We start from the raw sequence: 72,089 nt of genomic DNA, 5'->3' as shown, positions 1-72,089 counted from the left end.
AAGCTCGATGTCGGCGTCTGCCGCATCCAACTGCCGTTTTAAATGGGCAAACTCGCTAGTCCGGCTAGCCACCGGAGCTTCCATCACCTGTACATAGAGGCAACATGGTTATTACCTGGGAATATGATCCTCTGTTTGTCGTCGTGTCCGATGACAACCAGAGTCTCAGGGGCTACTATCTACACAGGGCACACCTAGCATGTGCAGGACTATCATACATTATTTTACGTACCTCAAAGCCTGTCAGTAGACTCATAAAAGCTTCATGCAATCCGCTTTCGGCGGACGAGATTCTCTCCATCACCGTATTCATCAGCATACAGTGTTCATCTGAGATGGCCGCTCGCCCCACCAATTCCCTCAGAACATCCGATCGCACACCAGACAATGCCAGACTCTTTTGTCTGCTCTCTTCGGGAGCCGGACACTGGGAGCTTCGGGGGTCAATGGGATTATCTTCTGGCCTCACCGGACTCGGAGAGGCCCTCCGCGACGACACTTCGGGGTCGCCCTCTTCCGGAGCGGAGGAGTCCGGAGGAGGCGTTTCGCTCTCCATCATCTCTGGAAGAAGACCCCCCGAAGACGAGCTCATTTGAGAGGGGCTAAGGCCCGAACTGCAAAGATATATGCGGTGGTTATTTCCTCAGAAGTAAAAGATGGCATACCTGTACTATTAAAGTATTTCGGGTCACCTACGACTCGCGGGAGAATTGATCCCCCCGCGGACTTTGTGCGGAAAAAGCACCCCCCAAGGTAGGACCCTCTGTGGGAGACTTGTTCTCCCATTTGGAAGCTTCGGCTTCCGAATCCCCGGGCGCAGTCCTTTTCCTCCTCCGGTCGTCTTCCTTCATGGAGACGCTCGCTCCCTCGGTTAGAATGGGCAGCGTTGGGGGCCCGCGTCCGCCCGTATTACCCTCCCCAGTATCTTCCTTCAAGGGCTCCGGGCAAGGTGTGACCTGGAGCATCTTTCCCAATACCTGATTGTCCAAACCCTCAGGGAAGGGGGCCGAACACCGAATCAACTTCGCCTTTGTTAGCCAGTCCTGGTCAAAAAGCGAACTCGCAGAAATAACTTCGTAACAAATGAGAGATAGTATGTTCGGCCGGAAGATTCCTTACCTGTTCGGCGGCGCAGTTACTGCTCAGGCCCACGTCCTCGGTGATTTCCGGACACTCTACCCGAGGTCCAAAGAATGACTTGTACATCTCCTCATGTGTCAGGCCGTGGAAATTGTGAATGACACGCGGTCCCTCGGGATTGAACTCCCACAAGCGAAGGGGCCGGCGTTTGCAAGGCTGGACTTGACGAACCAGCATAACTTGTATTACCGCAACCAAACTAAAATTTCCATTGAAGAGATCTCGAATGTGGCTTTGCAGTATAGGCACGTCCTTGGCTGGACCCCAGCTCAGGCCTCTGCTGATCCATGACATCAGCTGTGGTGGAGGGCCCGAGCAGAAAACTGGGGCGGCCGCCCACTTGGCACTTCTAGGAGCCGTGATGTAGAACCACTCCTGTTGCCACAATTCAGACACCTCTGGAATGGAACCTTTGGGCCATGGAGCTCCCATCATCTTGCATATTGAGGCACCTCCACACGTTGCATGTTGCCCCTCGATCATCTTTGGCTTTAGTTCAAAGGTCTTGAGCCACAGGCCGAAGTGAGGGTTAACCCGAAGGAAGGCCTCACACATGACAATAAATGTCGTGATATGAAGAAAGGAGTCCGGAGCTAGATCATGGAAATCTAGCCCGTAATAAAACATCAAACCCCTGACGAAAGGATCCAGAGCAAGGCCTAGACCTCGGAGGAAGTGGGAGACGAACAAGAGGTTCTCGTTGGGTTCGGGGGAGGGGACGGCCTACCCTCGAGCAGGCAGCCGATGCAAAACCTCGGCGATCAGATATCTGGCCTCCCTCAACTTTTTGATGTCTTCTTCCGTGACGGAGGAAGGCACCCATCGGCCTTGAAGGCTAGATCCGGACATGATTGAAGGTTCGGAGCACCTGACCTGAACTTTGGGTGTTTGAGCTCGAGGTGGGGGAAGGATTCGATTGAGCACGGGAGGGAAAAAGTAAAAGCCTTGTCCCTTTATAAAGAGGGTGAATATCAAGCGTCCTCTCCGTGGCCGTTTGGACTTGCCTATAGTCTAGGAGTCCTAGAAGAGGTTGGGTTACCCACGCCCGTATTGATGAGAATCCCGAAATAAGGGGACACGATCTCTGCTTTAACAAGACATGCCAAGGAAACCGCCTCGCGTGACACGCTGAGGTGGGACAGTAAAACGATTCGAATAAAGGCTTGGCCGTGGTGCGATGTCACACTATGGAATACGTCAGCAGATTAGATTTGTGTAAATATTATTCTCTCTATGGCAATATGTGGAAACTTATTTTGCAGAGCCGGACACTATCTTTGTGTTCAAAATCTTCTATGAAGTACTTGGAGGAGGAACCCGCCTTGCAATGCCGAAGACAATCTGCGCGCCGGACTCGTCGTCATTGAAGCCTGGTTCAGGGGCTACTGAGGGAGTCTTGGATTAGGGGGTGTCCGGATGGCCGGACTATACCTTCAGCCGGACTCCTGGACTATGAAGATACAAGATTGAAGACTTCGTCCCGTGTCCAGAAGGGACTTTTCTTGGCGTGGAAGGCAAGCTTGGCGGTATGGATATGTAGATCTCCTACCATTGTAACCGACTTTGTGTAACCCTAACCCTCTCCGGTGTCTATATAAACTGTAGGGTTTTAGTCCGTAGGACAACATACAGAACAACAATCATACCATAGGCTAGCTTCTAGGGTTTAGCCTCTGCGATCTCGTGGTAGATCTACTCTTGTACTACCCATATCATCAATATTAATCAAGCAGGACGTAGGGTTTTACCTCCATCAAGAGGGCCCGAACCTGGGTAAAACTTCGTGTCCCTTGCCTCCTGTTACCATCCGGCCTAGACGCACAGTTCGGGACCCCCTACCCGAAATCCGCCGGTTTTGACACCGACACCCGTCCTCAGCCCGGACAACCGTGCACAGCGACGCCCTCGCCGGATTCGTCAAGCCCCTCCTCGCTGGACTACCTCCCAGACGAGCTCCCTCACGCCTTGCCGCCCCACTCCCCTTCAACGCCGGTGAGGACCCCGGTCCTCCTCTCTCCCTCTGCCTGCCGACCACCGCACGCGCGCCCGCGCATGCATCGCCTTGCACGCGCCTCGCCCTGCTGCTGCCCACGCTGCCTCCCGCTCCCTAGCACACTCATTGCCCGGGCCCTCCGCCCACACCCGCGCCCGGAGCTCGCTCCGCCGTGGCCATCCCGCGCCCCTGCCCTGCTTAGCACTGCTTCCTCCCGCGCCCGAGCGCGCCCACAGTTGCTCCTCTCGCTGCTTCTGCTCTGCTGCAGGCTACTTGCAGCTGCTGTTGCGACCTGCCGCAGGCCCTGCCGCCGCATCCGTCTGTGCCCGTCGGCGCCTGGCCGCGCCAGTCTTCGCCCGACTACGCCGGTGCCATCCACCGCGGGCTCACCACCTGCTCGTGCCGCATCTGCGTCGCGACGCTCCCCAAGCGCTCCCGCCCGCGCACCCACCCCCCCTCCGCTGCCACCTCCGGCGCCCGGCGCCGGAGCTGCGCCACCGCTTCCCCACGCTCGTGCCCGTTCGGGTGAGCACCCCCAACCGCGCCGTTAAGCCCGCTCTAGTGGCCTGCGTGCCACTGGCAGCTGGGGCCCTTTGGGGTATGACAAGGGGGCCGCATGCACTTGGAACGATTAAAAAATAATAATAATAAAATAATTAAATTAATTAATTAAGTAATTAATTAACTTAATTAATTATGTTATTTAACTAATTAAACCTAATTAACCTGCTAACTAATCTAAATAATCTATTAGTTAGTTAGGCAGGCAATGATGAATGGACCCCACATGTCAGTTTGACCGGTCAACAGGTTAGTTGACCCGCTGATGTCATGGTCATGTCATAATGATGTCATCAGTCACTATTCTGGATAATGTTGAAATAAAATATTTAAATAAATGCTAAAAATGATTAAATATTTTAAAATTAATATAAAATAATCCGTAGCTCGGATGAAAAAACATTGTACATGAAAGTTGCTCAGAACGACGAGACGAATCCGGATACGCAACCCGTTTCATCCGCCATGCATCCCTAGCATAGCGACCACTCAACTTTCCCCCTCCGTCTCATCTACCCGAAAATGCGAAAAATCAGGGATACTTTTCCGGATGTTTCCCCCTTCACCGGTATCACCTCATACCGCGTTAGGGCACGCCTAGCATCATGCTTTGCTTTGTCATGCATCGTTGTGCATCTGTTTGCATTGTATTCATTGTTTCTTCCCCCTCTTCTCTCGCTAGACACCGAGACCGACGCCGCTGCTACCCAGTACGACTACGGTGTTGACGACCCCTCTCTCTTGCCAGAGCAACCAGGCAAGCCCCCCTTTGATCACCAGATATGGCCTACTCTTCTCTCTACTGCTTGCATTAGAGTAGTGTAGCATGTTACTGCTTTCCGTTAATCCTACCCTGATGCATAGCCTGTCCTTGCTACTACTGTTGTTACCTTTACCTGCAATCCTAATGCTTAGTATAGGATAATAGTTTATCATCAGTGGCCCTACATTCTTGTCCGTCTGCCATGCTATACTACTGGGCCGTGATCACTCGGGAGGTGATCACGGGCATATGATATATACTTATACTGTTAAAACACCGGTGATACTGTTTGGAGATGGGGGCTGAAGGGGCAGGTGGCTCCATCCAGGTAGTGGTGGGCCTGAGTTCCCGACGGCCCCCGACTGTTACTTTGAGGCGGAGCGACAGGGCAGGTTGAGACCAATTAGGAGAGAGGTGGGCCTGGCCCTGGTCGGCGTCCGTGGTTATTTCAAAATAACACGCTTAACGAGATCTTGGTATTTGATCTGAGTCTGGCTACTGGCCTATACGCACTAACCATCGACGCGGGGACAGTTATGGGCACTCGACGTCGTGGTATCAGCCGAAGCCTTCGTGACGTCAGCGACTGAGCGGCGCGCGCTGGGTTGGACTGGAACACCCTACTCTTGTATAAGGGAGGCTAGGTCTGCTCACCGGTCGCGTTCGCAACGTGCAGGTGGCAATGCGCGATGGGCCCAGACCCCTGCGCCATAGGATTTAGACCGGCGTGCTGACCTCTCTGTTGTGCCTAGGTAGGGCTGCGACATGTTGATCTTTCGAGGCCGGGCATGACCCAGAAAAGTGTGTCCGGACAAAGGGGATCGAGCGTGTTGGGAAATGTGGTGCACCCCTGCAGGGAAGTTGATCTATTCGAATAGCCGTGTCCCTCGGTAAAAGGACGGCCCGGAGTTGTACCTTGACCTTATGACAACTAGAACCGGATACTCAATAAAACACACCCTTCCAAGTGCCAGATACAACCGGTGATCGCTCTCTCACAGGGCGACGAGGGGAGGATCATCGGTTAGGATTATACTATGCGATGCTACTTGGTGAACTTACCATCTACTCTTTTCTCCTGCTGCAAGATGGAGGTTACCAGAAGCGTAGTCTTCGAATGGACTAGGTATCCCCCTCTTATTCCGGCATTCTGCAGTTCAGTCCACATATGATACCCTTGTTCCATTTGATACCAATGCATACATATGTAGTGTAGCTCCTTGCTTGCGAGTATTTGGATGAGTACTCACAGTTGCTTTGCTGCCTCTTTTCCCCCTTTCTATACCTGTTTGCCGTGACCAGACGATGGAGCCCAGGAGTGAGACGCCACCGTCGACGACGACTCCTACTACACTGGAGGTGCCTACTACTACGTGCAGCCCGCTGACGACGACCAGGAGTAGTTTAGAAGGATCCCAGGCAGGAGGCCTGCGCCTCTTTCGATCTGTATCCTAGTTTGTGCTAGCCTTCTTAAGGCAAACTTGTTTAACTTATGTCTGTACTCAGATATTGTTGCTTCCGCTGACTCTTGTATCTTCGAGCTTTTGTATTCGAGCCTTCGAGGCCCCTGCCTTGTAATATAAAGCTTGTATTATTTTATTTGTGTCTAGAGTTGTGTTTCGATATCTTCCTGTGAGTCCTTGATCTTGATCGTACACATTTGCGTGTATGATTAGTGTATGATTGAATCGAGGGCGTCACAATTAAAGCGAGCGAAAGCTTCGCATCCAAGTAGTGCTTGATAGCCACTGTGGAACGGAGCAATGTGGAAGGTTAAATTTTCGCTATGGAAGTTATCGGGGAAGCCGAATATAACTTCTAGTAGCAGGGAGCCTGTGCAATGAGCCCCTGGGCCTGGCGTTACTCCTTTAACGGTAGTATTGCTGAGGCAAATTTTCGTCGAGTCTATCCCCATTTTGCGGATTGTGTCCTGATATATCAGGTTTAGACTGCTGCCACCGTCCATCAGGACTCGTGTGAAGTGGTATCTGTCAATTAGTGGGTCTAATACCAAGGCAGCCCATCCTGCATGCCGGATACTTGCTGAGTAATCCCGATGGTCAAAAGTGATCGGTTGAGACGACCAGTGGCAGGACTCCGCGGCGATAGGCCCTTGGGCATATTTATCTGGGAGTGCTGCTTTGTTTCTCCCCTTGATCACGTGTAACATGTTTACTATTTTGACTTCTGATGGAAATTTCTTTTGTTCCCCAGTGTCTTGCTTGAGAGGCTCATCCTCGTCTTGCTTGGTGTATCCTCCCCCTTGTGTATGGCGTTGAGCTCGCCGGACTGCTTGAAGACCCAACATTCTCTGTGGGTATGATTAGCGGGATTACCAGGGGTGCTATGGATCTGACATATTTGGTCTAGAATTTTGTTGAGGCTGGACAGTTCATCTCTGGCGCCTTTAGAGGGCGGCTTTTGCTGACCTGGCCGAGAGCTTCTGAATCCGGCGTTTACCACCATGCTCTTCGGGATGTCTTCTTTATTCCGGTGCTTATTATTTTTGCTGCGTCGCGATTTCCCATTTTCATCTCTAACTTCAGATGTACTTGGGTCGCTGGTGCTGCATCTGGCTAGCCAACTGTCCTCACCCGCGCAAAAGCGGGTCATGAGGCTTGTTAATGCTGCCATTGTTCTCGGCTTTTCTTGGCCGAGGTGTCTGGCAAGCCATTAGTCGCGGACGCTATGCTTAAAAGCTATCAAGGCTTCGGCGTCCGGACAGTTAACTTTTTGGTTCTTTTTAGTAAGAAACCTGTTCCAGAGCTTTCGGGCTGACTCTCCGGGCTGTTGAGTTATATGACTCAAATCGTCCGCATCCGGGGGTCGGACATAAGTCCCTTGAAAATTTGCCCGAAAAGCATCTTCGAGCTCTTCCCAGCTTCCAATGGAATTTTCGGGGAGGCTTTTAAGCCAATGCCAAGCTAGCCCCTTGAGCTTGAGGGGTAAGTACTTGATGGCGTGGAGATCATATCCTCGAGCCATATGGATATGGAGGATATAGTCCTCAATCCAGACCCCAGGGTCTGTTGTTCCGTCGTATGCCTCTATGTTTACGGGTTTGAATCCCTCTGGAAATTCATGGTCCAGCACCTCATCGGTGAAACATTGGGGGTGTGCGGCACCCCTGTATCTGGGTGTACCGCGTTGTTCGGATGTTTGTTGTGTTGCATCGTATGCTAGAGCGCGCTTGCATGGTCGATAGATGGATTTGGTTGCGTCGTCCTTTTGATGCGAGCCCTTGCGTGGATCACGTATTGGCTTATGTGTGGCGTTGTTTGCCGCTCTATGTTGGCTGTGAGGACGTCTATCCAGCCAGGTGGCCATTTTGATTTTTGGTTGCGGGGGATCTAAGGCCTCCTCATCGAATTCAGGTAGCAACTTCCTCTTCGGGTAGCTCTTGGTGGGGCGATTACCGCCGTACTTCGCTGCTGCGTTGAGTATTTTGCTCCATCTGATTCCGAGTGTGTCTTGTGCAGCCTTGAGTCTTTGCTTCTGCTTTTTTAGACTCCTCGCGGTGGCAACAAGCCTTTGACGGGCATTCTGTTGCTCCGGGTGTCTGTCCGGTGTAAGGTCGTCCGAACTATTATCTTTAACAGAGTCAGGTTGTTCGGTTTGATTCTTCGTGTTGCCGTGGTCTGGCGATGGTTCACCCTGCTCTAATGCTGGGTCTATATGATCGTTGTTTCTGTCGAGGCGGGATTTGGAGCGGCGCTTACGCCGCTGCTTTGACTGCTTCTCGAGGGGACAACCCCTCGTTGCGTCCTTCCGTTCCTCGTCGTCGTTTTCTTTTGGTGTGTTCACCATGTATACGTCATGGGATGAAGTGGGCGTCCAGTGCCCTGTGGGCGGTGGTTCCTGTTCGTCTTCTGCATCATCGCCCATACCGTTGATGTCTTCGGAGTCGAGGTCGAGCATGTCGGTTAAGTCATCGACAGTGGCTACTAAGTGGGTGGTGGGTGGGCGGCAAATTTCTTCGTCATCCGCATCCCAATCCTGCCAGACATAGTTCGGCCAGGATCCTCCTGACAAGGAGAGGGACCTTAATGAGTTCAGTATATCGCCGAAGGGCAAGTGCTGAAAGATATCCGCGGAGGTAAACTCCATGATCGGCGCCCAATCGGGTTCGATAGGAACGGGTGCAGACGGTTTGGAGTCCGTGGCCGGAGAAAGATCCGACAGTTTAACAATACGGCTCTCGTGCAAGGTAAGGTCGATGTTCGGCTCGATCGCCGCTGAGGGTAAGGCCTCCGTGGCGGGGTCCATCCACCAGTCTATGGACGGCGCAACTGGCTCCGAATTGAGGGTTAGAGCGGCTGCCGGTGCGATCTCCTGAACAATGTCTGATGGTAGAGCTAAATTGTACTCATCGTGACCGCGTGACGCACAAGGCAGAGGCTCGAATCCGTCGAAGATCAAGTCTCCGCGAACATCGGCCGTGTAGTTTAAGCTTCCAAACCTGACCTGATGGCCAGGGGCGTAGCTCTCAATCTACTCCAGATGGCCAAGCGAATTGGCCCGCAGTGTAAAGCCGCCGAACACAAAGATCTGTCCGGGAAGGAAATTCTCACCCTGGACTGCATCGCTATCGATGATAGTAGGAGCCATCAAGCCTAACGGCGACGACACAAAGGAACTCTCAATGAAAGCACCAATGTCGGTGTCAAAACCGGCGGATCTCGGGTAGGGGGTCCCGAACTGTGCGTCTAAGGCGGATGGTAACAGGAGGCAGGGAACACGATGTTTTACCCAGGTTCGGGCCCTCTTGATGGAGGTAAAACCCTACGTCCTGCTTGATTAATATTGATGATATGGGTAGTACAAGAGTAGATCTACCACGAGATCAGAGAGGCTAAACCCTAGAAGCTAGCCTATGGTATGATTGTATGTTGTCCTACGGACTAAAACCCTCCGGTTTATATAGACATCGGAGAGGGTTAGGGTTACACAAGGTCGGTTACAAAGGAGGAGATATACATATCCGTATTTCCTAGCTTGCCTTCCATGCCAAGTAGAGTCCCATCCGGACACGAGGCGAAGTCTTCAATCTTGTATCTTCATAGTCTAACAGTCCGGCCAAAGGATATAGTCCGGCTGTCTAGAGACCTCCTTCTCTACCTCCGGCGAGCACCCTTGAAATCCTCCCGCTCGTCGCCACCCCTTGCGCCCTGGCTCCTTGTGTGCGGCGCCCTCTCCCACCCTCCCTCCCGAAACCTTAGGCCACTCGCGTGACGTCAGCTGGCTGTCCAACGCCCTCGCGCCCCTGCTCTTCTTGCAACAAGAGACATTGATTATTTGCTGCTCTTCAAAAGTAGTGTTCGTCTTTCAAAAAAAAGAAGCACAGCGTCCATATTTTACAACCGTGAAAAATGCAAAAATATGCTATTGTATGTCAACCTACTCATGCCTGCCAGTACACCGCCAGCCACCACGGGTGCGTCGACGCCCCTTCCTCCATCGCATCCCCGCTCATCATCCTGAAGTCGACCTCTGCCGACGCTGCCGTTCACGTACTCACTCCAATCCAAAGTCGCTTGACTGATATATCTCATGCATGCACTATAAAATGTAACACATGTCGTCTGTTATTGTCTGCATTAGTAGCTAATTCCATCCATCCATTATGTTGTTGTGACAAGCCATCCTCAAGAAGCAAAACAATGCACCTTCAATGTTGATCAGCAAACTCCACAAGGTACGCACTCGATTTAAATTACTTGCAACTTTCTTGATGAGTCAACTATCTTGAACCAAACTACATACTGGATTCTGTTACAGATGACTTAGCTAAAGAATGAAGATCTGAATGCTATTCTGAATTCATCTGTATATCTTCGAGAATGTATGTATGCATCTATGTAGGCCAGTACATCCAAGTGGAGGTGGAGGGCGGCTTCAAACTGTTTGTGTTCCCTTCATTTAATAATTCCAGAACTTGGATTCAAGGGAAAATGTGTATAAAAATGTGTTATTTCAAAAGTTCAGGTGTGACGAACATTGAAGTTCAAACCAAAAAAATGTAAACAAAAAAAATCATGGAATTCAAAGAATAAAAACTATGGAGTTTCATGAAAAAATTAAATAGCACGCGAAGTTCATGTTTCAGAAATTCCAAAGTTCACGTGTGCCACGTACAGAAGAAAAATCATCAATGAAAAAGGGACCGCCAAGGCCATTTCACCAAAAAACAAAAAATGCATAAAAAGAATGGAAAAAAAGAAGTTCAAAAATAAAATAACAATAACTTCAATTTTTTTAAAAAATAGAGCACTTCAAAATTTCATAAAAAGATTAAGAAATAAAACCAGGAAGTCCATATTAAAAAGATGGAGAAGTTCGATGATTATAGAAAACTTAGATTTTCCTCATTATCAAAGAATGAAAACAAAGAAGTTCAAAAATAAAATAACAAGAAGTTCAACTTTTTAAAAATAGAGCGCTTCAAAATTTCATAAAAAAATTAAGAAATAAAACCAGGAAGTCCATATTAAAAAGGTGGAGAAGTTCGATGATTATAGAAAACTCAGATTTTCCTCGTTATTAAAGAATGGAAACAAAAAGTTCAAAAACAAAATAACAAGAAGTTCAACTTTTTAAAAATAAAGCGCTTCAAAATTTCATATAAAAAAGAAATAAAACCAGGAAGTCCATATTAAAAAGATGGAAAAGTTCGATGATTATTAAAAACTCAGATTTTCCTCGTTATTAAAGAATGGAAATAAAGAAGTTCAAAAATAAAATAACAAGAAGTTCAACTTTTTAGAAATAAAGCGCTTCAAAATTTCATAAAAAAGATAAGAAATAAAACTAGGAAGTCCATATTAAAAAGATGGAGAAGTTCGATGATTATTAAAAACTCAGATTTTCCTCGTTATTAAAGAATGGAAACAAATAAGTTCAAAAATAAAATAACAAGAAGTTCAACTATTTAAAAATAAAGCGCTTCAAAATTTCATAAAAAAGATTAAGAAATAAACCAGGAACTCCATATTAAAAAGATGGAGAAGTTCGATGATTATAGAAAACTCAGATTTTCCTCGTTATTAAAGAATGGAAACAAGAAGTTCAACTTTTTAGAAATAGAGCGCTTAAAAATTCATAAAAAATGATTAAGAAAATTAGATTAATATTCATAAAAAACTCAGATATTTTCACGTAACCGAGAGAAGTTCAGATTGATAACTGCCAGTAGTTCACGTACTACATGGTGTGCATTTTGTATTAAAAAGGAATAAAAAATCAAAGACTAAAAGTTTTGTTTGTTATAAGTTGAAGTTCTTGATCGGAGAAAGTTAAAAAATTTATTGTGAGAGGGTTTTGTACAAAAGGAATATAATTTGTATAACACCGAAAAATAGATGAGAAAAATTACAAACAAAAATATGTCACACAAGTTCAACGTTAAAAACAGGAAGTTCAACTACTATGCTGAACAAATTTCAGATGAATTTTTTTTAAAACTGTCACGAGTATGAAAAGATGACCAACACGAGAAAGTTGCGTGTTTACAGCAGCTTTCCATCGGTATATCACTTGTTCAATTCCGGTGAGTGGGTGGAGAGCTACGAGCAAAAAAGCACGTGAAAAACAGAGTGAAGTTCAAGTAGACATGCCGAGAAGTTCAAGTTATTCACGCGATGCATTTTTGAAATATCTGTTTCGCGATAAAGGCAAAACTAATGATCTTGCCATTTTTGAAATTATTTAAAAATGGCTAGGAATCAAAGAAAACCATCAACATGAAAAAGTTTCACATTTTCCATAGTTTTCAACAGTATATTATTTGCCCCATTCGGATAAAGTTTGTAGAAATTACAGTGAAAATAGGTTTTTAGCCAATTTCAAAATTGACTTAAAATCATAAAGAATTGGGAGAAAAATATATAACAAAAAGTTTCGCATTTGTTCAAGCTTTCCAACATCGTATCATTTACTGCATTCGGACTTACGGTTAAAACATTAGCTTGAAAATACGAACTCGGTGGAACTTGTACCGTTTTCTAAATTACTTTTAAACCATTCAAAATTGCAAAAAACTTTCAACATGAAAAAGTAGCGCATTTTCATAAGCTTTCCAACGTCATATCATCTGCCTCAATTTGATTAGCCGTTTAGAAATAACATCAAAAATACGAACTCGGTTGTTTGGTTTTTGAAATTTTATGATTTTCCAAATAACTCTTTAACCATAGGGAATTATAGAAAACTATCAACATGTGGGAGGAGTGGTTTTGCATTAGCTTTTCAACGCCATATTATTTGCCTTATTTCGATAAATGGTTTAGAAATGCGATCGAAAATACGATTCATGTTTTTTGTATGAAGAGAAAACGGATTTCAAAACTGCTCAAACCACTTACATTTTGCCAAAAAATTTACCTTGAGTCATGATACCCGTCTCCATAGCTTTCCAACGGTATATCGCAAGACCCATTTGAGAAATGTTGGCGTAAGTTCAACCTAGCACCTAGGAAAGTTCATGTCAAACAACTCAGGCAGTAAAATTGCAAAAAACGCAAGTTCATCATGACCCAAGAGCAAAATCCGCCAAAGAGCGAGATTCCTATTTAAAACGGGCATTTAGTTGATAAAAACCGTTTCTAGATTAGACTTACATCACATAGAACACGACAAACAGAATAATTCGCGCGGGGAGACACGGTTGCGAAGATAGCCCGAAGGTCGGAGTCCTATAGGGGGAAGTTCAGGCGTGTAACTCAGGAAGTTCATGTTGTGATCAGAACAATATTTTGATCCCGTGATCAGAATAGTGTTTATATATAGTGTTGCTATTCATCACCCAGGGTGCAGAATAAGTTATTCTTTATCCGAGGTAATCTTACGATCGCTTCATAAACAAATTACGTTTGGAATACAAATAGTTACATTAATATTGATTCACTACATAAAATTTGGTTTAAGAAAACAAAAAAGGTTTTGAGACCAAAAATATCGCATTTTTATGTATGTTTTTACGTTCGTAACTTTACATAACATAAAATATTTTTTACGGCAAGTATATATTTTCTTACGTTCTCTTTTTTCGTATGAAATAGGACAAAATTTACGAAACCTAAAAATACGGTGCATTGACGTCAAAATAGAGAGGGGGTGAAGAATAACTATTCCTCACCCAGGGTGACGAATAGCGCGACCCATATATATAGACACACACACATACACACACATATATATATGGTAGTACTAGAAATTATGTTATATATGTATGGTCGTATGAGATATTATATTATTTATGCATAACATGTACAGTATGTAGTGGTGTAAATATGTTTGAAATAAAGAAGAATTGAATGGAAAACACAAAATGAAAGGGAAAATAGACTATAAACTATAAACCCTAAAAACCTAAACCCCAACAAAAAAAATCCTTAGTCCCGTTTGGTGTTACCAATCGGAACTAAAGGTCCTCCAGCCCCCGGCGCTAGCTTGCGGCCACGTGGAGGGATCTTAGTCCCGGTTGGTATCACCAATCGGGACTAAAGCTCCTCCAGCCCCCAGCGTGTGCTCGCGGCCACGTGGAGGGACTTTAGTCCCGGGTTGTGGCCAACCGGGACTAAAGGGTGCGGGCCTTTAGTCCCAATTTCGTTGTCCCAGTTGGTGACCCAGGACTAAAGGTCGTTGCCAACCGTGACTAAAGCCCCATTTTTCACTAGTGCATGTACCCTTATAAAATCTAACAAGTACGGAAAATTACATCTACCCTTTATTGTGAGTTTGTGAAGGTAAATGTATGACTATTTACTACTGTTTATGACTATGTGTTGATTTTTTTGATGTGTTGTTGTTTACAAGAAAGTGTTGATGTTTATGAAATGTGTTGTGTTTATGATGTGTTATTGTTTATAAGTTTGTATTATGTTATTATGTGTTGTTGTTGTTTATAAATTATGATTGTATGTTGTTGTTTATGATTATGTGTCGCTCAAATTTGTGTTATGCAAACATCCGTATTTCTACCTGCGGGTACCCATTTACCCTGTCGGGTGCCGGTTATGGGAAAAATTTGTATCCACTAGCAGGCATGGGTGGTGGGTAAGCTTAAATGGGACGGTAAAGGTATGGGGTGGCTCCACCCATACCCAAACCCTGCGGGTGCCATCCGTACAGGCAGTAGAACACGCTCCCAGACTCGGTCACTGACAAAGGCGGGCCACAGGAGATCCCACAAGGTCAGCGAGACCCAGTCGGGAACCAGGGAGTGAGCGGCAACGTGATACATCTCCAATGTATCTATAATTTATGAAGTATTCATGACATCTTTACAAAAATTCTATATGGTTTTAGTATAATTTACATGGAACTAACACAGACTAATGTTGTTTTCAGCAGAACTACCGTAGTGTTGTTTTTTGTGTAGAAATAAAAGTTCTCAAAATTGGACGAAACTTTTTAACAATTTTTTTGAAGAAAAAATAAATAATGGAGCAAAGAACCACAAGAGGGGGTCCCTGCTGCACACAAGACACCAGGACGCGCCAGCCCCCGCTAGCGCGCCATGGCGGGTGGTGGGCCCCTCAAAGCCCATCTTCGTGTGTAACCAACGCCAAAAAACCATATAAATACAAAAACCCCCAGAAATAACACTAGATTGGAAGTTCCACCACCGCAAGCCTTTGTAGCCACGAAAAACCAATCGGGAGCCCATTCCCGCACCCTGCCGGAGGGGGAAATCATCATCGGAGGCCATCTTCATCATCCCTATGGTGTCCATGATGAGGAGGGAGTAGTCCACCCTCGGGGCTGAGGGTTTGTACCAGTAGTTATGTGTTCGATCTCTCTCTCTCTCTCTCTATCTCTCTCGTGTTCTTGATTTGGCACGATCTTGATGGATCACGGGCTTTGTTAATATAGTTGGTGTTGGGGAACGCAGTAATTTCAAAAAAATTCCTACGCACACGCAAGATCATGGTGATGCATAGCAACGAGAGGGAAGAGTATCGTCCACGTACCCTCGTAGACCGTAAGCGGAAGCGTTATGAGAACGCAGTTGATGTAGTCGAACTTCTTCACGATCCGACCGATCCAAGTACTGAACGTACGGCACCTCCGAGTTTAGCTCACGTTCAGCTCGATGACGTCCCACAAACTTCGATCCAGCAAAGCTTCATGGGAGAGTTCCGTCAGCACGACGGCGTGATGACGGTGATGATGTTGCTACCGACGCAGGGCTTCGCCTAAGCACCACTACGATATGATCGAGTTGGATTATGGTGGAGGGGAGCACCGCACACGGCTAAGGGATCAATGATCAACTTGTGTGTCTATGGGGTGCCCCCTGGCCACGTATATAAAGGAGTGGAGGAGGGGTGAGGGCCGACCCTCCTATGGCGCGCCTTGGGGAGTCCTACTCCCACCAGGAGTAGGATCCCCCCTTCCATGTAGTAGGAGTAGGAGAGAAGGAAAGGGAAAAGAGAAGAGAAGGAAGGAGGGGGCGCAGCCCCTCCCCCTAGTCCAATTCGGACTAAGCCTTGGGGGGCACGCAGCCACCCCTCTCTCTTTCCCCTAAAGCCCAATAAGGCCCATATACTCCCCAACGAATTCCCGTAACTCTCTCGTACTCCGAAAAATACCCGAATCACTTGGAACCTTTCCGATGTCCGAATATAGTCGTCCAATATATCGATCTTTACGTCTTGACCATTTCGAGACTCCTCGTCATGTCCCTGATCTCATATGGGACACCGAAATACCTTCGGTAAATCAAAACACATATTATCGATCATCACCGAACGTTAAGCGTGCGGACCCTACGGGTTCGAGAACTATGTGACATGACTGAGACACGTCTCTGGTCAATAACCAATAGTGGAACCTGGATGTTCATATTGGCTCCTACATATTCTAAGAAGATCTTTATCGGTCAAACCGCATAACAACATGCGTTGTTCCCTTTGTCATCGGTATGTTACTTGCCCGAGATTCGATCGTTGGTATCTCAATACCTAGTTAAATCTCGTTACCGGCAAGTCTCTTTACTCATTTCCGTAATGCATTATCCCGCAACTCACTCATTAGTTGCATTTCTTGCAAGGCTTATAGTGATGTGCATTACCTTAAGGGCCCAGAGATACCTCTCCGACAATCGGAGTGACAAATCCTAATCTTGATTTATGCCAACTCAACAAGTACCATTGGAGACACCTGTAGAGCACCTTTATAATCACCAAGTTACGTTGTGACGTTTGGTATCACACAAAGTGTTCCTCCGGTAATCGGGAGTAGCATAATCTCATAGTCATAGGAACATGTATAAGTCATGAAGAAAGCAATAGCAGTAAACTAAAACGATCAAGTGCTAAGCTAACGGAATGGGTCAAGTCTATCACATCATTCTACTAATGATGTGATCCCGTTTATCAAATGACATATCATGTCTATGGTTAGGAAACATAACCATCTTTGATTAACGAGCTAGTCAAGTAGAGGCATACTAGTGACACTCTGTTTGTCTATGTATTCACACATGTATTATGTTTCCGGTTAATACAATTCTAGCATGAATAATAAACATTTATCATGATATAAGGAAATAAATAATAACTTTATTATTGCCTCTTTTTTGACCAAAGAACAGTAGGGCAAAAACCCTATTGTGTGTCATTTTTCATTAATAATAGAGTAGCAAAATAAATAGTCTTATAATGGTTGTTGGGGAAGCAACCAGAGATAGAAGAAGTACAAAATATGGGAAATGAGAAGAAAGAAAATAATCTAAGAAATTAAATGTTGTCAATCCAGGAAGACATGCCATCCTTCAGAGATGGTTTAGCTCTCATCATGGTAATCTTGAAAGATCTGATAAAATCATATTTGCATTCATTGATTGAGCAAGGTATCCCATCAAATATCATCCCATTTCTTTGATTCCAAATGCTCCAGCATCCCAATATCATAATTTCCATGAAATGTCTGATTTTGTATCTGTGATTGCATGGCATCCATGATCATATTGTGACCAAGTCAGAATTCCATTCAAAACCAATAGTCCACCAAAAACCTCGACTGAAAGGGCAAGTGAAAAGGAGGTGAGTTCTGTCTTCCATATCTTCTACATTACATAAGACACATGTGGTGGAATCAAGTTGCATGCTCTTTCGAGTTAAAAGATCACATGTGTTTATTCTGTCATTAAGCATTAGCCAGCAGAAAAAATTATGCTTTGGTAGGCAACATGATTTCCATATCCACTTGAAAGAATCAGCAGCATATTCACCCTTCATAAGAAATTCATAAATCTTCTTGGTCATGTTTTTGTTACTGCCCCAGTTGAAAGTCCAATTATTATGATCACTGTTGTGTCTGATGTTATTTAATTCATCAGAAAGCGGATGTAATTGCTGATGGGCTTGAATAGATAGGGGTAGCTGAAATAAACTATATAAATTGTCCAAATCATTGGCAGCCTTGATAGATATATTTTCCTTGTAAGTGAAAGAGTGTAGTTCAGGAAACTTTAGCTTCATAATGTCACCTTTCCATTTGTCCTCCCAAAGCATATTGGTTTCACCAGATTTAATGTCACAAGTTGTCATATCTCTGAAATAATCATACATTTTCATGCAATCTTTCCACCAAAAAGAGCCTTTGCTTCTGTTTGAATGAGGGGCTTCATTATTATGATAATGGGCCTCCCAAATTAATTTAACCCAAGGCACATCAATCTTGTTGTAAAACTTGAAAAGGTGTTTGATAATATGGGCTTTGTTTTGCTCTCTCAAATTTAGAACTCCGAGACCCCCTTGATTTTTTGGCTTGCATATCATCTGCCAGCTTGACAAACATTTGCCTCCTTTATTAATATCATTTCCATACCATAGGAAATTTCTGCTTGATTTGTCAACATGATCTAGAATGGTGATATGAATTTTGAGGGAGCACATGGCAAAAATTGGCATTGAGGCAACAACCGAATTTATATAAGTAAGTCTTCCAGAGTGGTTCATGAATCTAGCAACCCCAGATAATCTTTTGTCAATTCTAGATATGACAGGAATGAGATCCTGTATTGAAGGTTTTGTGATGCCCATGGGTAGTCCTAGGTAAGTGAATGGAAGGCTTTCAACCTTGCATCCAAATGATGTGGCAAGCCTGGAGACCTCTTGATGATTAAAATTGATGGGAATCATGGAGGATTTGCTGAAGTTAGCAAAAAGACCCGTGGACAGACTGAAAAGGTTCAGAAGATATTTAAGGTGGTTGAGCTGGTCTTCATTAGCAGGCATAATCAACAAAGTGTCATCGACATATTGTATGATTGGATAATCTTGACCATATGCATGATTGATAGGTAGAGATAGTTCTCCATTTAACCAGGCAACATTAATAACTGTTTGAAGAAGATCTGCATTAATAACATATAATAATGGGGAGTGAGGATCCCCTTATCTGACCCCTCTCTTGCAGATGATTTTTTCCCCAGCCACTCCATTGAGTAAGACAGAAGTAGATGCAGTTTGGAGAATGTTGTTTACCCATTTGATCCATCTTGGTCCAAAACCTTTGGCTCTTAGCATAGCAATAATGGTTTTGTATTCCACCTTATCAAATGCCTTTTCAAAATCTAATTTGAGTATGATGATGGGCTCTTTTGACTGATGGCATAAGTGGAGATATTCAAAGGCATATCCCAAACAATCCTGTATGTTTCTACCTTTGATAAATCCATATTGATTCTGATGGATAACTGAAGTAATAATTTTCTAAGCTCTATTAGCCATAAGCTTAGTGATAATTTTTAGAGGAAGACTGACTAGGGAAATAGGTCTAAAATCATTCATATTAAGAGGATTTGCAATCTTTGGAATAAGAGTAATGAAAGCAGTGTTGATACTCTGAATGTCACTGTTCCCTTCAAAAAATCCCAAATCATAGTATAAATGTCCTGTTTGATAATATCCCAACATTTTTTAGGAAAGAACCATTGAAACCATCTGGTCCTGGGGCTCTTAGTTGGAATATATTTAATCGCCTGATCAATCTCATCCATAGTGAAAGGGGCCTCAAGTTCGGATAAGTCAATGGGCTGAATAAGTTCCTCAAGGTTGAATAACATAGGTGGGTCAATTGATTTTCCCAATCTGTCTTTGAAAGATTTCCAAATGATTGCAGCCTTATGATCATGGTTTTGGATAAGATTTCCATCTTCATCATAGATAGAAGTAATGAATCTTTTTCTGTAACTCTAGGTAGCCATGGCATGAAAGAAGTCAGTATTTTCATCATCCAGCTTCACACACCTCATTTTAAATCTGGATTTCCAATAAATTCTTTTCACTTCCAATAATTTAGTGATGTGCCTCTTCAAAATAATTCTGAAATTAGCTTCCATGGTGTTGAGGCCTCTTTGATCTTTAATGCCATCCAGCATAGACAGTACATAATTAGATGCAGAAATGTTAGTGTTGAGCTTGGAAAAGTTTTTACTCCATTTCTTGAGTCCCATTCTGAGACACTTGAATCTGGCAGCAATATCTTGAGCAGAATTTGCCAGCTGCTGATTCTTGTTCCAGCATTGGATAACAGTTTCATAAAAACCATCAAATTCAAACCAGTAGTTTTCAAACCTGAAGATGGAGGATTTAGGAATGTCACTGCCAATCTGAATGTGGATTGGGACATGGTCAGATGTTACCCTGGTAAGTGGATGAGCCAGAGTGTTTGGGAAAGATAGGGTCCAGTTTGCAGAAGTAAATATCCAATCCAGTTTTTCCAATAATGGGGAGTCTTGCATATTACTCCATGTGAAATTTCTACCTTTGAGGGGGATCTCCACAAGGTCCAGTTGTTGGAGAAAGCTATTAAACATAAGCATATTATTTGTATCCCCTCCAGGTCTATTTCTGTCATGGGGGATCCTTATTAAATTAAAATCACCAACCAACATCCAGTGGTCCATCTGAGAAGCATCAATATTATTCAACCAATAAAAAAATCCACTCTATCTTCATTTTGACAGGGCCCATATATGTTGCTGATATAAAAATGTGTCCATATAAATTACATGATAACTTGACAGTGAGTTGATAGGAGGATTGACTGATGACAGAGCCGCTGAAAAGACTCCCATTCCATATAGTAATAAGTCCACCTGACAAGCCTACTGAAGGATTATATGCAAACTGGTTGAATCTTCTAGGTGAAAAATTTCTGAGATAAGCCTGGTCAAATGAATCTCTTTTTGTTTCTTGAATGCAAATGACACCATAATTACTTTCCTCAATTCTAGCTCTCAAATCATCCTGTCTGGTTTGAGAGTTTATACCTCTGACATTCCAGTTTAAGATATTCCAGTTCCTATTCATTAAAATATATTGAGGGATATAAGCCATAGGGATATGAGTTAATCATATCCTCATAATTATTGCAACATGCAATTTTAGGCAAGCAAAATTGTAACTAGTATTTTCGATAAGTGCTTCTGCCAATGATTGACTGCTCATAATATAACAGACCATTCAACCAACTCAAAATGTGAAATAATAAAAACATGATGTTCCATCCACAAAACTGACAGCAAGTTTGTCCATAACAGAACTGACCATTCAAACAACTAAACATGTAACATAAATAAGTCTTGATGTTCCACCAACATAAGCTAATATTGGAGTTTAACTCCTTACAAACCAGGTTCATAAATAAAGCAAAAGTAGCATTCCAGGACCAAGGAAAATAAATGAAAGGCATAAGGCCAGACAGGGTCTTTTTATAGCAAGACCAATTGAGATAAAAACTAGAATTATTCATAATCCACCGAGGCCTTCAATTTCTCCCCAGAGACCTCCTCAGGAGATATCTGACACTGCTTGATGGCGATAGCTTGGATGGTGTCGAGTGGCAGCTCAGGCGGTGGCTTGGCAGTGGGATCAACAATCTCATATTCGAATTCTGCATTTAGGTTCTTCTAGCATTTGTTAATGTTCTTGGCCTTGATTGCAGCAGCTTCATTCTTAAAACCCACGCTCAGTCTAGCAAGATGACGGCTGCGTCAGAGATCATTAACATCCAACAGGGCGTTGTTTTTCTTCCTCTTATTGACAGCAGGAGAGTTTGCAGCAGCAGGCAGTGGATCTGCCATCTCAAGTGGTGGCCCATTCACAGGAGAACTTTGGTTGCTTGCCATTAAGTCCAGGATAGCTGGGGATGGAACATGCTCAGGGTTTAACATGCTAGAAGATTCAGAAAGTTCAGACAGTTCAGGAAGTTCAGTTATCACCACTGAAGATTTATCAGGCTCCTGAGGGATAACAGTAGTGACAGTCATCAGGCACTTCTTGACAGGTCCATGCTCATCATCCACACATATTATCTGACATCTGGTACTAACTACATCATATCCTGAGAGCTGATCAATAATGTCAGGAGCAGCAGCCATAATTTTGGACATCATGTCATGCATTGCAATGAAAGCATCAGTTGCTTCTACTGCAAGTTGGATGGGTTGATTCTGCTGAGAAACCTCAGGGCTTAGTGGGGGAGTGTGAACCATAGGAATGTCCTCATTGTTTTCACGAGGGGCATGATGGGTAGCTGGTGCAGCCTGATGGTTTTCATGGTCATGGAAGTCAGCATCATGCCAAATTCCTCCAAACGGAGCAAGAGGCATAGGATGCATCACACCATTAGGAGGTATCGGATCTTCATCCCCTCCCATAGCTCCAAGAAGATCAGATTGCAGTATGTAAACAACACTAGTCCAGGATTGCCCATGGCCAAAGTCATCTAAACTCTCATAGATAACATGACTAACAGGAATATCCAACAGATCAGGAACTCTAACTTTGACCAGAATACGAGCTCTATTCGACATGTCTCTGTTCCAAACTAAGAACTTAGCAAAACCACTGACAGATTCCCTAACTTTATCAGGCCTCCAAGCCTCAAGTGGGTAATTTACCATCATAATCCAAGCATCGTGTGAGAAGGTGCAGTCTCTGTGATTAATACCTCTGTCATGACGAATAACTCTGAGGATCGAGTCTCCAACGAAGTAAGGGCTGTTGGCGATGGCGGTGTCGATGTCGCATGCGTGCTGAAACCTGACGAAAGCAGCCCCCATCCTGCACCTAGAGATCTCAGCAATACGAAAACCACGCTCGTGGTCAAGAAAATGACGTATGAGCATGGCATCCGTATCGAACTGGAGAGGATCAGGTGGTGGAGCAAGGGAGATGATGGCCCAGTCCCCGGATTGGACTAGAGGCTCACCGCCAAGGTAGTGGTAGGTACGTCGTCGACGATTGCCGTCAGCTTCCATTATGGCAGTTCCAGGGGGAGGAGAGGGAGCGGGTTGCATGGGTAGGTGGCCATGGTGCTGGAGGAAGATGAGGAGGCGGTGGAGAACAATTGCGGGGCAGAGCAGGGATGAGCTAGCGAACAGGGGGTTTGGCAGGTTGGGCAGTCGAATAGAGGAGGGGGTGGGGTTTTGGGGAGACGAGTCGTCATGCGGGTTATTGGTTTCAGGTAATGGGTTGGTAGGTAGGTGGGATTTGACCTGATAAATGGGGAGATTGTGTTTGGAGTTATAACAAAAACGAGATATATGGCCATATCGATAACAACTACGGCAGCGGAATTGATTTTTGCAATCAGCACGGAGATGGTCAGGTGATAAACATTTTCCACATAAGGATAAATGCTGAGAAATATGATGATAAGGATTGGTGGTGGGGGGGGGGGGTTGGGTGATGTGGTTGGGCTGTCCATGGGTTGAAAGTGTTTCTTGGGCCGTGATCTACACAGGGATGTCACTGTTGTTGGCTTGGTTGGTGGGTTGATGGGCCAGGTTAGGAGAGATAGGGATAGAATTTTGAAACGTAACCATCGCGCCCGAATTTGGCTCGTGATCCGAGATGGGAGCAGGATTGTTGGCGATGGATGGGGCATGGCACGTCGGTGGTGTAGGATTTGGACGGCGGCCAATTTGAACGGAATTTGCACCGGTGAGCATACGTCGAGGTGATCTAGTGATCGTGGTCCATTCGTGATCAATCTCATATAGCCATGAGTTGTATTCTCTAATCCAAATAGGACCACCAAAACCCCATAGGTGGAAATAACAAGAGTAACTAGGACATTTAAAAGATCTAAGTTGGTAGATCATAAATCCAACCGCCTTAGAGATCACAGAAAATTTATAAACTTGCCCACGTAGATGGTAGACATGAAGGTCAGATGGTGATCCACCAACGCATGGCTCAAGCGCAAGGCTAACATGTTCAACATTGAGGGGAAAGGTGGAGTGGCCAAAGGAGACAACAAGATGAAAAGCATCACTAGGATCAAGGCAATGAACAGGAGTAGAGAACCTTGCTCTGACCTTGTTGGCGAATCCCACACCCGAGGAGAGATCCAGGAGGGGAGGAACTATCTTGGCAGGGGAGGATCACGAGGAGGGAGAGCCATGGATCGCTGGTGGAGTCGCCCTTGGAGTCACCAGGGAGGGGAGGGGAGGTGGGAGAGCCATGTTGGAGGAAAGAAATTTATTATTGCCTCTAGGGTATATTTCCTTCAGTCTCCCACTTGCACTAGAGTCAATAATCTAGTTCACATCTTTATGTGATTAGTTCACATCTCCATGTGACTAATACCCAAAGGGTTTACTAGAGTCAATAATCTAGTTCACATCGCTATGTGATTAATACCCAATGAGTGATCATGTTTTGCTTGTGAGAGAAGTTTAGTCTATGGGTCTGCAACATTCAAATCCGTATGTATTTCACAAATTTCTATGTCTACAATGCTCTGCACGGAGCTACTCTAGCTAATTGCTCCCACTTTAAATATGTGTCCAGATTGAGACTTAGAGTCATCAAGATCGATGTAAAAAGCTTGCATCGACGTAACTCTTTACGACGAACTCTTTTATCACCTCCATAACCGAGAAATATTTCCTTAGTCCTCTAAGGATAATTTTGACCGCTGTCCACTGATCTGCTCCTAGATCACTATTGTACTCCCTTGCCAAAAAAATGCTAAGGTATACAATAGGACTGGTAAACAGCATAGCATACTTTATATAACCTATGACTGAGGCATAGGGAATGACTTTTCATTCTCTTTCTATTTTCTACCGTGGTCGGGTTTTGAGTCTTTACTCAACTTCACACCTTCCATCATAGGCAAGAACTCCTTCTTCGACCGTTCCATTTTGAACTACTTCAAAATCTTGTTAAGGTATGTACTCATTGAAAAAACTTATCAAGCGTCTTGATCTATCTCTATAGATCTTGATGCTCAATGTGTAAGCAGCGTCATCGAGGTCTTTCTTTGAAAAACTCTTTTCAAACACTCCTTTATGCTTTCCAGAAAATTCTACATTATTTCTGATCAACAATATGTCATTCACATATACTTATCAGAAATGATATAGTGCTCCCACTCACTTTCTTGTAAATACAGGCTTCACCGCAAGTCTGTATAAAATCATATGCTTTGATCACTTTATCAAAGCGTATATTCCAACTCCGAGATGCTTGCACCAGTCCATAGATGGATCACTGGAGCTTGCTCACTTTGTTAGCACCTTTGGATCGACAAAACCTTCTGGTTGCATCATATACAACTCTTCTTTTAAGAAATCCATGAAGGAATACAGTTTTGACATCCATTTGCCAGATTTCATAAAATGCGGCAACCGCTAACATGATCCGGACAGACTTTTAAGCATCGATACGAGTGAGAAAATCAAATCGCAGTCAACACATTGAACTTGTCGAAAACATTTTGCGACAATTCGAGCTTTGTAGATAGTAACACTACTATCAGCATCCATCTTCCTCTTGAAGATTCATTTATTCTTAATGACTCACCGATCATCGGGCAAGTCAATCAAAGTCCATACGTTGTTCTCATATATGGATCCCATCTCAGATTTCATGGCCTCAAGCCATTTCGTGGAATCTGGGCTCATCATCGCTTCCTCATAGTTCATAGGTTCGTCATAGTCAAGTAACATGACATCCAAAACAGGATTGTTGTACCACTCTAGTGCGGACCATACTCTGGTTGTCCTACGAGGTTCGGTATTAACTTGATCTGAAGTTTCATGATCATCATCATTAGCTTCCTCACTAATTGGTGTAGAGATCACTAGAACTGATTTCTGTGATGAACTACTTTCCAATTCGGGAGAAGGTACAATTACCTTATCAAGTTCTACATTCCTCCCACTCACTTCTTTCGAGAGAAACTTCTTCTCTAGAAAGGATCCACTTTTAGCAACAAAATATCTTGCCTTCGGATATGTGATAGAAGGTGTACCCAACAGTTTATTTTGGGTATCCTATGAAGATGCACTACTCCGATTTGGGTTCGAGCTTATCAGTTTGAAACTTTTTCACATAAGCATTGATACGTCTCCAACGTATCTATAATTTTTGATTGTTCCATCCTATTATATTATCTGTTTTGGATGTTTATGGCCTTTATTATACACTTTTATATTAGTTTTGGGACTAACCTATTAACCAGAGGCCCAACCCAAATTGTTGTTTTCTTGCCTATTTCAGTGTTTCAAAGAAAGGTAATATCAAACGGAGTCCAAACGGAATGAAACCTTCGGGAGAGTTATTTTTGGAACGGAAGCAATCCAGTAGACTTGGAGTAGACGTCAGGGAAGCTTCGAGGTGGCCACGAGGCAGGGAGGCGCGCCTGCCCCCCTGGGTGCGCCGCCCACCCTCGTGGGCCTCTCGTGGCTCCCTGACCGACTTCTTTCACCTATATATGTCAGTATACCCTAAAAACATCGGGGAACAGAATAGATCGGGAGTTCCGCCGCCAGAAGCTTTCATAGCCACCGAAGACCAATCTAGACCCGTTCCGGCACCCTGCCGGAGGGGGGGGGAAATCCCTCTCTGGTGGCCATCTTCATCATCCCGACGCTCTCCATGACGAGGAGGGAGTAGTTCACCCTCGGGGCTGAGGGTATGTACCAGTAGCTATGTGTTTGATCTCTCTCTCTCTCTCTCTCTCGTGTTCTTGAGTCGACACAATCTTGATGTATCGCGAGCTTTGCTATTATAGTTGGATCTTATGATGTTTCTCCCCCTCTACTCTCTTGTGATGAATTGAGTTTTCCCTTTGAAGTCATCTTATCGGATTGAGTCGTTAAGGATTTGAGAACACTTGATGTATGTCTTGCATGTGCTTATCTATGGTGACAATGGGATATCATGTTATCCACTTGATGTATGTTTTGGTGATCAACTTGCGAGTTCCGTGACCTCGTGAACTTATGCATAGGGGTTGGCACACGTTTTCATCTTGACTCTTCGGTAGAAACTTTGGGGCACTCTTTGAATTTCTTTGTGTTGGCTGAATAGATGAATCTGAGATTGTGTGATGCATATCATATAATCATACCCATGGATACTTGAGGTGACATTGGAGTATCTAGGTGACATTAGGGTTTTAGTTGATTTTTTTCTTAAGGTGTTATTCTAGTACGAACTCTATGATAGATTGAACGGAAAGAATAGCTTCGTGTTATTTTACTACGGACTCTTGAATTGATCAATCAGAAAGGATAACTTTGAGGTGGTTTCGTACCCTACCATAATCTCTTCATTCGTTCTCCGCTATTAGTGACTTTGGAGTGACTCTTTGTTGCATGTTGAGGGATAGTTATATGATCCAATTATGTTATTACTGTTGAGAGAACTTAAACTAGTGAAAGTATTAACCCTAGGCCTTGTTTCCTAGCATTGCAATACCGTTTACGCTCACTTTTATCATTAGTTACCTTGCTGTTTTTATATTTTCATATTACAAATACCCATATCTACCATCCATATTGCACTTGTATCACCATCTCTTCGCTGAACTAGTGCACCTATACAATTTACCATTGTATTGGGTGTGTTGGGGACACAAGAGACTCTTTGTTATTTGGTTGCAGGGTTGCTTGAGAGAGACCATCTTCATCCTATGCCTCCCATGGATTGATAAACCTTAGGTCATCAACTTGAGGGAAATTTGCTACTGTCCTACAAACCTCTGCACTTGGAGGCCCAACAACGTCTACAAGAAAGAAGGTCGTGTAGTAGACATCAAGCATCGTAACCCCAAACTTTAAGAAATGACAGCTTTGGTTTCTTGCCAAACCATAATTCATATGGTGTCATCTCAACGGATTTAGATGGTGCCCTATTTAACATGAATGCAACTGTCTCTAATGCATAACCCCAAAACGATAGCGGTAAATCAGTAAGAGACGTCATAGATCGTACCATATCTAGTAAAATGCGATTACGACGTTCGGACACACCATTACGCTATGGTGTTCCAGGTGGCGTCATTTGCGAAACTATTCCGCATTGTTTCAAATGTAGACCAAACTCGTAACTCAAATATTCTCCTCCATGATCAGATCGTAGAAACTTTATTTTCTTGTTACGATGATTTTCCACTTCACTCTAAAATTCTTTGAACTTTTCAAATGTTTCAGACTTATGTTTCATCAAGTAGATATACCCATATCTTCTCAAATCATTTGTGAAGGTCAGAAAATAACAATATCCGCCGTGAGTCTCAACACTCATTAGACCGCATACATTAGTATGTATTATTTCCAATAAGTCAGTTGCTCGCTCCATTGTTCCGGAAAACGGAGTCTTTAGTCATCTTGCCTATGAGGCATGGTTCGCAAGCATCAACTGAGTCATAATCAAGTGATTCCAAAAGCCCATTAGCATGGATTTTCTTCACGCGCTTTACACCAATATGACCTAAACGGCAGTGCCACAAATAAGTTGCACTATCATTATTAACTTTGCATCCTTTTGCTTCAACATTATGAATATGTGTATCACTACGATCGAGATTCAATAAACCATTTATATTGAGTGTATGACCATAGAAGGTTTTATTCATGTAAATAGAATAACAATTATTCTTTGACTTAAATGAATAACTGTATTGCAATAAACATGATCAAATCATATTCATGCTCAACGCAAACACCAAATAACTGTATTGCAATAAACGAGGGGTTGCTATGAACACTAGTAAAGTACACATCAATAGCATGTATATCAGATATACCTTTGTTCACTTTTCCATCCTTCTTATCGGCCAAGTATCTAGGGCAATTCCACTTCCAGTGACCATTTAATTTGCAGTAGAAGCACTCAGTTTCAGGCTTGCGTCTAGCTTTAGGCTTCTTCATGGGAGTGGCAACTTGCTTGCCATTCTTCTTGAAGTTCCCTTTCTTTCCCTTGCCCTTTTACTTGAAACTAGTGGTCTTGTTAACCATCAACACTTGATGTTTTTCTTGATTTCTACCTTCGTCGATTTTAGCATCATGAAGAGCTTGGGAATTGTTTCCGTTATCCCTTGCATATTTATAGTTCATCACGAAGTTCTAGTAACTTGGTGATAGTGACTAGAGAACTCCGTCAATCACTAACTTATCTGGAAGATTAACTCCCACTTGATTCAAGTGATTGTAGTACTCAGACATTCTAAGCACATGCTCACTAGCTGAGCTATTCTCCTCCATCTTGTAGGCAAAGTACTTGTCAGAGGTCTCATACCTCTCGACTCGGGCATGAGTTTGAAATACCAATTTCAGCTCTTGGAACATCTTATATGCTTTGTGGCGTTCAAAACATTTTTGAAGTCCCGGTTCTAAGCCCTAAAGCATGGTGCACTAAACTATCAAGTATTCATCATACCGAGCTTTGTCAAATGTTCATCACGTGTGCATATGCTCCTGCAATAGGTCTGTCACCTAGTGGTGTATCAGCGACATAATTTTTCTGTGCAGCAATGAGGATAATCCTCATATCACGAATCCAATCCGCATCATTGCTACTGACATCTTTCAACTTAGTTTTTCTCTAGGAACATATCAAAAATAAACGGGGAGCTACATCGCGAGCTATTGATCTACAACATAGATATGCAAATACCATCAGGACTAAGTTCATGATAAATTTAAGTTCAATTAATCATATTACTTAAGAACTCCCACTTAGATAGACATCCCTCTAATCATCTAAGTGATCACGTGATCCATATCAACTAAACCATGTCCGATCATCACGTGAGATGGAGTAGTTTTCAATGGCAAACATCACTATGTTGATCATATCTACTATATGATTCACGCTCGACCTTTCGGTCACAGTGTTCCAAGGCCATATCTGCATATGCTAGGCTCGTCAAGTTTAACCAGAGTATTTTTGCATGTGCAAAAATGTCTTGCACCCATTGTATATGAACGTAGAGCTTATCACACCCAATCATCACGTGGTGTCTCGGCACGACAAACTTTGGCAATGGTGCATACTCAGGGAGAACACTTGTACCTTGAAATTTAGTGAGAGATCATCTTATAATGCTACCGCAGAACTAAGAAAAAATAAGATGTATAAAAGATAAACATCACATGCAATCAAAATATGTGACATGATATTGCCATGATCATCTTGTGCCTTTGATCTCCATCTCCAAAGTACCGTCATGATCTCTATCGTCACCGGCATGACACCATGATCGCCATCATCTTGATCTCTATCAATGTGTCGTCACATGGTCGTCTCGCCAAATATTGCTTTTACAACTATTGCTATTGCATAGCGATAAAGTAAATCAATTACATGGTACTTCCATCTTATGCAATAAAGAGACAACCATAAGGCTTCTGCCAGTTGCCGATAACTTTAACAAAACATGATCATCACAACTTGACCATATCACACCACAACATGCCCTACAAAAACAAGTTAGACGTCCTCTACTCTGTTGTTGCAAGTTTTACGTGGCTGCTACAGGCTGAGCAAGAACTGTTCTTACCTACGCATCAAAAACCACAACGCGATATAGTGATTGCTTTTTGATCTTCAGAAAGAACCCTGTTCATTGAATCCGATTCAACTAAAGCTAGAGAAACAAACACCCACTAGCCACCTGTGTGCGAAGCACGTCAGTAGAACCAGTCTCGCGTAAGCGTACGCGTAATGTCGGTCTGAGCCGCTTCATCCAACAATGCCGCTGAATCAAGAATCAACTAGTGACGGCAAGAAATATGCCTATACCCACTCCCACAACTCCTTTGTGTTCTACTCGTGCATATGACACCTACGCATAAACCTGGCTCGGATGCCACTATTGGGGAACGCAGTAATTTCAAAAAATTCCCTACACACACGCAAGCTATGGTGATGCATAGCAACGAGAGGGAAGAGTATCATCCACGTACCCTCGTAGACCGTAAGTGGAAGCGTTATGAGAACGCGGTTGATGTAGTCGAACGTCTTCACGATCCGACCGATCCAAGTACCGAATGTATGGCACCTCCGAGTTCAGCACACATTTAGCTCGATGACGTCCCACGAACTCCGATCCAACAGAGCTTCACGGGAGAGTTCCGTCAGCACGACGGCGTGATGACGGTGATGATGTTCCTACCGACGCAGGGCTTCGCCTAAGCACTGCTACGATATGATCGAGGTGGATTATGGTGGAGGGGGACACTGCACACGGCTAAGGGATCAATGATCAACTTGTGCGTCTATGGGGTGCCCCCTTGCCACGTATATAAAGGAGTGGAGGAGGGGGGAGGCCCGGCCCTCCTATGGCGCGCCTTGGGGAGTCCTACTCCCACCGGGAGTAGGATTCCCCCCTTCCATGTAGTAGGAGTAGGAGAGAAGCCCCTCCCCTAGTCCAATTCAGACTAAGCCTTGGGGGGTGAGGGAGTCCTGGATTAGGGGGTGTCCGGATGGCCGGACTATACCTTCAGCCGGACTCCAGGACTATGAAGATACAAGATTGAAGACTTCGTCCCGTGTCCGGAAGGGACTTTCCTTGGTGTGGAAGGCAGGCTTGGCGATACGGATATTCAGATCTCCTACCATTGTAACCGACTCTATGTAACCCTAACCCTATCCGGTGTCTACATAAACCGGAGGGTTTTAGTCCGTAGGACAAGATACACATCAACAATCATACCATAGGCTAGTTTCTAGGGTTTAGCCTCTCTGATCTCGTGGTAGATCTACTCTTGTACTACCCATATCATCAATATTAATCAAGCAGGACATAGGGTTTTACCTCCATCGAGAGGGCCCGAACCTGGGTAAAACTTCGTGTCCCTTGCCTCCTGTTACCATCCGGCCTAGACGCACAGTTCGGGACCCCCTACCCGAGATCCGCCGGTTTTGACACCGACATTGGTGCTTTCATTGAGAGTTCCTCTGTGTCGTCGCCATCAGGAAGGATGCCTAGCCCCGTCTTCAAAGACGGCACCGTTGCTAAGGGAGCTTTGCTGTCGGCCAAACCCTCCGGCTAGGTGGTTTTCTTATGACCGCCTGTTTGGCTTCTACACCGACGATGACCTCTCGGGCCATCGAAAACAATCTTCATGTCAGTTCGGAACTCGCCGAGCAGTTAGATCCAATGGAGCTTTCCTCCATAAACGAGCTCTTGGATCGCTTCGCCGCCCTGGGAGTCGCTACGGATTACGACCAGATTGGGCCTAAAACCGATCTGAGAGAGATTAACTCTCCCCAAGTCACCCATCACGTTGCCGTGGTAGAAGGACAGTGCGGCGACCCTTCGTCTATCTTAAGGACTCGCTACGTCCGGATTCTCGATCCCTCCAAGCTTGATACCCGCGGAGGGGAGGATATCACTCAAAACCTGAACTTAGAGTCAAGCGACGGGCTGGATTCATTGGACAACACCCAGGGATCCAAATTTTCAAGTTCAGAAATTCCTCGGCCTCTAAGCCCCAGACTGGGTGAGGCTTCGGATTTAACTCCACCCACCCACCCCAACATAAGCGATCTATCCAAAATCAAGCAAGAGCCCAACGAAACAGTACATCATTACCGGTCTAGATTCCTCCTGGTTAAGAACAGGCTAAGGGACTACCGCGAGGAAGACGCAATTTTAATCTTTTGCAATAATTGCACGGACAAGGGAATACTCAACGCCATAAGTCGCCGTGATATCACACGCTTCGCTGACTTGGCGTCCATTGTACGGAAGTATTGTGCGATGGAAAGCACCTGGAAAACCAAAATAAAATTTTGGGACAATCCGGCCCTAAATACAAACCCAGTTCAAAATAAAAGGGTGCAGCATAACCAGACACCCAGGTCAAATACCAAAAAGCAAAAACCCTCTATAGGGCATGGAACCGTACTGGAAGGATGGCTTAACGGGCCCTGTAAAATTCACAGTACAGAGGACGCCACACCAACTCACAGCCTTAGAGCATGTTGGATACTCCGGCAGGTGGCCAAAATTGGCGAAAACCTCCTAATTCCGGAGGCCACAGAAAGCCACCCCAGAGACACCCATATGGTATTAACAGTCTTCGAGACTTTCGCATCAAATAATATGCGAAAAAGGACACTCCACAGCCTTGCCAAAGTCTACCAAGTAGCAACAATAAACCCATGGAGTGACACGGCTATTACCTTTAACGCTAGTGATGAACCTAAATTCTGAACAGCCCGAGCACCAGCCGCATTGGTTCTCAGCCCAATAGTGGACGGCTTTCGTCTTACCAAGGTACTCATGGACGGCGGCAGCGGATTGAACCTCATTTACGAGGAAACCCTTCAAAAAATGGAAATAGACTGGAACCGCATTGAGCGAAGCAGCACAACCTTTAGAGGAATAATCCCCAGTCCGGAAGCGCGCTGTACAGGAAAAATCACACTAGATGTGGTGTTCCGCACGCCGGATAATTACAGGTCCGAAGAGATCATGTTCCATGTGGCTTCGTTCAGCAGCGGTTATCACGCTCTGCTAGGGTGGGAAGCGTTTACAATCTTCCAAGCAATACCCCATTACGGGTACATGAAGCTCAAAATGCCCAGGCCTAACGGGATCATCACTCTCGCTAGTGATCTAGACATAGCACTCCGCGCCGAAAACAAGACAGACGCACTAGCCCTCGAGGCACTATCTGAAGCCCTAGCGACTGAGGAACTGACTGCGCTGCGCTCTACGGTGAATAGGGACGATGTGGTACTCGACAAAAGATCCAAGTCCACCTCCTTTAAACCGGCGGACGAAATAGTCAAATTCCAAGTCCATCCAACGGACCCAAATAAAACAGCTTCCATCGGGGCACAGTTAAACCCTGATATAGACACCGCACTGCGAGAGTTCCTACGAGAAAACTGGGACATTTTCGCCTGGCACCCTTCAGACATACCAGGAATCCCACGCAGGCTGGCCGAGCACAGCTTAAATATCCAAGAAGGATTCAAACCTGTCAAACAGGCTCTTCGGCGTTTTTCCGAACCTAAGAGACAGGCTATGGGAGAGGAGCTAGCGAAGCTATTGGAGGCCAGATTCATCAGAGATATAAAACATCCGGACTGGCTAGCAAACCTGGTGATGGTACCAAAGAAGGATAAATCCTGGCGCCTGTGCGTTGATTTTAAAGACCTTAACAAGGCTTGCCCAAAGGATCCCTTCCCCCTCCCCCGTGTCAATCAAATTATCGATGCTACCGCAGGACACGATTCGTTGTGTTTCCTCGATGCATATTCCGGTTACCATCAAATCAAGATGGCAGAATCTGACCAATCCGCACCGGCATTTATCACACCATACGACCCATTCTGCTTCAACACAATGCCCTTCGGGCTCAAAAACGCCGGCGCAACATATCAGCGCATGATTCAGACATGTCTGGCAAGCCAGATCGGCAAAACAGTGGAGGCATATGTACATGATGTGGTCGTCAAAACAAGACATGTCGAATCTCTAGTAGACGACTTGAGGCTCACATTTGATAACCTCCGAACATACGACATCAAGCTCAACCCGGAAAAATGCGTTTTCCACGTTCCAGCCGGAAAGCTCTTGGGCTTCATTGTATCCGGTAGAGGAATCAAAGCAAATCCAGCCAAGATCCGAGCTCTGTCGCAACTGGATATCCCAAAGGACCTCAAACAAATACAAAATTTAACCGGATGCGTGGCGGCTCTAAGCCGCTTTATCTCCCGCTTGGGAGAAAAGGCCCTACCCCTTTACCGCCTCCTTCGACGCATCGAACACTTCGAATGGACGGATGCAGCCACGGCCGGACTCGAGGAGATAAAAGCCATACTTGCAACAAACCCAGTCCTGGCCGCGCCAAATATTGGCGAACCAATGCTATTATACATTGCAGCAACACATCAGGTTGTAAGCGCAGTGCTCGTCGTCGAACGAGAAGCGGACGGACACAGATTTCTCCTTCAAAAGCCGGTCTATTATGTGTCCACTGTCCTCACTCCTTGCAAATCACGGTACCCGCATTATCAAAAGATCGCGTACGCGGTATTCATGGCATCCAGGAAGCTATGACACTACTTTCAAGAGTGTTCAATAACAGTAGCCTCAGAAGTACCACTTAACGATATTATAAACAACCGTGACGCAACTGGCCGGATTGCAAAATGGGCCATTGAGCTCCTCCCGTTCGACATAACTTATAAGCCTCGGCGAGCCATCAAGTCGCAAGTCTTGGCCGACTTTGTCGCAGAATGGACGGAGGCCGAACTCCCTAAAGAGTACAGCACATATTCAAATTGGATCATGCATTCGATGGCTCCAAGATGTTGGCCGGACTGGGGGCTGTCATCGTTTTGACGTCCCCCACAGGAGACACAGTTCAATACGTACTCCAGATTATGTACACGGACTCCAACAATGCAGCCGAATATGAGGCCCTTTTACATGGTCTCCGGATGGCAGTATCCATGGGCATTCAACGCCTAGAGGTGCACGGGGACTCGAACCTCGCAATATCCCAAATAAATGGAGACTTCGATGCCAAGGATCCAAAAATGGCAGCTTATCGCAACGCCGTCCTAAAAATGTCAGCTCGGTTCGAGGGGCTTGAATTTCACCATATAGCCCGGAAAATAATCAGGCGGCAGATGTCCTGGCACGCATCGGCCCAAAACGTGATGTAGTCCCCCCCCCAACATCTTTTTGGAAAGGCTGTTCAACCATCCGTAGTATGGGAAGGGGAGCCGAACAATAACACCCCGGACCCAACCGCACTGCCCGACACCGAACATTCTGACACAATCGGAGGCTCTGCCAATGAAATAACACCTTCAGCCCACGTAATAATGGCCGTCATCGCCCCGTGGACAGAACCATTCCTCGCCTACCTCACTAGGCAGGAACTCCCCGAGGACCAAAACGAGGCACGCAGCATAGTGCGGCGATCCAAAGCCTACAGAGTCCACGAGGGAGAGCTTTATAAGAAAATCACTACTGGAGCCCTTCAAAGGTGCATCTCCGAAGAGGAGGGGCGGAACCTCCTGGCTGAAATTCATGCCGGACTGGGCGGTCATCACGCTGCAGCTCGGTCCCTTGTAAGCAAGGCCTTCCGTACAGGCTTTTATTGGCCGACGGCCCAGGCAGACGCTCAGGACTTAGTCCAACGATGCACCGGTTGCCAGCTCTTTGCAAACCAAACCATATGCCACCACCGCCCTCCGAACTATCCCCATTACTTGGCCCTTCGCGTTCTGGGGGCTTGACATGGTTGGACCCCTTAAAGGCGGAACCCACAAGCAAAAATATTTATTGGTCATGGTGGATAAATTCACCAAATGGATAGAAGCCAAGCCTGTTAAGACGGCCGAATCCGGACCGGTGATAGACTTTATATCCGGGGTCGTACACCGTTACGGCGTTCCCCACAGCATCATCACTGACAACGGCACAAACTTCACGGCCGACGAGGTAAAACTCTGGTGCAAAAACATGGGTATCAAGCTCGACTATGCTTCCGTCTATGACCCACAAACTAACGCCCAGGTCGAACGTGCAAATGGTCTTATCATGAGCGGCATTAAACCCAGATTAGTGCAGTCCCTCAAGGAATCTAACACGCACTGGGTAGAGGAGCTCGACTCCGTACTCTGGGGGCTGCGGACCACGCCGAATCGCACCACTGGATACACACCATTCTTTATGGTGTATGGCGCAGAGGCAGTTTTGCCCTGTGACATAATTCATGACTCACCTCGAGTGCGCATGTACGAAGAAAGAGAAGCCAAGCTCGATCGGCAGGACAGCTTAGACGCATTGGAGGAGGAGCGTGACGTGGCAAAAGCCCGTTCCGCATTCTATCAACAGCAGGCTCGAAGATACCAAAGCAGAGAAGTACGGGCCAAAAATTACAACGTTGGCGAATTAGTTCTACGACTACCGGACAAGAAAAAGGACAAACTCAAGCCCAAGTGGGAAGGTCCCTTCATAATTGACCAAGTCCTGACTGGTGGAGCGTACCGCCTGCGAGATGCATCGGATAACCGACTCGAGCCCAACCCATGGAACGCAGCCCGTCTCCGAAGATTCTACGCCTAGCGCCGGACTCTATGTTCGTCTCCTTCCTCTGTCCATTTTTTATATATTTTCTGTCTTGCATTTCTCTTCTTCTTCCCTCTCTCTCTTATAGCCCTTAAAGGCTCATAAAGTGACGCACCATCCGTGCTCATTAAACCTGGGGGCTTCTTTAAACAGAATCTTATTCATATGGGCTTCATGCCCAACACATGTGTCACACTTCCGCATGTACCTTTTATTCACCATTATATGCATCAATATGACTTAAGTTTTGGCCAAGCTGGGTTGCCTGGCTCCTGTGCTTACCCCTATGTTCCCGATTGTTCGGCTAGGTGGTAAAGGGAGCACCTCTGCGATTGTTACTGCCGGGTCAGCCGGACGTGTACCTCAGACTGGGTGAAGCCGAAAGCTAGCGTTCTTAAGGGAATATTTGGTCGGTGAATTAAAGATGATCTTTTTTATTTTTATCTATATGCCCCCAGATGTTTTTCCTCGTTTCTTTTCGCAGCATGGACATGCACTTTAGGGCATGCCTCCCAGGGAAAGGAACCCCTAACGGAACTATTCTCCCTGGAAGATGTTTCTTACTAACCATGTAATATAACATAACTAGTCGGGCACTTGTCTGTTCACGCACTAATGACCCCTACGCCTGGTCTCCATGCATTCCCCGGTTCTTATATAACCGCATGGGAATTCAGACACACTCCGGACCGTCAGGTCCCGAGGCTAAAGCGAAAAGGTCGGCCATGACAAACGATCTACAATCCGGCTAGAAGGCATCATAAATGTCAATTACATTACATAGTCATTTTGACTGATCGTATTCCTCTTCAATACCATCTAACAGGCTGTCTAATTTATAGTCCTGCTGGGAATACTTTGCGGCCAACTCTACTTGGCCGTATACTAAGCTTACAGGGATCTCCTTCCCATCGGGCCCTATAGGACCGACCTCGGCCATGTGGTTGGGGTCAGCCTTTGCGTACCGCGTCTTCACCATGGCCCAGGCCTCCCTAGCGCCTTGACGGCAGGCTGATATCTTCCACAATCGGAAGCGCCGCCGTGCTCCTTTTAGCTTCTCCGCAAGCTCTCCAAGACCTTCGGGCATGGAGACGGATGGCCATAGGGCCTGGGCGACGCCTCGCATCGCCTGCCGAACTCGATCGAGCAGTTGCGAGAGCTCGGGTAGAAGTTCACCCGTAGAACCGGGCATCTCCTATGAAGGATGACCTGTCAGCACACCTACAGACATTGCTCTATTAGTCGACTTCCTCGCCGAACTTTCTTTCAAAAGGTTCGTTCAAGCACTTACTAAATATGCCGCGCCGAAGTTGCTGATTCTCCTTCACGGAGTCTGACAGCTGGGCACGAACATCTTTCAGCTCGACGCCCAGCTTGGTGTTGGCATCTCGGAGATCGTTCTTCTCCCCCATCACCTTTAACAGCACCCTCTCACCAGCCTTTAGCTGGCGTAGGAGGTGTTGCCTTTCCGGATCCAATCCGGCGCCATCTGCAATTTCATTTGTCAGAATTCGCACCAAAGCCGTGCTTCGCAAAATACTTATCTTTCGAAGTGTATATTACCTGAGGGGGCCTCTGTAGGCTCCCCTGCCACGGCCAGTGCGGCCTCAAGTTGGGCTTTGCACTCTTCCAGCTCCTTGGACATTAGGGAATTCTTTTCTTTAAGAATCTGCATAACAAATGATCCTTAAATCAGTTATTTTAACTGTTTCAAGTCTCAGGGGCTACTGGTATATATAATTACCAAAATTTTCTTACCCGTATGTCTTTTACATATTGCTCCGTGGCTCTGGTTAGACCATTTTGAGCGGCACGGAGGTACGCATCTCCCGACTTAAAGGCATCTAAAGCCTCTTGGGAGAAACAAGCGTCGCGAAGAATTGTCCGGCGACGCCTGTGCTTCATGGCACTCTCCACCTTAGAGTTGGTGGCAGACAACCTGTCCACATCCTCCGTCGGAGGAGCGTCCGGTGCGCGCCTTGTGTTCGGCCCCGCTTCTGGGCCAGGCTTTGGAGCCTGGCTGGTGGAGGCGCGATTGGCGGTCTCTCCGAATATAGTTCGGCGAGGTCTCTTTGTCCTGAAGAGATCTCAAGTGTTAATATGCCCTGAAGGTACGACACCTGGGATAAGGGGATGCGCCATACCTTTGCGCTGATGCCCCGGTCCGGACTGCACCTCTTTTCTGCCCACGGGGCCTGCGGCCCCTCATTGGCTTGTCGCCGCAGGTTCGGCCTCCCGTTTCTGGGAGGCCGGGATTAGCCCTGGATAATCAGCCGTAATGGCCACCAGGGCGTTGTCCTTGCTCAATTGATGGAACACTCCATCAATCAGATCCACCGAAAGCTCCGGATCCTCTTGCGAGTCCGGGTCGAGGGACCGTCCTGGGTCCTCGGGTTGTGGAGGAGGGCTATTCATTTCTTTAACAGCCTGGCACAGTTCCTGCGTCGAAATCACTAAGATTAAATATTTAACAATGGGGATATAAAACGGATGGGCAAAATGTGATCACTCACCCAGCTTGGAGGATTGTACATGGAAAATCCACCCTTTGGGTCAACACGGAGAAAATCCTCCTCTTCTCCCTTGTACAAAGCGGATAGGGTCTTTATTAGAGCCGCAGCCGAATCCGGCCCCTTACGGCCGTAGCGGGTTGTGTCGTCCTCCCCATTGAAATCCCACATGGGGTGGCCTCTATACTGTAGCGGATGCACCCCTCGCATGATGCATGCGGCCATGACCCCGATCATGGTTAGTCCGGAATGAGCTAACAATCTTATCCGGCCCATCAGGTAAACAACGTCCCTGTCACTTTCCCTCTGAGGGCTCCGTGGGCGCCAGCTTAGGCGCTTCTTTAAGGGAGCATTGTTGAATTCAGGGAGGCCGATCTAGACAGGATCCGGCAGCGGGACATCTTCTATGTAAAACCATTCCGAGGGGCCAGTCTTTAGACGCCTTCTTTGGGGTTCCGGACAGATAGCCGGTCCCGGCGATACGCCATACTTCGGCTTCGCCCACTTGATACATAGACCCCTTCATGGAACGGGGCACGAGGCAAAATAGCTCCCTCCACAGTCCGAAATGAGCTTCAACACCCAAGAACAGCTCGCAAAGGGCTACAAAGCCTGCAATATGCAGTACTGAGGCAGGCGTGAGATGATGTAGCTGGAGGCCGTAGAACTCCAGCAACCCCCGGAGAAATGGATGGATTGGAAATCCGAGCCCCCTTATTAAATAAGGGACGAGGCACACCCGCTCTCCTTTGGAGGGATTAGGGGCACTCTCCGCTTGCTCTCCGCCGTTGTAGACGGCAAGACCGGCTCGAACCGGGATCATATAGGCCGGGGGGAGAAATCCCTTGGTCTGGAGCGTCACTAACTCGCTATGCGGGATGGAGCATCTTTCCCAATATCCGGGCTTAGGGCTGGAAGGGCGGGAGGAGGAGTCGCGATGGCTGGCCATGGTGGAATGGATCTTTGTCGAATGCGCTCTGATGAACACTCGCGAAGGGGGAAGGTGTGGTTTGGATCTAAATCCTCATCTCCTTAAATAGGTCAGCTTGTTTACGCGGCTGGGGGTGTGAATGTAAAAATACCCAGACCTTTCATATTCGTTTGACACGTGGGGAGCGGCCATTATTGGGCGCAGAAGCCAAGGAACGCAACATCTACAAGAAACCGGACTTTATTCAACAGGTACATGGAATTTGGAGGAGAACCCGCCTTGCAATGCCGAAGACAATCTGCACGCCAGACTCATCGTCATTGAAGCCTGGTTCGGGGGCTACTGAGGGAGTCCTGGATTAGGGGGTGTCCGGATGGCTGGACTATACCTTCAGCCGGACTCCAGGACTATGAAGATACAAGATTGAAGACTTCGTCCCGTGTCCGGAAGGGACTTTCCTTGGTGTGGAAGGCAAGCTTGGCGATACGGATATTCATATCTCCTACCATTGTAACCGACTCTATGTAACCCTAACCCTATTCGGTGTCTATATAAACCGGAGGGTTTTAGTCCGTAGGACAAGATACACATCAACAATCATACCATAGGCTAGCTTCTAGGGTTTAGCCTCTCTGATCTCGTGGTAGATCTACTCTTGTACTACCCATATCATCAATATTAATCAAGCAGGACGTAGGGTTTTACCTCCATCGAGAGGGCCCGAACCTGGGTAAAACTTCGTGTCCCTTGCCTCCTGTTACCATCCGGCCTAGATGCACAGTTCGGGACCCCCTACCCGAGATCCCCCGGTTTTGACACCGACAGGGGGCACGCAGCCTCCCCTCTCTCTTTCCCCTAAAGCGCAATAAGGCCCATATACTCCCCGGCGAATTCCCGTATCTCTCCGGTACTCCGAAAATACCTGAATCACTCGGAACCTTTTCGATATCCGAATATAGTCGTCCAATATATCGATCTTTACGTCTCAACCATTTCAAGACTCCTCGTCATGTCCTCGATCTCATCCGGGACTCCAAACTACCTTCAGTACATCAAAACACATAAAATCATATTACCAATCGTCACCGAACGTTAAGCGTGCGGACCCTACGGGTTCGAGAACTATGTAGACATGACCGAGACACGTCTCCGGTCAATAACCAATAGCGGAACCTGGATGTTCATATTGGCTCCTACATATTCTACATAGATCTTTATCGGTCAAACCGCATAACAACATACGTTGTTCCCTTTCTCATCGGTATGTTACTTGCCCGAGATTCGATCGTCGGTATCTCAATACCTATTTCAATCTCGTTACCGGCAAGTCTCTTTACTTGTTTCCGTAATGCATTATCCCGTAACTCACTCATTAGTTGCATTTCTTGCAAGGCTTATAGTGATGTGCATTACCGAGAGGGCCCAGAGATGCCTCTCCGACAATCGGAGTGACACATCCTAATCTTGATCTATGCCAACTCAACAAGTACCATTGGAGACACCTGTAGAGCACCTTTATAATCACCCAGTTACGTTGTGATGTTTGGTAGCACACAAAGTGTTCCTCCGATAATCGGGAGTTGCATAATCTCATAGTCATAGAAACATGTATAAGTCATGAAGAAAGCAATAGCAGTAAACTAAAACGATCAAGTGCTAAGCTAACGGAATGGGTCAAATCAATCACATCATTCTCCTAATGATGTGATCCCATTTATCAAATGACATCTCATGTCTATGGTTAGGAAACATAACCATCTTTGATTAACGAGCTAGTCAAGTAGAGGCATACTAGTGACACTCTGTTTGTCTATGTATTCACACATGTATTATGTTTCCGGTTAATACAATTCTAGCATGAATAATAAACATTTATCATGATATAAGGAAATAAATAAAAACTTTATTATTGCCTCCAGGGCATATTTCCTTCAGTTGGATCATATGGTGTTTTCCCCTCTCTATCTTGTTGTGATGAATTGACTTTTCCCTTTGAGATTTCGTTATTATCGGATTGAATACTTTTATGGATTTGAGAGCATTTGATGCATGTCTTGCTATGAATACCCATGGTGACAATGGGGTATCATATTGGTTCACTTGATATATGTTTGGCACTCAATTCGCGGATTCCCGACATGACATTGGGGTAATCTATGCATCGGGGTTGATGCATGTTTTAGTCCTTGTTTCTCTGGTAGAAATCTTGGGGCACTCTTTGAGGTTCTTTGTGTTGTATTGAGTAATATGAATCTGAAATTGTTTGATGCATATCGTATAATCAACTCACGGATATTCATGGTGACATTGGAGTATCTAGGTGACACTAGAGCTGGTTGATGTGTATCATATGGTGTTATTTTAGTAAGAACTCTTAGATAGATCGATCGGAAAGGATAGTACGAACTCTTGGATAGACCGATCGAAAAGGATAACTTTGATGTGGTTTCGTACCCTATAAACAATTTTTTATTATGTTCTCCGCTAGATAGAAACTTTGGAGTGATTCTTAATCGCACATTGAGCGATGATTATATGATCCAACTATATTAGCATTGTTGAGAGATTGCACTAGAGAAAGTACGAACCCTAGGCCTTGTTTCTAAGCATTACAATACCGTTTGTGCTCACTTTTGTTACTTGCTACCTTGCTTTCTTTATTGTTTCTATTACAAAAATCAATATCTACTATCATTACTACACTTGTATCACCACGTCTTCGCCGAACTAATGCACCTATACAAATTACCATTGTATTTACTGTGTTAGGAACACAAGAAACTCTTTGTTATTTGGTTGCAGGGTTGTTTGAAAGAGACCATCTTCATCCTACGCCTTCCACGGATTGATAAACCCTAGGGCATCCACTTGAGGAAAAATTGTCACTGTCCTACAAAACTCTGCGCTTGGAGGCCCAACACGAGTCTACAAGAATAAATTTGCGTAGTAGACATCACAACACGCGGAAATAGTAGCTATTTATTGCTACAGGTACACCGAGTCGATCCGATAGCGCAGGTCACCCGGGAGCTTGATCGGACGGCTTGAAATGCATCAAGCAAACCGATTCGACAGCTACAATGTCTAATTGTTGTGAGAGCTATGTTTTCCCCTAGGTTCTTGTTTCTTGATGCATAAGGGATCTCCTATACGTGTGGCGCCCGTTGGCGCCCCTGGCGCTCGAAGAGGACGCGAGTGGGCCGGCCCAATAAACTTTTTGAAGGGAATGTGAGTCAGAAAAATGACATCGAAAGGTATCAAAACACGGAGTTGCTGGGATTCGAACCTAGCATCGCAATGTTGCGAGCCAACCGCATTAACCAGTAGACCGAAGCAACATTACCCTATAAACACTTTCTTCTTATGTTCTCCGCTAGATAGAAACTTTGGAGTGATTCTTAATCGCACATTGAGCGATGATTATATGATCCAACTATATTAGCATTGTTGAGAGATTGCACTAGAGAAAGTACGAACCCTAGGCCTTGTTTCTAAGCATTGCAATACCGTTTGTGCTCACTTTTGTTACTTGCTAGCTTGCTTTCTTTATTGTTTCTATTACAAAAATAAATATCTACTATCATTACTACACTTGTATCACCACGTCTTTCCCGAACTAGTGCACCTATACAAATTACCATTATATTTGCTATGTTAGGGACCCAAGAAACTCTTTGTTATTTGGTTGCAGGGTTGTTTGAAAGAGACCATCTTCATCCTACGCCTTCCACGGATTGATAAACCCTAAGGCATCCACTTGAGGAAAAATTGTCATTGTCCTACAGAACTCTGTGCTTGGAGGCCCAACACGAGTCTACAAGAATAAAGTTGCGTAGTAGACATCACAACGCGTGGAAATAGTAGCTGTTTATTGCTACATGTACACCGAGTTGATCCGACAGCGCAGGTCATCCGGGAGCTTGATCGGACGGCTTGAAATGCATCAAGCAAACCGATTCGATGGCTAGAATGTATAATCGTTGTGAGAGCTCTGTTTTCCCCTAGGTTCTTGTTTCTTGATGCATGAGGGAGCTCCTATACGTACGACGCCCGTTGGCGCCCCTAGCGCTCGAAGAGGACACGACTGGGCCGGCCCAATAACCTTTTCGAAGGGAATGTCAGTGAGGAAAAATGACATCGATTCGAACCTAGCATCACAATGTTGCGAGACAACCGCACTAACCAGTAGACTGAAGCAACATTGTTGTTTACAAAAAGAAAACAATTCTACTTAACCTTTTGATTTAGTGAAACATTACATATACCTAATATAAATTATCTGAAAAAAGAAAATATAAATTTTAAAACAATTTCATGGATTTTAAAATAAGTTCATAAAATTTTTGAAAAAAATACATCAATTTTGAAAAAAGTTCATCGAATTTGAAAAAAAGTTCATTGAATTTGAGAAAAGTATATCGGTTTGGCAAAAAGTTCACTGACTTAAAAAAATTCATCAAGTTTTTGTAAAATGTTCACAAATTTTAAAAAAAGTTCATAACTTTTGAAAAAGTTCATGAATTTGAAAAAAAATCATCGATTATGAAAAAAGTTCATCAGATTTGAAAAAAGGTTCATCGATTTTTAAAAAAGTTCATCAAATTAAAAAAAGTTCATCAAAGTTGAAAAGGAATTCATCAAATCGAAAAAAAATCATCAAAAAAAGTTTGTTGATGTTAAAAAGAAGTCTCGATTTTGAATAAAAGTTAACCGAAGTTGAAAAAAGTTCACCGATTTTGAAAAAACTTAGTCTAATTAGAATTAGTTTGTGTATGAAAATTAAGGAAAAATATGAATGAAACAAAAAAACAAGAATGAAAAACCGGTCCAGAAAAAACACACAACAAGAAAGAGAAAAAACCGCCTGGCAAAGTATAAAAGATGAAAAGAAAGCGAATTGCCACGACCTGGTGTCTTTCCTGGTTGGCGGCTGATGCGATTGGAACTTACACTGTCGCGGGTTCGAATTTCTCCAGCAAGCCAAAATAAAATGTGTGAGATGGGCCGGCCCAGCGCGGGTGCGCTGCAGGCGCCTGTTAGCAAAAAATGATTATTTTTTTTGAGAAAAAAAGCAAAAAATGATATAACTCCCTGCAGCGTCAAATAGGGTTTGCTTATGGGAAAAGCTCTCCTTCACCCGACCGATGACTTGCGCCGCATCCGCCGGCTCCGCGTCCGTCGGATCGTCTGTTGATCGGATGGATGACAACCTCCCCGCTTCCGCGTGACACGCGTGCGTTTCTGAAACAGAGTCATTGTTTCAGTATAGTTATTCTTGCAACTGACCATCTCTTCTATCGACTCTATCAATTGACCATCTCTATCGACTGAGAGGGCTAGGGTACGCGGCTGGATTCGTGAGGGGAGGGCGGCGGCGTGGGGTGGCGCAGGGCGTTGGGCGGCGGCGGCGGGTGGCTGCGGGCAGCACGGGGCGTTGGGCGGCGGGGGCGGCGGCGCAGGGCGTTCGGCGGGGGCGGCGGCGCAGATCCTCCATGGTGGCGACGACGATGACGGGTTCGGCGGTGGCTGACAGGTATGGATCGGGCAACCCTCCCCCTCCCCCCGAACAAGATGCTCCCATCTCGTCGGCTCCACCCAGGCTGCTGTTCGTCCCTCCCACCGCGTGATGCATTTCCGCCGTGATCTATTACTGCTCGATGTTGGGCCCCAACTTGCAATAATTGATTTTGTGTTCCCTGTTTGATTGCTTGAGCATGCATTTTCCCGAAGGAACGAAATAGTGTCAAAATTATAGAACATATGTATGGTTTTGCATTGGATATGTGTGTTTTAGGTTGCTGAAATGTTAGTTTAGTTTATTGCTGCTACAAATTAGCAGACGTGCTCTCACCTAGTCAAATAATGCAGCTGACCAACAAGCGAGCTGACTATAACATCTCTCAAGCTTAAATTCAGACAACCCTTTCAAGCTGGACTGAAACTTCTAAAACAGAATTCAGAGCCACCAACTTGTTGCAGAATTCAGACACCCCTTTTGAAGCTTAAATTCAGTTAACACTAACAGTAGAACAAAAAGTGTCTAAAACAGAATTCAGAGCCTGATCAACTAGTTGCGGAAACCATTGCATTTTCACGAAATGCATGATTAACAGCCCTTCGTTGGACTAAAACTCAAAGCAGCCAACTCGCATAGTTGTGAAAACTCATAGGTGTGTTTCTGAATTTCTGAAGCGTGCAATTTCTATAGGATCCCCTTGTTTCATTTTTCTGAAGCTACTGTTCCAATACTCATGCAGTTATCCATTTTGTTTTTTCAGAGGAACATATATGTAATTTCTATTTAGTTCAAATCTTCTGTAGCTAATGCAGTTATCCAGTTTGTAGTTTCAGAGAAACATATATGTAATTTTAGAAACAGTAGCTTTTTTTAGAGAAACTTACGTTTCTGAAACTAGTTAGTAGGTTATGTCTGTAGCTTATGTTTGTGAAACTACAGGAATGTTTGTACTGCTAGCTTATAGCACAGGGAACTCAGTTTTTGCTTCTGAAACTACATATATCTTTTCTCTGAAATTTTAGCTACTGTTCCAATACATTTCCATGAATTTTTAGCTCATGTTTATCTGAAATTAGTTGGATTAGCTAATGTTCTTTCAAACCTTGTTTTGCAGCATGCCTATCTTCCAAACTCGTTGGTCGGCAAAGCGGCTGCGTGAAATAGCCAATGAAATCAAAGGGGAAAAGAGAGATGTAATAAGCAAGTCCAGCTTCGGGGATTTGCTGTTTATATCTCCTCTGGTCCCTCCTCCTGAAGAGCTTCTTGATTTCATTGTTATGAACATTGACCCTAAGAATCGTGTGCTGAAGTATGTAATCTTCGCTTTTTTGTATTTCTTTTCTGTTGCATAACACCTTTTGTTTTCTTTATTCTCGCAACATCTACTGATTTTTTTTTGTGAATTGCAGGATTAATGACCACAAGCAGATCCACTTTTCAAAAGACATGGTTAAGAAGATATTCAATGTACCATCTGGTAGCAGACCGATAGAGTTTGGGAAGAGGGGCAAAGCTGATTTCCGTGAAGTTTATCTGGGCGGCGGGGATAGGGCTCCGATAGCCACCACAGTTTCCGTCTTATCAAAAGCAGATGATGATGACACCATCGAGAGGTCATGGGTATTACTGTGCCTCGCTTCGGTCCTAGCTCCTGGGACAGGAAACATGGTCCCCCTAGATTATCTTTACACCCTACGAGATATGAGTATGGTCCATGAGTTCGAGTGGGATGAGCATATCCTGTGTGATGTGATGAGAGAAGTTAAAAAATACCAAGATAAGAGGAATGAGGGTAGAGGGAAATTTCTCATCGGTGGATGTATACCAATGCTTCCGGTACACCCCCTTTGATTCCTGTAACATCCCACTCCTTTTATCCGCAACAACAGATCTTTTTCTTGAGGCGCTGATGTTTTCTTTTCTTTTTTGTGTTTTTTTGCAGATAATTTACATGGACCATCTTGATGTGCCAAGAGGATGCTTAGTTGATCACACCATCAACTACTCGCTTCCTAGAGCTTGTTTTGTACAGGAAAGGGACTTTTATGCTGTTGTCGCAGTGAACACCCTGGATGATGGGTTTGGGAAGCGTCCAGTAAGTGATTTAAACTGAAAGACTTTGCTTTTTTATTTTTATATAGAAGACATTTGTCTGTTGCAATTCTTAACTATTTTCTCGTCTTTGTAATGCAGTTCAGGACCAGTACACCGTACGCAGTAGTTGAGTTCATGTCATATATAGATCAGCATCACCAAGGAGCTACCAGTGAACATGTCACAGAGGAATTGCCGGAAATCAGCGACCAAGGGGGTGCTGTTGGGGGCGCAACACACACTCCAGATGTTCCTGAGAGCTCCCACATGCAAGAAAATGTACATGTGGGAGCAGATGCGGGTTCTCAAAGCCCACCTCACGCTGGCACAGGGGGTACCAATGGGAGCGCAGAGCATGTGCATGAGCCGCCTCCATCTAACATGGAGAGTGGTGACGACGTGTGCGGCTCTTTGGAGGAGTGGCTCCATGCATTGCCAACAATCGAGGAGTTAGAGGTGGGTTTTTTCTCGCAACTCATTTTTTTCCTTTTTCCTTTTTCATATTTTTTGCATCTTCATTTCACTGGCATGTTACAAACTACTGTCCCTACCAATCTAATGCCATTGTTTCCGTGCATCGCAGTTGCCCCCACAGATGCAAGTCATATTTAATAAGCACAAAGAGCTCCATGCCAGAGAACTTAATGTTGCATTCAGCTCATTTGGGAGGGTCTTGCAAGGCATGTACTGCAAGCGAATGGGCCTAATGTTGTCTGAGGCACACAAAGCTGAGTGCAGCATTCATGGACAGAGAGCCGAAGGTGAAGGCATCACTTTCAGTGTACCAGGGGGTCTTCTGCTGCAGGCATGTCTGATGGGACTGCAACTGAACCTTTTGCGCAACAGCCCAAGCATCCGGAGCAGCCCAACATTCATCATGTCACTGTACCATCTCCGCAACAGCCCAAGCAACCAGCCACTGCCACTCTACCATCTCCGCAATAGCCCAAGCAACCAGCCACTGCCCCTCTACCATCTCCGCAACAGCCCAAGCAACTAGCAGTGGAAGTAGGTCAAAACAATGACAATGATCAGAGCAATGGCAGTGGAGAAGACTCGGGCAGCAAGGTAAACGTCACTAAATTTAAGCCTCCTCGCAGCCCAAGCTTCGCACATGTGAATCTGATGAGGAGGCCAGGTACGCTTGAAGACGGACCTTCTTTTGGATTGTTTGAACCGGGGAGTGATGATGATCTACTATTTCAGGAGTTTCCTCAAGTTCGTACATCCCCTGCAAAAACTTCTGTTGCAGATTTGGACTCCTTGTCGATCCATACGAGGAGCCCTTTGTTTGGTGAATCTCCGGCTACCTCAGCTGGGCCAGTTTACGATGTGACTCCCATCGCAACACGTCCTCCAATTTCGACAGGCCCTGCAAGTTATTGCACTCATCTCTCCCCAACTACTTTGTGCTCCAACCCATGTTTTGTTTTGTTTACAGAAACTTAGCACTTCCATGCTCCAAACCATTATTTTTTCTCATCTTGTTTCTGTTTTCTTTTTCTTTTTCAATTGTGGGGCAGAAGCAGGAGTAGCTGAGACAAGAGAGGGGGTGGTGATTGAAGTGAGCAAAGGGGGAAAACGTGATGCGAAGAAGCCCACACACAAGAGCAAATGTATAGCAAAAGCAAACCTAGGAAGTTTGTGTTCTCACCGCATAGAGCCGTGAGTCAACTATGCATTTTTTATTTTTCACAATAGAGTTTCTGCCCACAACTTCCATATCTTTCTAACCAATACCTTCTTCTTTGCATTAGCCCAAGCTTGCCATGGACCCAAGCTCATTTCAGACACGTTCTTGCAGCAAAGATCTTGAGAGGGCCTGTGAAAGAAACAACATCATGAAATCTGATCAAGTAAAAAACTTTTTGTTCTTTCATCAAAGCTATCCTAGCGCAACATGCTCTGTTTTTCTGAAGTTATTTTTTGTTTCTTACTTTTGCAGTTGTTCTTCACCATTGTCAAGGACGGACACTGGGCAGTTGTGGTTGCAAACTTTATGCACAAACAATTCAACGTCTTTGACTCGAGGGGTGATGACCCTGACTATGTCATCATCCTTGAGAAGCCATGTTGCAATCTGGTATGGACGCTACACCTCTTTCCTTTCTCTTTTTTCATTTTTTCTCTATATAAATTTTGTTGTTTGTGGTACCAATCATAGAAGATACAACTGTGTAATCCATCTTTTTGCAATATCAAATTTTGTAGATAGCCAACTTCAAGACTTTGGTCAGAGAACAAAACCCATGGAACCTTGACTTTCACAAGTTTGATCGTCTCAGCCCGAATGGGTACCCGCAACAGTCAACAACGTATTGTTCTCTGACCATTTTTCCTTTTTTTCATGTGTCCATCCACAACTTTTTTATGTGTTGTTGTCAAGTGAGCAAATTTTATATGTATTTTGTGACTTTTTTTATTTTGGCAGGTTTGATTGTGGGTTGTTTGCTATTCTATACATGGAGAATCTAACTGGCAGGGGGATGAGACCATTCAGCGCGGTATTCCCTTTTTGCTATGCAACAATACTGGCTAAATAACTTGTTGTTTTTGGAGCACTTGTTGTTTCCATTTTAGCTAGTTTTCTAATGGTAATCACGTTTTTCAATTTTTCTCCTAACTAACTTACGAAGCTCCCTTGTTGTATGCCCAGGACACGAGGTCGTTGCTCAAATTCCGATCATTTGTTGCAGCGAAGCTTTTTAAGCACCCTCAAAACACACTCAACTCAGCTGAAGAGTTTCAGAAACTGTTGAGTAGCTCGTAGAAGATGTCAATCGGAGCAAAGTGTTTCCTAGATAGTTTTAGACTGCTTTTTTTGGACAAATGTATGCGCTACATCCTTTTTGTGTAACTAGAAACAGCAAGATGTTGTTAACCATCTACTTTATCTTTTGTGGAACCCAAGCTGGAGCATGTATCATGCTGGGGCATGTCCCTTTTTTCCTATTTTTTATTTTGAAATACTGGAGCATCACCCAGGTTGTGCTGTCAATGTGAACTTGAGTGCTATCATGCTGATGCAGAGATGAATGAAAATGACTAGTGTTTCTGAACTATCCATGCAGATATGTGAACTATCCATGTTGCATTTTTTTATTATTGGTTTTCTGAAAAAAGGTGTCCTACCCATAACAACACATGCCATGTAGAAGCATCCATGTATACAATAACTTTTTTTGCAAGCACCGGAAACATGATGTCGCAACTTGAAACAAATGGTACATTCATGTATATGCAAATGGTACATCACGAAACAAAGCATTACTGGAAATATGGCAAAGACCTCAAAACTATGGCACAAAGTGTGAGATACCTTGTATGTCTCAAATCCAGGACACACATAACATATCTTGTAACAAAAATGTGAGCTATCTTTTTGTATGTCTCAAATTGGAATAGAACCTGAATACATCATCAAGGTTGAAAAAAAGAGTATTTATGTATGTTTTTTGCTCAAGAACATGTAGTGAGTTTGAAAAGAAAATGCAAAACATCCTTCAACAGGACCAAGAACTTTCCCAAGTCTTTTCTCTCATTTTTTTCTTCCTAGAGGTTGAGTTGCGTTGCTTGGCCATTTCTTGGATCATTTGTCATCATGGCTCTCCAGTATGCACAAGTTGGTACAATATCCCCACCTTGGAGCAGAATTGACATGTAGGTGGTGTTGTTGCCGCCTCTGTTGCAGCTTTTAGGGGTCCACACGTCTGCACGTTGTGACCTTCTTCTTTGCAGAACTTGCAGCAAATACTTCTTTTTTCAGATTTTGGCTTCACTGCTGGCATTGGCTTCTTCTCTTCTTGTTTTGACTTCTTCTTCTGCTTATCATCTAGCTGCTCCACCAGAGTCTTCTTCCTCTTCTCTCTTTCAGTTGGTCGGCCTTTCTTTGGGACACGCGCTGGGTTTCGTAGCATCTCTGTGCTTTGAGGCTGTGGTAAGCCATCACTCAACGCTCCCGTTGCAGCAGCAGGTTGCGTTGGGGGTTCACTGCGCTGCGTTGCTTGTTGTTCTGGTAGTACCCCTCTTTTCGCCGCTGATATAGCAGGCTCAAGAACTTTTGTTGCTTCATCTAATATCTTGTATGCATCATCATTGCAACATGCATCAGAGGCGAGCCATGTCAACCTTCGGCACAAGGAGTTGTATTTGAGCGTGTTTGTCGAGGGGTGCCCAAATTCCAGCAATCGCCCAGTTCTAGCCATGCTTGTTGTTGCTGCTTCAGACCACCTTTCCAACAAGTATTGTTGTGGAATAACTTGCACATTGAGGTGCACCATCACCCTTATTATGTGGGCGCAAACCAGGCCATTCATCTCAAAGTAGTGGCAACTACATTGGAACACCCCTTCATCCATCATAACACGCACAGAGAAGAGCTTTGGGTTCTCATATAAGATTGATGTTAGATTGAACATGAGGTCTCGTCCTTGGTACTCAGCGTCTTGGTTGATAATGTATCCCGTAGACGCAGTCACTTGTTTCTGGAACTTGCCAAAGACGTTGCGTGTGTAGTAATCAGCAGCTTGGCGCTCAATATTGTATCTGCAACATCACAAAAGGAAGCAAAGTTCTCAAAACAAATCATGAAAAAACATTTTTTTGGATTTTTTGCTTTGGTATAGTGAAGCTGGCCTACCGAGAGTATAGTGGAGGAACCGTCGTTTCACCAGTGAACCCCGCATTGTCCTCGCGATCAAGCACAGTTTCCTGGCATAGTTCATACTGTTGCACAAACCTCCATACAGAATCAGCTGGACGAATCATTGTCTTGAAATATGAGTTCAGCCCCTCGGACCTGCCTGTCGTGCTTGTGAACGGGAAGAAATTGTTCTTGAAGTACGCTGGAGCCCACGTATGTCTTGTTCGCCACATGCTCTTCAAGTGTTTGTTTTCAGCAACTTCAAAACACTCCAACATGTGCTGCCATGTTTCCTCAAATTCTTCAACCGTTTCAGAGTTGTTGATACAAGTGTAAAACACATCTGCAAATGCCTCATCTCTAAGCAGCCTCCCCAACTTAGAACGTGCGTTGCCAAACACATGAAACTTGCAACATCTATGGCAAGTATTTGGGAGCACCTGCTCTATAGCTGTTGCCATTGCTTGGTCCTGGTCAGTCATTATGTTCTTTGGATGCTCATTGTCCATTGCAACCATCCATTGCTCAAAGATCCACTTGAACGTTTCAATAGTCTCATCCGGCAACAAAGCACACCCGAGTGAAATGGTTTGGAGGTGGTTGTTGATACCAACTATAGGACTAAAGGGCATGCTGTATCTGTTAGTGCAGAAAGTTGTGTCAAAGAACACGCAATCTTTATATTTCGGGTACAACGCCCTTGTCCTCCCATCAACCCAAAACAATGCAGTGACAGAGTTCGTTGCAGGATCTTTTTGCTTCGCAAAGAAAAACTCCGGATTCTCGACCTTCCTCCTCTCAAAGTACTTCACTGTCATATCCATGTCCTGTTGTGTTATCGCTTCCCGAAGCTTTGCACGTTCATTCGCAACATCCCTCTTCACGTACGGCAATATCCTAGGGTCACCTCCATGTATCCTACCAAGGAAACTCATGCAATCTGAATTTGACAGGTTAATATCATGCAACGTCAACAAGAGTTCGTAATCTTCATCAGGTATTTTGCGGTGCGAGCGGTAGTATCTAACACGCTCTGGTTGTTGCATCAGTGGATGTGTATGCTCTGCAACAAAGCAAGTGACTGTCAATCTCCCTTCCCTAATCCCAACAATCATGTGTGCCTTACAATCATGACGGAGAATCCTGTTTTTCTGACGCGTTCTTGTCACATCCATTTCAGCACCAGGGCGCCTGCTGGAGTTGCTTGTGTCTTTTGCAATGCTCTCTGAGGTGCTACTTGTTTCCGGTTTATCGGGCTTTCTAGCGTGCACACACCCAAAGACCCTCTTGATCATTATTGCATCCTCTTGCTTCTGTCCTCTCTTTTGGCTGTACTTTGTAGAAGATATATGTGTGCCGAATCCCAACTTGAAGGCATACTCATTGTAGAATTTCTGGGCATCCTCAAATGTGTCAAACACCATGCCAACATAGGGCGATAGTGGCTGTTATGAAACATCTCCATCATCTAAATCATCTTGCATCACATCATCAGCATGCAACAATCCATCTGAATCTTCATGATTATCGACAGAAAAGTTCTCTTGGACATATCTGTCTTCCCCTTCAGCACCAGCTCCCTAAAATAAGGCACATGTTTTTTCATGTAAATAGAGAGGTCTTGGTTGAAAGTATTATTTTCCTATAGTTGCTATCAACAGTTATATTTGTTGTTTTAGAAATTCAGGTACACAGATACATTTATTAACGGTTTTTCAGCTTCATTTACACACAAATTTTCAGTCAATGGCTTTTTCTCACATAAGCACACACATTCAAAATCGTATCATAGGTTGATAAATATCAACTAACAGAGATGATCATGTTTTGCAGAGATAGAGCAAGCACACATGTGTGCTTGGTATTTGCCTTGGTTCCACTCACACACATGAAACAAATTTGAATTTCTAGCTGCCACACACATAAAACAAATAGAAAATCCTACCTATGTTTCTAATACATAGGGTTTTCCATGAGTTTCAGAGACACACAAGTGTTCATGTTTTTTCAGAATCAGGAAACTCATCCAGCTGCCCTGATTTGATCTGGTAGAAGTTGTTTCAGGAAACACAACCGGAGGGTTGGTGAACCAGGATGATACTCCAGCTCGCGGAGGAAGCCCCGCGGCCACGGTCGGAGCTGAGAACGACGGCCGCGGCTGTTCTCCAAGAGGCGCCCCCCGGCGAGCTCGATCTGCGTCGGATCCCAGCATCTGCCGCGCGATGTGGTGCGCCATATTGTTGCAGGAATTTCGCGCTGAAGGACTAGGTGCCCCCGCGCGCCGGCGACAGCAATTTTTGGCGGTGGCGGCGAGTGCCACCGCGCTTGGGTGGAGCTGTGCCTGGTGGACGGCGGACAGGGGATTCTGTTTCTAAAACAGAGCGACTGTTGCAGGAAATAACAAACCTGGTCAGTTGCGGGCGGTGGTTTCATCCGACGGCTGTTAGGTGGCTAATCCAACGGCTCTCCGGGCGGCGGATGATTCTAACACATCCACCGGCGGACGCGTAGCGGTTCCCTTTGCTTATGCATAAGATTAGCCTGTCTTAATCACTCTTGCATGCGTCGAGCGAGGTCGGAGGCTACAATGCCGGCAGCCATAACCGCGTGGCCCGCAAGGCGCAGTCCGCTGCAGCCCGGAGCTTCGGGCATGGCTGCATCCTCCTCCGCGCATACACGAGGCCGCGCTGGACCGTGCGTACACGAGGCCGCGTTGGACCGCGCATACACGAGACGCGCCCGCACCACGGCAGCGGCGGCGGAATGGCGCCCCCGGCGACCAGGCAGCCGATGTACAGGATCCTCTGCAAGGCCGGCGAGGAAAGCTTCAGCCTCGCCGCCAGGGACGGCAAGGTCTGTCTCGTCCGCAACGATCGCGACGACGACACGCAGGTAACACACATCTACACCTCTGCAAGATCGATCCAAGATCGGCTACGTGCTTCCATGATCCCGATCCAAAATAGTACATTAGTGAACTTGCCATCGGGATCTGAAAACTTGGCATTTCTGCCTTGTCCTTCTCTAATTGGAGAAAAGTAATAATCCTGTTTGGCTTTTGCTCAAGCAACTTTTCATGTATTGTTTCTTCTCTGATCATGTGGTTGATGGATTTGAATATGCACATATGATGCAGCACTGGATCAAGGACATGAAGTACAGCATAAGGGTGAAGGATGAGGAAGGCTACCCTGCCATGGCACTCGTCAACAAGGCCAGCGGAGAGGCTCTCAAGCACTCCCTCGGCCAATCTCACCCTGTAACTAACCTCCTTCCTTCAGTTCATCCATCCATCTAACTTCTAATTTTTGCTATCCGATGCATGTGTGTACGGGTTCCTGTGTACGGTAGATCTAACATGAGTATCTGCAAGCACATCACACACCACACATTCCAAATGCCTACTTTCTCTGCATTCATACTAGCAGCGATTCTGCACATGAAAAACAGATTGGGCAAAGCTTGAATGAACAGAAGCGCTTTGAGCTTATTGGCAGTGTGACCTGTGGTGTTTCAGTGAATAATTACCACTAGGACCTAGTGAATTTTTTTGTCTAAAATGATATAAACTAGTCCAGCATGAGAGAAGTTTCTCCTTGTTCTTGGGAATGTACTTGCCTAGTAGGTGTCATGTTCAGCAAACGTTTTAAATTTTGTCAGTGTCAAAAAGTTAAATCTGCTACGGTGTTTGACATTGCCATACAAGACCATAACTATAACAATACTTCCACGTGTGGTCATGTGCGCTTGCTCTGACTATGGTCCAGTATGGCCTTACACATTAGCATCCATGTGCACATATATCGCAGTAGTTCTAAGAGTTGTCCATGACCGCTCTAGTGTAGAGCGACACTAGCTCTAAAATAATATGGTGAACTCGTTAGACAAAAGGACCAACACTGGTTCCAGAATAATTTGGTAATTGCTATGAGTTGTCACATGGCCATGTGCTCATGCTTAACCCTGAAGTGCAGCTCCAGTATTGTGAATTTGCTCACCTTCTTGTTTGTTTTTTGGATCCTAGGTTCTTCTGACCAGGTACAATCCAGACATCCTGGACGAATCGGTTCTTTGGACTGAGAGCAGGGACGTCGGGGCAGGCTACCGCTGCATCAGGATGGTGAACAACATCTACTTGAACTTTGATGCACTCCATGGCGACAAGGACCATGGCGGTGTGCGCGATGGAACCACCCTCATTCTGTGGGAGTGGACTGAGGGGGACAACCAGCGCTGGAAGATCGTTGCCTGGTGTAAGTTCATCTACTTTATCTCCTGCGCTTGCCGTGTATTAATTTCCTGTTGCTCCAGTTCAGTTTCACTAGAACAGTTTGATTGGTTAATTGCTATTTGTTTCTTCTCATGCAAATAGACATACCCGCTCAAACATAAAGTAGATGCATGCTACATGACACCAGCAAGGTATTTCTGTTACAGTTTGGGGATTGATTTGTGTCTTGTACTGATGGCAGGAACGATGCATATGCTACAGCTTGTTGGTTCAAACAGCGCGCCATCTGAATAATAAGCAAGTACTGAATGTTTCTGGAATAAAAAGGATGGCGCCGATGTGTGCGGTATTTCTGTTTTGTTTGAGCAGTTATATATATTAATGAACTTGTAATGATATATTTATTGGCGTAGATTATGTGTGATGGATCCATGAACACACCAGTGCTTGTTATTATGCATGTATATACATGCCATTTGACATGTTTGTGAACTATATAATAGAATTGGTTTATCCAGCCATATTGTTGTAACGGAGATCTATCTATATATCTTAGTTTTTGGCGGTTATTCAATTCGGCTCAAGGGAGCATATGCTCCTGCACGCCAAAAATACTTCTATGAATATGAAAAAAAAATCAGACAAGTACATGTCATTTGCAAATTTCTACGGCGAAAACCCAAGCATTTCGACTAGTACAAAAACACGTTGAGTGCTTATTTTCTGGCGCTTCAACTGTCATTTTCCCCTCATGAAGCACAATTGTCTCTTTTTTTGCATTAAAATAGGCAAGAGCACATCAAACACTAATATGAACATGTACAACAAAATGTTTTTCAAAAAAATAATAAAAATGGTAGCCCATTTGTTTGAATTTGCTGTTCGTGCCAGGACTATCATCCTCCAATTTTTTGTGAGATCTTCGAGGTGCAGACACTTTGATCTTGTCTGGGATCAGGAACTCCTCTTTCCTTGTAAAAAATGTATTGAAGGTCCCTCAAAAACAGAAGGAAGTACTGAAGGTCAGCTGCCATGTCGTTTCTCATGCAGTTGATATGATTCCACTTTATTTTAATTCCACTTTTCTCATTCCAGCTTTAGCAATAATTGTTGGTATCATGTCCTGTCCACTAGAGAGTGTCTGGCTCGCCATGGTAGTTGCCTGTTGCCTCTTGCTAAATAAATCACAGTAAATTTGATGTGAGATGCCATATGCTACACGAATTATGCCGATGACCGATCCAATGGAACCCTTTCAAATCTGGGGCTGCCATCTGTTCGGACTCTTAATCGTCTATATCAAAAGAGTGCGATTTTCTGTAGCTCAAGCTATCTGGTACCCCTTATCTTTACCATCCATTTCTGCATCGCGATTTGTGCAGACACATTTGTCTTTTTTGTTTCTCTCAAATGACATAACATATAAACTTCAAATTTTGCAGAACAACAATACATTCTAACTACGATGCGGGTAAAAACTTTCAGATTTTTTTCATGCATTTTAAATACTTAAAATAATATTTTTAGTCAAACAAAATCTCATTTTTTATATTTATATCAGACCAAAAAATCTGAAAGTTTTCTCACACATTGGTGTTCTAATGTTTGTTCGATCTGTAAAGTTTGAAGATCATATGTTGTTTCTGCTGGAATTTTGTCTATTTTGGGCCTAGCCCAATAGCAGTTTCAGAAATTCCTAATAAATCCTAGAGGCCCACACAGCCCATTTGTGCAAGGCAAGAGGTGGAACAAAAGTTTAGTCCCACATTGCTAGTTTAGAGGGAGTTGGACCTCTTTATAAGGGAGGTTCTTTCCCCACATGTATGAGCATGAGAACAAGAGGGACATCCACGCGCGCTCCTCCTCCACCGCCACGCCTCGCCTCGCCATGACGCGGCGTGGCGCGGGTTGCGGGAATGAGCCGAGCCGATGTCTAAATTTTTGCCACGCACGACGGGTATACAAAAGGTCACGTGGGAGTTGAAACGTTTTCCACGATGCGCCTCTTCGGCCGCTGCCTGTTCGCTTCGTCTCCCTTCGTTACTTCACCTCCCGCCGCAGCCTCTTCACGTCCTTCTCCTGTGCCTATATACTCTCGCCACAAAGTTCCTGAGCACTGCGCTGCTGCTACGATCTTCCCCATCCCGGTTTGCGGCGTGCACCGCAGGTCGGGACAGTACGCCTCCGAAACCGCACCTTTTGAGTCCTGTACGGTTCGCGTCCTTCTCCTGTGCCTATATACTCTCGCCACAAAGTTCCTGAGCACTGCGCTGCTGCTACGATCTTCCCCATCCCGGTTTGCGGCGTGCACCGCAGGTCGGGACAGTATGCCTCTGAAATCGCACCTTTTGAGTCCTATATGGGAGAAGGGTGAAAAGGTTTTTGGGGAGCGCTCAGCGCGACTACTGGCTGCTTCATCACGGACGATCCGGTCGCCGACGACTACTTCCCCGACGACGACTTCTTCCCCGACGTCCACAACCTCCTCGACGACATGGCAGGCGAGGACACCGACCCCAAGTCCAGCGCTTCTGCTGCTGCTGTCCCGTACGTGTTCTTGTCTTTCCTGTTAAAGGTTCTGCCGCAGTTCCTTGTTCTAGTCCTTGTCCTACACATGATATGTTCTACTTCATATATGCAACTAGTTCTACTGTCTGCTATAGATATGCTAGGCTACGGTTCATATATGCAGAAACTATTTACCTTCTCTCTGTCAGAACATATGACTTGTTTTATCTCTATTATATTCCTCATGCTTTATCTAGTATTTCTGTTAATAAAATCATTTGGTAAATTGCTCATATTTCCAACGATCCAAAAACCTTATTATAGGCAATTTACCCCAAGTGGTTTTGCTGCTTCCATGAGACGTCCTATGTTTGAGGGTATCCACTATAAGAGGTAGCGCGTGAGAGCAGTCTTATGGTTTCAAACCATGAGTTGCTATGACGCCACTCTCGGCAAACCTGAAGGAGAGCTTGATGCTCAATAGGCACAAGCTTTTCAGAAAATGGATACTCTGTTTAAGGCTGCTCTCTTGAGTGTTCTTGGTGAGAACATAGTTGATGCTTATGCGTCAATTGATAATGGAAAAGATATGTGGGATGCACTCGAGGCCAAGTTTGGGGTCTCAGATGCTGGCACTGAGCTGTACATCATGGAGCAATTCTATGATTACAGGATGACTGAAGAGCGCTCCGTGGTTGAGCAAGCTCATGAGATACAGTCATTTTCTAGAGAACTTGAGCACTTCAGTTGTATGCTACCGGACAAGTTTGTTGCCGGAGGTATCATCACTAAGCTTCCTCCTTCATGGAGAAACTTTGCTACCTTGCTGAAGCATAAGAGGCAGGAGTTTTCCGTCCGGGATCTCATTGGCACTCTTGATGTGGAAGAAAAGGCGAGAGCAAAGGACACACGTGCTCGAGGTATTGAGGGAGGATCTAGTGCCAATGTGGTACAGAAGCAGAACTTCTAGCCCCACAAGTTCAAGAACAAGGGCAAGTTTGATGATAAAGCAAAGTTTGATGGGAAGAACAAGGCTGTGCAACACACGAACTTCAAGAAGAAGAATGACAAGAAGAAAGGTGCTTGTCATGTGTGTGGGGATCCTGATCATTGGGCTCCTAGTTGCCCTAATCGCTATAACAAGCGTAATCCTGGGAAAGGCGGCAAGACCGCTAATGTTGTCATTGGAGACACTGACATGAAGGATGCTGGGTATGGTATATTTCCCACTATTCTTTCAGTATGTCATTCTCCTGACTGGTTGATTGACACGGGTGGTAATGTGCATGTATGCGGTGATATTTCCATGTTTTCGTCTTATCAGACCACAGGGACTTCAACCATGCTGATGGGCAACGGTTCAAGTGCTTCTGTTCGTGGTGTTGGCACGGTCAATCTGAAGTTTACTTCGGGGAAGATCGTGCGACTGAAGAACGTGCATTATGTCCCCTCCGTCAATAAAAATCTTGTTAGCGGATCTCTTCTGTGTAGAGATGGCTACAAGCTTGTCTTTGAGTCGAATAAATTTGTAATATCCAAGTATGGAACCTTTGTTGGTAAAGGCTATGAGTCAGGAGGCTTGTTTCGTTTATCCTTATCAGACGTTTTCAATAAAGTTGTTAATCATATTTGCAACAATAGTGAATCCAATGTGTGGCATTCACGTCTCTGTCATGTTAACTTTGGTTGCATGTCGCGACTAGCGAAGTTGAACTTAATCCCTAGTTTCACCACCGTCAAGGGATCTAAGTGTCAAGTGTGTGTGCAAGCTAAGCAACCTCGTAAGTCTCACACGATTGCGGAAATAAGAAATCTTGCACCACTAGAGCTCATACATTCAGATCTATGTGAAATGAATGGTGTTTTGAGAAAAGGTGGAAAGAAATATTTCATGACGTTAATTGATGACTCCACTAGATACTGCTGTGTGTATCTTCTGAAATCTAAGGATGAGGCTTTGAACTTTTTCAAGATCTATAAAGCCGAAGTGGAAAACCAACTTGATCGAAAAATCAAGAGGCTTAGGTCCGACCGTGGTGGAGAGTATTTTTCCAATGAATTTGATGCTTTTTGTGCGGAACATGGTATAATTCATGAGAGGACGCCTCCCTATTCACCTCAGTCAAATGGGGTGGCCGAAAGAAAGAACCGTACTCTAACTGATTTGGTTAACGCCATGTTAGACACATCGGGTCTCTCCAAGGCATGGTGGGGGGAGGCGATATTGATAGCATGTCATGTCCTGAACCGAGTCCCCACAAAGAACAAAGAGATAACTCCATTTGAGGAATGGGAGAAGAAAAGGTTAAAACTCTCTTATCTGCGAACATGGAGTTGTTTGACGAAAGTCAATGTTCCAATTCCAAAGAAGCGGAAGCTTGGACCAAAGACTGTGGATTGTGTTTTCCTGGGATATGCTTTTCATAGCATTGGCTATAGATTCTTGGTTGTAAAATCTGAGGTACCTGACATGCATGTCGGTACGATCATGGAGTCGAATGATGCGACTTTCTTTGAAGATATCTTTCCCATGAAGGATATGGCTACCACATCTAATCAGGAGATGCCTAGTTCATCGAATCAGGAACCAGTTACAATTACCGAACCTACCATTTCGATGGAACATTTCGAAAGTCCTGTGGAGGAGAACAATGAAGTTCCTACCAGGAGCAAGAGACAGAGGACTGCAAAGTCCTTTGGTGATGATTTTCTTGTGTATCTCATAGATGACACTCCCAGTTCTATTTCAGAGGCCTATGCATCTGAAGATGCTGACTACTGGAAGGAAGCGGTTCGTAGCGAGATGGATTCCATCTTGGCAAATGAAACTTGGGAGATAACTGATCATCCTTATGGGTGCAAACCTATAGGATGCAAATGGGTATTCAAGAAGAAGCTTAGGCCTGATGGTACTATTGAAAAGTACAAGGCTCGGCTCGTGGCTAAGGGTTATACCCAAAAGGAAGGTGAATACTTCTTTGATACTTACTCACCTGTGGCTCGACTGACCACTATTCGAGTTCTACTTTCACTAGCTGCCTCGCATGGTCTTCTCGTTCATCAAATGGATGTTAAGACTACTTTCCTAAATGGAGAGTTGGATGAGGAAATTTATATGGAACAACCAGATGGGTTTGTACTAGATGGTCAGGAAGAGAAAGTGTGCAAGTTGCTGAAGTCTTTGTACGGACTTAAGTAAGCACCCAAGTAGTGGCATGAGAAGTTTGAAAGAACTTTAACAGCTGCAGGCTTTGTTGTGAACGAAGCCGACAAATGTGTGTACTATCGCCATGGTGGGGCGAGGAAGTTATCCTGTGCTTGTATGTCGATGACATACTGATTTTCGGAACAAATCTGACAGTTATTAAGCAGGTCATGGATTTCCTATCTTGTTGTTTTGAGATGAAGGATTTAGGAGTGGCTGATGTCATTCTGAACATCAAGTTGTTGAGAGACGATGATGGTGGGATTACTTTGCTTCAATCTCACTATGTGGAAAAGATCTTGAGTCGCTTTGGCTATAGTGACTGCAAGCCTTCTCCAACACCATATGATGCTAGTGTGTTGCTTCGAAAGAATCGAAGAATTGCTAGAGACCAATTGAAGTATTCTCAGATTATTGGCTCGCTTATGTACTTAGCCAGTGCTTCAAGACCTGACATCTCTTTTGCTGTTAGCAAACTGAGTCGGTTTGTTTCAAAACCAGGAGATGTGCATTGGAAAGCTCTAGAAAGAGTTTTGCGTTATTTGAAAGGCACTGCAAATTATGGAATTCACTACACCGGGCATCCAAAGGTGCTTGAAGGGTATAGTGACTCAAACTGGATCTCAGATGCTGATGAGATAAAGGCCACGAGCGGTTATGTATTCATTCATGGAGGTGGCACTGTTTCTTGGAAGTCTTGCAAGCAGACCATCTTAACGAGGTCAACATTGGAAGCAGAACTCACAGCACTAGATACAGCTACGGTCGAAGCAGATTGGCTTCGTCGGCTCTTGAATGACTTACCGGTTGTTGAGAAACCTGTACCGGGTATCCTTATGAACTGCGACAATCAAACTGTGATCACGAAAGTGAGCAGCTCAAAGGATAACATGAAGTCATCAAGACACGTTCAGAGAAGGTTAAAGTCTGTCAGAAAAATGAAAAACTCCGGAGTTATTGCATTGGATTATATCCAAACGTCTAAAAATCTGGCAGATCCTTTTACTAAGGGTCTATCACGTAATGTGATAGATAATGCATCGAGGGAGATGGGTACGAGACCCACAATATGAGTTGTTCACAGTGGTAACCTATTCTTTGTGATCGGAGATCCCGTGAATTAGATGTGGAAGACAAGCTGTTGGTCAACTGAGAGGAGAGTATCCTTATTATTCACAATACCACTCCATGAAGATGCAATAGTCTCCTTATCTGCATGGCAGGTTGATGTATATCTTAATGTGTTCTAAGTGGCTTATTTAAGTAGAGATGTTATCCTGCAGAACATCTTTTGAAGAACACACCTATATGAGTCTGATTGTCAAACGTCGCAATCTATGAGAGTAGGGTTCTCTCTAGTAAACTCATGAAAGGTCACGGAGTATGACGCATAAGCTCCACCCGCGGGGAAGACCCACGGTAGCCACATATCGGTCAAGGCTTTATGTGAAGCTAGATTCGTAGAAAACTTGCAGTTCAAGGCCCAGTCCACTGTTCAAGTTGCTTACTAGTGTAGCATAGAGTTCTAGGTGGAAGTTCAACTTAACAGTCTCCACTGCAGTACCGGTATATAAAACAGTGTTTTGGAACCAAAGGCAAATTTTTGTGTGCCTCTGGGATCTGGTGGGGGATTGCTGAAATTTTGTCTATTTTGGGCCTAGCCCAATAGCAGTTTCAGAAATTCCTAATAAATCCTAGAGGCCCACACAGCCCATTTGTGCAAGGCAAGAGGTGGAACAAAAGTTTAGTCCCACATTGCTAGTTTAGAGGGAGTTGGACCTCTTTATAAGGGAGGTTCTTTCCCCACATGTATGAGCATGAGAACAAGAGGGACATCCACGCGCGCTCCTCCTCCGCCGCCCGCCTCGCCACGCCACGCCACGCCTCGCCTCGTCACGATGCGCCACGGGCTGCGGGAATGAGCCGAGCCAAGCCGATTTTTGCCACGCACGACGGGTATACAAAAGGTCACGTGGGAGTTGAAACGTTTTTCTGTAGTGGACACTGAATTCGAACGGCGCGCCTCTTCGGCCGCTGCCTGTTCGCTTCGTCTCCCTTCGTTGCTTCACCTCCCGCCACAGCCTCTTCGCGTCCTTCTCCTGTGCCTATATAAGAGAGGTCGCTCCTCTCCAGAGAGACACACCAGAAGATCCCCTTCCTCTCGCCACAAAGTTCCTGAGCACTGCGCTGCTGCTACGATCTTCCCCATCCCGGCTTGCGGCGTGCACCGCAGGTCGGGACAGTAGGCCTCCGAAACTGCACCTTTTGAGTCCTGTACGGGAGAAGGGTGATAAGGTTTTTGGGGAGCGCTCAGCGCGACTACTGGCTGCTTCATCACGGACGATCCGGTCGCCGACGACTACTTCCCCGACGATGACTTCTTGCCCGATGTCCACGACCTCCTCGACGACATGGCAGGCGATGACACCGACCCCAAGTCCAGCGCTTCTGCTGCTGCTGTCCCGTACGTGTTCTTGTCTTTCCTGTTAAAGGTTCTGCCGCAGTTCCTTGTTCTATTCCTTGTCCTACACATGATATGTTCTACTTCATATATGCAACTAGTTCTACTGTCTGCTATAGATATGTTAGGCTACGGTTCATATATGCAGAAACTATTTACTTTCTCTCTGTCAGAACATATGACTTGTTTTATCTCTATTATATTGCTCATGCTTTATCTAGTATTTCTGTTAATAAAATCATTTGATAAATTGCTCATATTTCCAAAAGTTTCATTTGAGAGAAACAAAAAAGAAAAATCTTCTTGTTGTAAGTTAGTTGTAGATTATGGATCTCAAAGTAAAGCTGAAGGGTTAAGGATAAGAGGTTCCATATAGCCCGAACTACACGAAAACTTTGTGATATCAATATAGCAATAGAGTTTTGCAAAAAGAAAGAAACAAACATGACAATGGGTTTAACGTGGGATACTTTTCGTTGCAATTATCCAGACAAACCAATGTTTCTTTTACGACTCTAATCACACCCTATGCTTACGCACAAGATTAGCCTGTCTTAATAACTCTTACATGCGTCCAGGTCGAAGGCCGCAATGCTGGCAGCCATAACCGCGTGATCAGCGGCCCGCAAGGCGCCGTCCGCTGCAGCCCGGAGCACGGACGGACCGCGCAAAGCCCGCTTCGGGCATGGCTGCATCCTCTGCGTTTGGACCGTGCATACACGAGACCGGCCACGCCCGACGGCTGTTGTGGGACAGACACCACGTTATACTCTGCCTTCTTGGAGCGCTCTATCGTGATAGGAAAAAGTCCAAAATAAACCTTGAAGTTGTAGATGAAAGCTAAATCAAAACCTGAACTTTGAATCCTGAAAATTGACACTCTGAACTTGTAATCCCGGTCTATTTTGAACCGCGGACCTGATTGGCACACGGGGAAATACGGTAATCCCGACCGGGATAACCTGCTACACTCAGGGACAGCAATTTGGGCCAGCCCACTATAACACAACAAGAATTCGTGAGGTTCAAAAAAGGTTCGCAGATTTCTAAAATTGCTTAGAAGATAAAAAAATGTTCCTATTTTCTAATTTTGGCACAAATTCAATTCCTGTTGTGTTTTTAATTTTTTTTGGAATTCTGAAATTCTATTCACATTTTTAAAAACTGTTTGGGATTTCAAAAAATCACATTTGTCAAACTTTTTTTGAGTATTCCAACAGTTTTTCACAAGCTATGAAAAATAATTCAGATTGTCAAAAAAATCACATTTTATAAATATTTTTTCTGTAATGTCGTAAGTTATTTCGTAAATAATGTTTTTAAAAAATGTTTCGGATTGTTGGCTAAGGACTCGACTGGGCCGGCCCACCAGACATGAGGCTATATTTTTTTTCTGAAAACTGAACAATATTTTGAAGTGCGAACACTTTTGAAACATAAATATTTTCTGAAACCTGAACATAATTTTAAAGTGTGAATACTTTTTGAAAATTTTAAAAATAGGAACAAATTTTGAAATCTGAACAAATGTGTAAGAAAATATTTTGTGATATCTAAAAAATATCACAAGTTTTGTTAAAAGGTATGGACCAATTCAAACAAATGTTTATACAATGTATAATAATATTTGTGATTAAAAAAATGTTTCATACAGTAAAAAAGATGTAACATTTCAAGAATGTTCACGAGTTTCAAAAAATGTGTTTGTGACATTTAAAAAAAATTGTGTACAATTGTAAAAAAATGTGTTATACCCTTAACAAAATATATGTGGCATATATTCGAAAAAAAGTGTGTACAAATTTTAAAATGTTGAACCATGCAAAAGTGTGTTCGTGTAGTTTTATAAAAAAATTATTGTCATTAAGAAAATGTAAAACATGTATTTGGAAAATATTACCATGTATTCAAAAAAGTTTTGAAAACATATACTTTTAAATTGTACATAATATATTTGAGAATATCAATAGTTTATGAAATATTTTATGTGTGCGTTAAAAATGTACATTGGGTATGAAGGAAAATTAGACATGTGTAAAAAGAACTAATAAAACAAAAGGGAAAAAGAAATGAGAAACAAAGAAAAACCAGAGCAATGCACGTGCGCGAACGACCGTGCTAATGGGCCGGCCTAATTCAGCAAATACCGGCTAAGTCCTCTCAAGGTTTAAAATAGATTGGGATTAGAGAGTTTGTGTGCTAATATTAGGGATTGATAGTTCAGGGTTTGATTTAGCTTTCACCTACAAATTCAAGGTTTGTTTTGGACTTTTTCCATCGCGATAAGTAGCATCACCTCCTTCTCCTCCTGGACACATTCTGGTATGGGGAACGACCCTAGAGGCAGCAACACGAGCGGGCCACGGGGACGGCCAGCGACACCTGTACTAGCGGTAACACGAGGACGATGGCCTCACCGATGACGGATCCCAGCCATGGGACCTCCTGGGAGAGATCGTAGATATCATCGACGACTAGAGCGCAAGACCGAGGTTGAGAAGGTCACGGCGTTGATCTGTTGGGGAACACAGTATTTTCAAAAATTTCCTACGCACACGCAAGATTCATTTAGGTGATGCATATCAACGAGAGGGGAGAGTGTTGTCCACGTACCCTCGCAGGCCGAAAGAGGAAGCGTTATGACAACGTGGTTGATGTAGTCGTACGTCTTCACGATCCGACCGATCCTAGCACCGAAGGTACGTCACCTCTGCGATCTGCAAACGTTCAGCTCGATGATGTCCCACGAACTCTAGATCCAACTAAGGCCGAGGGAGAGTTTCGTTAGCACGACGGCGTGATGACGGTGATGATGAAGTTACCGATGCAGGGCTTCGCCTAAGCACTACAACGATATGACCGAGGTAGAAATCTGTGGAGAGGGGCACCGCACATATTGTGTATCTATGGGGTTCCCCCCTCCCCTGTATATAAAGGAGGGGAGGAGGAGGAGGGCCGGCCTCAAGGGGCACGTCCAAAGGGGGGATTCCTACTTCTAGTAAGAGTAGGTTTCCCCCTTTCCTAGTCCAAGTAGGAGAAGAAGGAAGGAGAGGGAGAGGGAGAAGGAAAGAGGGGGCGCCGCCCCCTCCTAGTCCAATTCGGACCAGCCCATGGGGGCGCGCTGCCACCCCTTGAGGCCCTTCTCTCCTTTCCCGTATGGCCCATTAAGGCCCACTACTTCCCCCGGCGAATTCCCGTAACTCTCAGTACTCCAAAAAATACCCGAATCACTCGGAACCTTTCTGATGTCCGAATATAGCCTTCCAATATATCATTCCTTACATCTCGACCATTTTGAGACTCCTCGTCATGTCTGTGGTCTCATCCGGGATTTTGAACAATCTTCGGTACATCAAATCACATAACTCATAATACAAATCGTCATCGAACGTTAAGCGTGCGGACCCTACGGGTTCAAGAACTATGTAGACATGACCGAGACACATCTCCGGTCAATAACCAATAGCGGAACCCGGATGCTCATATTGGCTCCTACATATTCTACGAAGATCTTTATCGGTCAAACCGCACAACAATATACGTTGTTCCCTTTGTCATCGGTATGTTACTTGCCCGAGATTCGATCGTCGGTATCCTCATACCTAGTTCAATCTCGTTACCGACAAGTCTCTTTACTCGTTCCGTAATACATCATCCCGCAACTAACTCATTAGTCACATTGCTTGCAAGGCTTATAGTGATGTGCATTACCGAGAGGGCCCAGAGATACCTCTCCGATACACTGAGTGACAAATCCTAATCTCGATCTATGCCAACCCAACAAACGCCGTCGGAGACACCTGAAGAGCATCTTTATAGTCACCCAGTTACGTTGTGACGTTTGATAGCACACTAAGTGTTCCTCCGGTATTCGGGAGTTGCATAATCTCATAGTCATAGGAACATGTATAAGTCATGAAGAAAGCAATAGCAATAAACTAAACGATCATTATGCTAAGCTAACATATGGGTCTTGCCCATCACATCATTCTCTAATGATGTGATCCTGTTCATCAAATGACAACACATGTCCATGGCTAGGAAACTTAACCATCTTTGATTAATGAGCTAGTCAAGTAGAGGCATACTAGGGACACTCGGTTTGTCTATGTATTCACACATGTACTAAGTTTCCGGTTAATACAATTCTAGCATGAATAATAAACATTTATCATGATATAAGGAAATATAAATAACAACTTTATTGTTGCCTCTAGGGAATATTTCCTTTAGTCTCCCACTTGCACTAGAGTCAATAATCTAGTTCACATCGTCATGTGATTTCACACCAATAGTTCATATCTTTATGTGATTAGTTCACATCTTCATGTGACTAATACCCAATGGGTTTACTAGAGTCAATAATCTAGTTCACATCGCTATGTGGTTAACACCCGAAGAGTGATCATGTTTTGCTTGTGAGAGAAATTTAGTCAATGGGTCTGCCACATTCAGAGCCGTATGTATTTTGCAAATTTTCTATGTCTACAATGCTTTGCACGGAGCTACTCTAGCTAATTGCTCCCACTTTCAATATGTATCTAGATCGAGACTTAGAGTCATCCAGATCGGTGTCAAAGCTTGCATCGACGTAACTCTTTACGACGAACTCTTTGTCACCTCCATAACCAAGAAACATTTCCTTATTACACTAAGGATATTTTTGACCGTTGTCCAGTGATCCACTCCTGGATCACTATTTTACCGTCTTGCCAAACTCATGGTGAGGTACACAATAGGTCTGGTACACAGCATAGCATACTTTATAGAACCTATGACCGAGGCATAGGAAATGACTTTTCATTCTTTTTCTATTTTCTGCCATGGTCGGGTTTTGAGTCTTTACTCAACTTCATACCTTGCAACACAGGAAAGAACTCCTTCTTTGACTGTTCCATTTTTGAACTACTTCGAAATCTTGTCAAGGTATGTACTCATTGAAAATATATCAAGCGTCTTGATCTATCTCTATAGATCTTGAAGCTCAATATGTAAGTAGCTTCACCGAGGTCTTTCTTTGAAAAACTCCTTTCAAACACTCCTTTATGCTTTCCAAAAAATTCTACATTATTTCCAATCAACAATATGTCATTCACATATACTTATCAGAAATGATGTAGTGCTCCCACTCACTTTCTTGTAAATACAAGCTTCACCGCAAGTCTGTATAAACCATATGCTTTAATCAACTCATCAAAGCGTATATTCCATCTCCGAGATGCTTGCACCCGTCCATAGATGGATCGCTGGAGCTTGCACACTTTGTTATCACCTTTAGGATTGACAAAACCTTCTGGTTGCATCATATACAACTCTTCTTTAATAAATCCATCAAGGAATGTAGTTTTGATATCCATTTGCCAGATTTCATAAAATGCGGCAATTGCTAACATGATTCGGACATACTTTTAAGCATCGATACGAGTGAGAAAATCTCATCGTATTCAACACCTTGAACTTGTCGAAAAACTTTTTGCGACAATTCGAGCTTTGTAGATAGTAACACTACTATCAGCGTCCATCTTCCTCTTGAAGATCATTTATTCTGAATGGCTCACCGATCATCGGGCAAGTCAATCGAAGTCCATACTTTGTTCTCATACATGGATCCCATCTCAGATTTCATGGCCTTAAGCCATTTCGCGGAATCTGGGCTCATCATCGCTTCCTCATAGTTCGTAGGTTCGTCATGGGTATAGTAACATGACTTCCAGAACAGGATTACTGTACCACTCTGGTGCGGAACGTACTCTGGTTAACCTACGATGTTCGGTAGTAACTTGATCTGAAGTTCTATGATCATCATCATTAACTTCCTCACTAATTGGTATAGGCATCACTGGAACTGATATCAGTGATGAGCTACTTTGCAATTAAAGAGAAGGTACAATTACCTCATCAAGTTCTACTTTCCTCCCACTCCCTTCTTTCGAGAGAAACTCCTTCTCTAGAAAGGATCCATTCTTAGCAACAAAATATCTTGCCTTTGGATCTGTGATAAGAAGGTGTACCCAACAGTTTCTTTTGGGTATCCTATGAAGACGCACTTCTCCGATTTGGGTTCGGGCTTATCAGTTTGAAACCTTTTCACATAAGCATCGCAACCCCAAACTTTAAGAAACGGCAGCTTTGGTTTCTTGCCAAAACACAGTTCATACGGTGTCATCTCAACGGATTTTAGACGGTGCCCTATTTAACGTGAATGCAGTTGTCTCTAATGCATAAACACCAAAACGATAGTGGTAAATCGGTAAGAGACATCATAGATCGCACCATATCTAATAAAGTATGGTTACGATGTTCGGACACACCATTACGTTGTGGTGTTCCAGGTGGCGTGAGTTCTGAAACTATTCGACATTTTTTCAACTGAAGGCCAAATTCGTAACTCAAATATTTCGTCTCCGCGATCAGATCGTAGAAACTTTATTTTCTTGTTACGATGATTCTCCACTTCACTCTAAAATTCTTTGAACTTTTCAAACGTTTCAGACTTGTGTTTCATTAAGTAGATATACTCATATCTGCTCAAATCATTTGTGAAGGTCAGAAAATAACGATACCCGTGGCGAGCCTCAACACTCATCGGACCGCATACATCTGTATGTATTATTTCCAATAAGTCAGTGGCTTGCTCCATTGTTCCGGAGAACGGAGTCTTAGTCATCTTGCCCATGAGGCATGGTTCGCAAGCATCAAATGATTCATAATCAAGTGATTCCAAAAATCCATCCGCATGGAGTTTCTTCATGCGCTTTAGACCAATATGACCTAAACGGCAGTGCCACAAGTATGTCGCACTATCATTATCAACTTTGCATCTTTTGGCATCAATATTGTGAATATGTTTATCACTACAATCGAGATTCAATAAACCATTTATATTAAGTGTATGACCATAGAAGGTTTTATTCATGTAAACAGAACAACAATTATTCTTTGACTTAAATGAATAACCATATTGCAATAAACATGATCCAATCATATTCATGCTCAACGCAAACACCACATAACATTTATTTTAGGTTCAACACTAATCCCGAAGGTAAAAGGAGTGTGCGATGGTGATCTTATCAACCTTGGAATCATTTCCAACTCACATCGTCACCTTGCCCTTAACTAGTCTCTGTTCATTTTGCAACTCCTGTTTCGTGTTACTAATCTTAGCAACTGA

At 44.6% G+C, this 72,089-nt stretch overlaps 3 protein-coding genes across 3 annotated transcripts; 2 read left to right on the top strand and 1 right to left on the bottom strand.

The window, feature by feature from the left end:
* The first annotated feature begins 49,482 nt into the window (after positions 1–49,482).
* On the top strand, positions 49,483–50,638 carry LOC147978411 (uncharacterized). The gene is made up of 6 exons (XM_087514745.1): positions 49,483–49,533; positions 49,626–49,724; positions 49,814–49,951; positions 50,080–50,183; positions 50,300–50,372; positions 50,525–50,638. The coding sequence occupies exons 1-6, from the start codon at positions 49,483–49,485 to the stop codon at positions 50,636–50,638; spliced, it is 579 nt and encodes a 192-aa protein (XP_087370871.1).
* Positions 50,639–51,467: 829 nt separating this feature from the next.
* Positions 51,468–53,994, bottom strand: LOC125546611 (protein FAR1-RELATED SEQUENCE 9-like). Its single transcript, XM_087514744.1, has 3 exons — positions 53,646–53,994; positions 52,508–53,543; positions 51,468–52,413 (listed from the first exon to the last, which is right to left on the bottom strand). Exons 1-3 carry the CDS (start codon positions 53,932–53,934, stop codon positions 51,468–51,470), a joined length of 2,271 nt encoding a protein of 756 aa, XP_087370870.1. The 5' UTR covers positions 53,935–53,994.
* Positions 53,995–55,113: 1,119 nt separating this feature from the next.
* On the top strand, positions 55,114–57,273 carry LOC125546610 (ricin B-like lectin R40C1). Its single transcript, XM_048710801.2, has 4 exons — positions 55,114–55,402; positions 55,647–55,769; positions 56,535–56,763; positions 56,983–57,273. Coding segments are annotated over exons 1-4 (483 nt in total). The 5' UTR covers positions 55,114–55,273; the 3' UTR covers positions 56,985–57,273.
* The last annotated feature ends 14,816 nt before the right edge of the window (positions 57,274–72,089 follow it).

The sequence above is a fragment of the Triticum urartu genome, chromosome 3A (genome assembly GCF_056163025.1).
Source record: "Triticum urartu cultivar PI428250 chromosome 3A, HENAU_Tu73, whole genome shotgun sequence".
NCBI classification, from domain to species: domain Eukaryota; kingdom Viridiplantae; phylum Streptophyta; class Magnoliopsida; order Poales; family Poaceae; genus Triticum; species Triticum urartu.
This window is presented reverse-complemented; position numbering and strand designations above follow the sequence as displayed.

Bases quoted from the DNA above. Each gene is read 5' to 3' on its own strand.
- LOC147978411 (XM_087514745.1), top strand. From the start codon at position 49,483: ATGTATAGCAAAAGCAAACCTAGGAAGTTTGTGTTCTCACCGCATAGA. The intron at 49,952-50,079 runs GTATGGACGCTA...CAAATTTTGTAG, and splicing joins AGAAGCCATGTTGCAATCTG to ATAGCCAACTTCAAGACTTT. The intron at 50,184-50,299 runs GTATTGTTCTCT...TTATTTTGGCAG, and splicing joins TACCCGCAACAGTCAACAAC to GTTTGATTGTGGGTTGTTTG.
- LOC125546611 (XM_087514744.1), bottom strand. From the start codon at position 53,934: ATGGTGTTTGACACATTTGAGGATGCCCAGAAATTCTACAATGAGTAT. The intron at 53,544-53,645 runs GTCATGATTGTA...TGCAACAACCAG, and splicing joins TCAGAAAAACAGGATTCTCC to AGCGTGTTAGATACTACCGC. The intron at 52,414-52,507 runs GTAGGCCAGCTT...GTGATGTTGCAG, and splicing joins GTTCCTCCACTATACTCTCG to ATACAATATTGAGCGCCAAG.
- LOC125546610 (XM_048710801.2), top strand. From the start codon at position 55,274: ATGGCGCCCCCGGCGACCAGGCAGCCGATGTACAGGATCCTCTGCAAG. The intron at 55,403-55,646 runs GTAACACACATC...CATATGATGCAG, and splicing joins ATCGCGACGACGACACGCAG to CACTGGATCAAGGACATGAA. The intron at 55,770-56,534 runs GTAACTAACCTC...TTTGGATCCTAG, and splicing joins CCCTCGGCCAATCTCACCCT to GTTCTTCTGACCAGGTACAA.